This window comes from Mytilus californianus, unplaced genomic scaffold, assembly GCF_021869535.1.
Source record: "Mytilus californianus isolate M0D057914Y unplaced genomic scaffold, xbMytCali1.0.p SCAF_12, whole genome shotgun sequence".
Taxonomy (NCBI): Eukaryota; Metazoa; Mollusca; class Bivalvia; order Mytilida; family Mytilidae; genus Mytilus; species Mytilus californianus.
The window spans coordinates 23,602,743-23,674,831 of NW_026262604.1; the positions used below are offsets into that span (position 1 = coordinate 23,602,743).

Genomic DNA, 72,089 nt, shown 5'->3' on the forward strand with positions numbered 1-72,089 from the left:
AATTAAATTATTTGATAATATCACATTCTATTAATACAGCTTTCTACACCTCCAATGCCCTTAAAGAAAGCTGAGTCTTTACACAAGTCATTTGTTCTGTAAATTGCCAAACTTAAAGGTTTGACAGTGGTCCCCCTAGATTTGGCATGATCTCTCATGTTGACAGAAAACACCTTTGCCACTTTACACTCCTTTCCAGATCTTTGGGCTGCAGCAAGAGCAGATACCATCATTGAAATTTTTGTCAAAACTGCCATCTTCCTTTTGTTGCTGATAGCTCAGCTAAATGTTTCAGTGATGACTCAATAAGTTTTCTCCACTTCATCTTGGAGGACACTTATTTCTGCCTCAGAAAAAAATGGGCCTTCTTTTTCAGCAGTAAAACACCAAACGATCCCGGGTTTGTACCACAGTGAGAATACCTGCTTAAGTCATCTTCCGTTAGACGCATAGAATCCGGAATGTCATTGAATAGATGCAAAGGTAATATGCGGCGTTGTGTAAGTTGCCGAGGTTGAGGCGAGTCTGAAATAGAAAATGTTAGAGTGAGCAGTAAATCTCGGAGAGGTTGAGATATTCTTAAGAGTTGTAGGTGTAGCTGGTGTAGTAGGTAGTGTGACTGGTTACGATGTGAGGTCTGCTGTTTTCTGTTTAGAAACTAGCTTTTGATTATATTGCCTTGCGTTGTCTTGATGCGTTCCCTCTCCGCGAGTTAAGTGTTTCTGAGTTAGAGCTGTTTTTCAATTGCTTGTAGATAAAAAAAAAGAAGATGTGGTATGATTGCCAATGAGACAACTCTCCACAAGAGACCAAAATGACACAGAAATTAACAACTATAGGTCACCGTACGGCCTTCAACAATGAGCAAAGCCCATACCGCAAAGTCATCTATAAATGGCCCCGAAGTGACAATGTAAAACAATTCAAACGAGAAAACTAACGGCCTAAAAGACTGCTTAAGTAAAAATGCCGGCGGGTCCTTGTGTGTTTGTGTTTGCGTTGCTGTGTTTACAAACATTGGTGGAGGAGTTACTGACGTAGTTGTTGGTGACGTAGGTGTCGGAGCAGATATATGAGATGGTAGTTCAGGACAAACTGACGGCGACCTGTACTAGATCATGTCGTTTACACCCTCTCCAGTGCTCAAAATAACGTCTAGATGTTTGACCTTTTCAGCTCTGGAATATTCTTTTTCTTTTGCGTAATTGGAAGGTGAATTTGGTGGCGACTCGGATGATGAATCTGTTTAGGTTGTGCCTTGGTGGATCATAATTCCCAATCTGTAAGTTTTTCAAAGAATTGAATTAATTTGATTAAAAATTTTTATATTCTTAAAAAAATCAGGAACCAAGAGAAGATGTCGATGCCATGTAATTGATATACAGAATGGTTACCTTTTAATACTTTGAGAGTATTTAAAAAAGCTGCCATGCGTTTTTACTAAAGTATGTATTTAGTGTAGCTTGTGTTTCAGGATACAACAATACACCAGTTTAACTCATCAAATTTTCAGGTTTTGTCACGATCTCTTCTTAAAGTTGTTAATTCATGTGTCATTTGGTATCATGTGGAGAGTTGTCCCATCGGCAATCATACCACATCTTCTTTTTGTGTATGTAGTGTAGATGTTATGTTGTGTGAGGCAGTATTGCAGCGCCAAACACGCGACTCTACACTAAAGTTGATGTGAACCTTGCCATTCAGTCACATGACTTCAAATAATTAGGGCCCCCAAGGGTGACTGGGGAATAGAAGTATGGTCACCATTGGTCTTCCTCCGACCGGCAGTAAAACCCGTGCTAAAGTGGGGCGTCCGTTTGGCTGTGCGGGATGTACAAATTTGCAGCCACGTCCGGTCAGAATGGGGACGTTAAATCCGATACCTCGTGTAAAGAGAGTGCCACGCTCTTTGCACGTTAAGAACCCTTGCAACAACTCTTTGAGGGGTCCGTAGGTGACCTGTTGCAAGGCTAAATTTCTGTCCCTATCCAATATACCCTCATTTCCCGTGGCAGTCTAAATTTCTCCGACCTCAATCCCTTAATCTATTACAGAACCTACCTATTGCATCTATTGTGAACTTGTTCTCGTCCTGAATATGCATGAAATATTTGCCACTGGACGTTAAGCAACCAACAATCAATCAATTAATCAAATAATTAGGTTGATTTAAAATACAAATATAAGTAAGCAATGAATGTGGTTGTTAAATTTTACATATTTTTTTTTGTGTTTCTTTGTAAAATATTTGTTTGTTTTTGTTCTGATTGAGATTGATACACGGTGAAGATTGCTGTACCCCTATTTTGACAATTCTACCTATCATGTCTGTTTTGTTCACGCATCGTTATGAATATAATGGAATTTGATGCGACTGTCATACAAGTGAGAGGTTTAGCGCTATAAAACCAGGTTCAATCCACCATTTTCTACATTTGAAAATGCCTGTACCACGTCAGGAATATGACAGTCGTTGTCCATTCGTTTGACGTGTTTTATCATTGGGTTGGGGACTTTCCGTTTTAAATTATAAGATTATCTCAAATTTAGTCTTATTAATGAGGCCCTGAGAAGTAGAAGTATTGAATACTAATGGATGCTCATACAGTTTCAAATCCTCGAGTGAAATAGCCTCGTGGTCGTGTGACAATGCCTTTGCCCTCTTTTGTCATTTTCCTCAGTCCAGTGATAGAAGAATTTGATTTGGTTTATATCTATTCTGCACTCAAATTATACGACTTCTATGGTTTAATTTATGTTATATAAAGGTTATTTTCGACCATCAAATCAAATTGAAGTTCGTCTGGTTCATGGTCTTCATCAATTATTATTATTTTTCTCAAACAATTTAGAAGTCATATTTATCCCAGAACAAATCATCTAATTTGTTTGAAACCAGTTATCTTTATTGTCACTCAAAAACCATTATATGCATACCTTAATTCTATTGACGCATGTAATTTATTGTCACTTTACAGATTAATCAGGAAAAAATAAAATTGGAAATGGGGAATGTGTCAACGAGACAACTACCACAGCCGAAAGCCACCAATGGGTCTTCAATGCAGCAAGAAACTCCGCCACCCGGAGGCGTGCTTCAGCTGGACCCTAAACAAAAATATATACTAACTAGTTCAGTGATAATGGACGTCATACTAAACTTCCACGAAATATACACAAGAAACTAAAACAAAAATGCGGCGGGGTTAAACATGTTTTTGAGATCTCAACCCCTCTATACCTGTATCCAATGTAGAAAAAACGAACACACAACAATACGCACAGTAAAACTCAGTTAAAAAAAAAGTCCAAGTCCGATGTCAGAATAGGTTACAAAAGAAACTAAACAAAATGAAAATGATACATAAATTAACAAAGGACTACTAGCAGTTAATGACTCGCCAGCTCCAGACCTCAAATTAACTGATTGAAATATTGTACCTTCATCATATGAATATCAAGTACAAACCCTCCCGTTAGGGGTTTAATATTATACCATCGTAAAATATATGAGAAGAACATAAGCCGTACCATGCCAATAACTGGTTTTAGAATAAATGTGCAAAGTCCCTATAAGTGAATCAATATTAAAGCCAACATATGTAATCTTGAATGACCTGACAACAGAATCATAACTATATCCCTTCTTAATAAGTCTGTTTAATGGTTTTGTTAGCTTTTGGGGTGAATGCGGACATTTTTGTGCTTTGTAAAGAATATTACCATAACAAATTGGATGTGAAATGATGCCCATTTAGTTTCGCTTTCAGATTCGTCGACTGTTCTATTAACATGCCCTTGGTGTTTGTAGTTGCAACGGTGTTCCTAGTACCCTGGTACTCATATGTAAATCATATTATGTCCGATAATAATATTAGCAAACCCAAAAATGAAACTAGAAACAAAAACGGAGACTGTAAAAAGTCCAGTAAAAAATACTATAAAAATGAATTTCAGCAAAGATATAAAGAAATATATTACAATAAAATATCATCTATCGACCAAAATAGCAAACTTCTTTTGTTTAAGAATATAAAAACTGAATATAAACAAGAATTTTATTTGACATACCCTTATCTTGATACAAGAAAACTTAAATGCAAATTTAGAATGAAAGAACCTTAGTGAGCGCGCTCACATACCCCACGTCCCCACATTGTCATTGGAGAAATAAAATAAGTATAAGAAAAAAAAATTGTATCATAAAAAAAAATTGAATCATAATTTCCTGTCAATATGCACATCTACATAGTATGTCCTTATTATCTACACAGTTTCATGAAATTCAGTTGTGTGGTTTGAGAGGAGTTGCGATGACAAAAGGTAGCAGTAGTATATTGGGCAAATAAGTTCAAAGGGGCGTAACTCCTGGAAAAAAAATTGAAACCTAATTTCCTGTCGATAGTAGTATGTCCTTAATATCTGAAAAGGTTTCATGAAATTTTGTTGTGTGGTTTGAGAGGAGTTGCGATGACAAACTGTTGCAGTAGTACATTAAAGTAAATAAGTTCAAAGGGGCGTAATTCCTAGAAAAATTATTGAATCGTAATTTCCTGTCGATGTGCACAACTACATAGTATGTCCTTATTATCTAAAAAGGTTTCGTGAAATTCTGTTGTGTGGTTTGAGAGGAGTTGGGATGACAAGAAACAGGACTGACGGGACGGACGGGTCAAAAACATTATACCTTCTTAAGGCTCCTGTACTAAACAGTCTATGGAACTGAGGACAGGGAGGCACTTGAGGTCATTTGTTGTGTTAATGTTTTGATGTATTTTTATTTTTTATGTAAATTTTAATGTCATCATTATATTGTTGTTATTATATATAATTGTAATGCCTTTGGCCCTCTTATGGGTGTAATTTTTGCTTTAATAAAGTTATTAAATATATTATAATCAAACTTACCTTCCTTGAAGGAAGTATGATAAATATTATGATTCCCGCTAAAAAGCAGTTTAGCCTAACAGACTATAATGATATTATATAAAAAAAAAAGCTTGATTGTTGGTAGGAATTAGAAATTACAATCGAACAATTGACGACTTTCTAAATATCTGATTATGTGTAACGAATCTTATTTAATCTTATTTTAGTAACTTCCTAATGTCAGTCAAAACATTATGTGTATAGCAGTGTATATTAAGAGCACAATTTCTGAGTTCTTTTTACAATTTGAAGTTTAAATGTGAATTCAAATGCTATTGCACATTGGTATAACTAAACAGCTAATAATTTTTAAAACACATTTATCTTGACATATGTTCTTTCTATGTAGTATACATTTGCAATTAAAAGGTCCTAAGATATTGCGTCATTACTAAATAATTGTAAGTCTATAATGACAATTGACTTGCATCATCACTATTTTTGTGGTTTTGAAGTATATTCTATTGTATTTGGTTGGAAATTTTCTAGGGATTTTCAGTTCACGCTTGATATTATATTAGCCGACGAAACATATCTTATGCAATTTTACTAGATAATCATGGAGGGAAAACAAATAGACAAATTGAACGTTGCCCTTGAAATTAGACAAAGAGAAATACGTGGATCCATTAAATTTCCAAGGGTTGAACGTTTTAGCTTAAACCGAGTTGTGAAAGTGCGTTGCTATGGATTACCTGGAAAGAGGAGTTTAGAACATTGCAGGTCACGAATCGATTTGTTAAAGAGTTGGAGAGAACCGTGTTGACTTTAATGTAAATACATATGCAAGGTCTTACAATCTACCAAGTGAGATGTTTGCGCAGATGCATTGTATCTTTCAATCTTCAAATGAGTTGTTTCCGGAGTTTCGGGACGACCACAGCTTTCCACACGATAACTTTTTTTTCGACTAGACTATCACATACTGCTGTATCATGTTACTATATATGTTGAATAGCTTGTTATTGAATTTTCGGTTTGTTTGTCATGAAGATTAGTACTCTTATGATACTTTTTCCATACTGTATTGTTTTTTCCGAATTACCACTGGACGGATGAGGATTGCCAAATTTCCTTTAAAGAACATTAAATGACGGGGTGACTATTTGTTTATTTCACGCATTTCGATCGATTGTTTTTTGTTTAATGTCTATTGTCAAATTGTCATGCATGAATGACGAGAACTTAACAATTAAATAGGTTTGTCCTGTAATGGACGTTTGGACGGTATTATCTTTTGAAAGGGGTTTGTTGTTGTCTGGATAAATTCTATCGAATTCCCGCAATCTACCCAAAACGGTTTGGATTTCAATATCGTAGTTTAGACACCAATACTTCTAAAAGGATATGTCCTCAGAGTAATATAAATGTTGTATATTATAGCTTATTTCGAGGACTGCTTCACATGTCACAGCAACAGGTCACCTACGGACCCCTCAAAGAGTTGTTGTTAGGGTTCTTAACGTGCAAAGAGTGTGGCACTCTCTTTACACGAGGCATCGGATTTAACGTCCCCATTCTGACCGGACGTGGCTGCAAATTTGTACATCCCGCACAGCCAAACGGACGCCCTACTTTAGCAAAGGTTTTACTGCCAGTCGGAGGAAGACCAATGGTGACCATACTTCTATTCCCCAATCACCCTTTGGGGGGTACTCGACAGGAAGCAGAGCTGTAAAAACAAAAAGCTGATATTGAGACACATATCAAGGTTTTGAACACACAACGAGAGTTCGCCGACTGCCAAAAGGGGTGCGAAGTACTGGACGACTGCATGAAAAGAAGCGAGGCAGACCACGAAGATAAACACTTGTCTGAGACTACAGAGAAAAGATTGACACATTTTGTCTTCGATCAAAGTAAAATCATGAATCCAGAACCCTTTGGTGATATCCTAGTCTCCAAAATTGACTATGTCGACAAAACTGATTCAAATTGCTACACAATCACGTCTAAAAGTAGTGCCAACTGTTGACACGACGTCTTGTCCATTGAATGCAAATGCTGGAGGCTGTCCCACATTACAATAGAGCCATCAATATTTCTAGTGAGGAATTGGCAAAAATGTATTGTCAAAAAAGATCTTTTGATAATTCGGATACATAGATTTGATGATATTATAAGGCAGAAAATTTGGATCGTGTAAAAAATCACTCTCTTACACTGTAAGTGAGTTAAGCCTCTCAGCATCTGAAGAAGTTGATTTATTGGTGAAGTATCTTCGAACAGTCGACAAAGTCTGCTATAAGTATCCACTCAGCGAACTATTTGGACCATGTCAAAGCACGTGACAGAATATGGGAGCGACTCCAAGATCGGTACAAAAGACCGGGATTGTTGAATCTTCGATAAAGCGAAAACTTTTGTCTTTTCCCAAGATTACATACACAGATCATATTCAAAGATCCAATGCAGTTATATGATTTGTTGGACATAGTAAAAATAAGTGCAGCCTGTACAACTTATGAACAGTACGTCAATTATTTGCATATTTTGACTCATCTGCTGGAATAAATCCAAAAGTTACAAACTACCATATCACTTGCAAGAAAAATGTCTACAGAAGCCAACAAATACAAAGAGTACAATTCTTCTTCATATCCAAAATAAGATATGAAACTTATAAAAATAACAAAACCACATCATGTAATGAAACAACTACTAGTACATTAGGGAGCTACCATTTGATTTATATGGGGGGCTAGGATGAAAAATTTTGTCCTGCATTTTTTTTTACTTGTAATCTCTGTCCTGCCTTTTTATTTTTCCCTCTATTCGGTCCTGTTTTTTTTATTAGTTTATCCTGACTTCTTTTACATAAATTGTCATCCTGCCTATTTTTATGGCAAATTTGCTCATCCTGCCCTTTTTTTTTTAACTCAAAACTCCTGTCCTGCCTTTTTTCAAATTTCATCCTAGCCCCACCCCCGCCCCCCCCCCCCCCCTAAAAATCAAATGGTAGCTCCCTTATTATTTATTTGTTCTCGTTCTGAACATTAATGACGTATTTGCCACTAGACGTTTGGCAACCAACAATCAACCAATAGATAACTTTTATTAAAAATTATCAAACTTAATATTTTATTGCTTGGTAAATGTTTTCTTGGCAGCTTTACGATTATTAGACGTAGATAAGTCCAATGTAATTTATCAAAGGCACTTACAATAGTACCTTTATTAAGTTTCTTCTCGTTATGAACAAATGATAATTGCCTGATACAGAGAATTTCTTGAACGCCCATCAGAAGTATAGGATTGATAACATAATCTATAAGCAGTATCTTATCGAAGTAGAAAATCGTTTCAAATGAGTTCTCGAAATGTAGAAAATCTGCAAGTTGTTCAAAACGTGTACATGTATTTAGGTTTTGGATGAATGGGTCAGTAGGTTGGGATTAAAAACCAATAACATATAGGTTTGTTTCATTAAACTCTATTTGATTTTAATCTGCTTTCATCCTAAGAAGTTGTAACAGGTCATTCGCCAACTATCCCCTTTCTCTGTTGTAATATCGAGTCGTTTTATACTCTGAAACTCTATCGAAATACTAATGATGTTCTATCCCAGGAATAGATATACCAGTACTTTGTGTGACTATACCGAAGTAATAAATTATGTTCTATCCCAGGAAATGATGCATGTTGTGACTCTCATCGAAATACTAAGGATGTTCTACCCAAAGAAAAAATTGCCCACAGAGTATTTGGCAAAACGTGTAGGAATTTTGGGTCCTTATTGACTTGCTACAGACAGAGGTGATGATCCAATACTATTATACATATTTACCTCTGCTGAGTGTTGTAACAGTTCTAGACTATATTAACATATCCCATCGCACTTGTTTGCCATAGAGGTGATGCACCAGTATTTTCATACTTATTAACTTCTGTTAAATCTTGCAACAGTTCTTTAACAACACCAACATGTCCCACCTTAAATGTGACTGGACAAAATAGATATGGTCAATACAGGTCGTCTTCTGACCGGCAGTAAAACCTTGCTAAAGTGGGGCGTCCATTTTGATGTGCGGAATGTACATGCCTCGTATAGCGAGTGCTACGCTCTCGGCATGCAAGGAACCCTTGTAAAAATCCTCAAAGTGTTCCGTATATGGCCTGTTTCAAGGCAAAATTCCTCTTCTAATCCATTTTCCCTCATTTTCTAGTAGCAGTCCATATTCCCCCGACCTTCAATAAGAATGGCCTCTATTACAGGACCTAACTATTGTAATAGGTGTGGATTTGTTCTAGTCCTGAAAATGAAATATTTGCCACTGGACGTAAGGTAACCAACACTCATACAGAACGATTATTTGTTTAATGTCAAGATGTCGCCATATCACACAGTCTTGTCGTAGGTAGTTTTAAACAAGGCACGTGGTGGTTACAAGCAGAAGTTTTGTATGAAATAAATAAATGTAGGTCAGGATAAAGCCCAGTTATTATACATATTTAATTTATTTTGTCTTCATTGAATCATCAATTTAGAAAATAATAAAATATGATCTTCAAGATTTCAGCTTAGAACCGACAGGTGAGAATATAGCGGTGATTTTACCTGTATATCCGTCATATTAAGAATATTCTTCAATGAATTCAACCTTGAAACTGCAAAACATCTTGTGGTGTCATCACAGAGTTAGTTTCATAAGTCATATACTGCTTTATATAGTAAATTTTGTAAAAATCATTTCGCTTCATAAACTTTTAAAACTATTTACATTGACAATTAGGTATACATGTGTATTTAAATAATTATATCAAGCATTTTTTTCACTTCGTTAGGACTGTTGTTATAATGAGTGAGAAATCAATTAAACGGCATGACAAAGCATGTTAGATTTGCTGATTAATTCATGCTAACCAACGTCAGTACCTACAATCTTTACTTCAAAACCATCGTGTATTTTATATTTGTAAAGTTGATACGAGCCAAGGGTGACTGCGTAATAGAAGTATGGTCAACATTGGTCCTCCTCCGACCGGCAGTAAAACCCTTGCTAAAGTGGGGCGTCCGTTTGGCTGTGCGGGATGTACAAATTTGCAGCCACGTCCGGCCAGAATGGGGACGTTAAATCCGATGTCTCGTGTAAAGGGAGTGCCACACTCTTTGAACGGTAAGAACCCTTAAAACAACTCTTTGGGGGGTCCTTAGGTGAATGTATTGTTAATTTGTTCTCGTCCTGAATATGCATGAAATACTTGCCACTGGACGTTAAGCAACCAACATTCAATCTTCATTCAATAGATATTGAATTCTATCCTGCAAAAATATGATGTTCAAGATTTCAGCTTAATAAAACAGGTGTGAACATACCTGTGGTTTTACATGATCATCACATTTTAGTTGCGTTCTCTAAACATAGAACATGGTGAAACTACGGAACAACACGTGGTGATATCACAAGGCTTTATCACAAGTCATATAATGGTTACTATAATATATACTGTAAATTATTGATCTGCAACGGTTAAAACTCTTTACAATTCATCGGGATGCGTCATACTTCTATAATTAGCATACAGAAAAAATATTTTTGACGTTCTAATTACTTCAATTAGTAACAATCTTGCATGTCTTCGAATATTTGTTTCTGAAGTAATCGAGACGCCTCCTTCATTCACACACTTTAACTACTTAATCGCCAGAAAGTATGCATTGAAAATAATAAATTATTACCAGATCATGTATATATAAATACCATCAGATTTATTGAGAAAAAAAATTGTCGGATTTTCTCTTGTTCTGGCCATGTATTGAGTTATTCGCAATCATTCTACAAAATAGAAATAATGAAAAGTATTCAACAATTATAGAATCTAATAAAGATTTAAAAACGATAAGTATTTGTGTCAGGTCTGTAGAAGAAAAAAAAAACCCAGCATAGACGTACTCCAGTTGTGAGACTTAGTTTGTAAAACTCACCCTACAAGTAACATGTCTGAAATAGTGTCATGTACATGCTTTCCTATTCCAAAACCATATTCATCTCTCTCCATGATTCTTCTGGCTAAATATTTAACATTATATAGTCAGTTGCCTTTATTTATCGCAGTAGACAACCTTCCCAAGTGAGTGTTGGGAATGTAGAAAATCATTCAGTGAGTGGGCTGCTGATTACATAAAATCTCTAGGCTGTATGTTTTCAAAGTAGACAACCTTCCCAAGTGAATGTTGGAAATGTAGAAAATCTTTCAGTTAGTGGGCTGATGATAACATAATATCGCTTAGCTGTATGTTATCAAAGTAGACGATCTTTTCAAGTGAGTATTGCAAATGTAGAAAATCTTTCAGTTAGTGGGCTGATGAGTACATAATCTCTAAGCTGTATGTTATCAAAGTAGACAATCTTTTCAAGTTAGTGTTGGAAATGTAGGAAATCTTTCAGTTAGTGGGCTTATGATTACATAATCTCTAAGTTGTATGTTATCAAAGTAGACAATCTTCCAAAGTGAGTGTTGGAAATGTAGACAATCTTTCAGTTAGTGTGCTGGTGATTACATAATCTCTAAGCTGTATGTTATCAAAGTAGACAATTTTTTCAAATGAGTGTTGGAAATATGGAATAGGATCCCAGTTACGGCAACCAGTCCGGTACCCACGAATGTAGTTCTTAAAAAAAATATATAACTTTTATTTAAAATGGTGTAGTTTTATTATTACACAAGTTCTGTAACTGAATGTAGATTTATTTGAATGGGTAGGCTTTCTAGCTTGAATTTCTGTAAAAATTTTGATTGATTTAAATGTAATCTGGCGTCGGTACATAGAGTAAATTGCCTAAAATCTAGCCTTTATTCTTCCCCGGAAGTAGACCGACCTACCCTGTTGTCAATCAAAACAAAATTGTGCAACGGAATGCCAGTCATGAGGCACTGAGATTGCAATTAGAAACTTCGAAACAAATGCCTAACGTGAAACAGAAGTCCCAAGGTGGCTATCAAAATTATTTATTGGATAGCACCCCATTTATTTACTATGATTTTCAATGCGTTTCAATGGGGGAAATAACTGGGTTCCCGTTCCTGTCAGAGGGCATATTTTGGAGTTACATAGATGAAATTTGGCCAGCAACTTCAAAATTCAATATCCGACCGGCAGTAAAACCCGTGCTAAAGTGGGGCGTCCGTTTGGCTGTGCGGGATGTACAAATTTGCAGCCACGTCCGGTCAGAATGGGGACGTTAAATCCGATGCCTCGTGTAAAGAGAGTGCCACGCTCTTTGCACGTTAAGAACCCTTGCAACAACTCTTTGAGGGGTCCGTAGGTGACCTGTTGCAAGGCTAAATTTCTGTTCCTATCCAATATACCCTCATTTCCCGTGGCAGTCTAAATTTCTCCGACCTTAATCCCGGAAGCCCCTATTAAAGAACCTACCTATTGTATTTATTGTTAATTTGTTCTCGTCCTGAATATGCATGAAATATTTGCCACTGGACGTTAAGCAACCAACAATCAATCAATCAAACAATCAAAATTCAATAAGGAAAACAATGGTGTAATTATTTTTAAAATTTGAATTAAACTTTTTAAATTAAATTAAAATTTAAATTTATGAAATTTTTAAAAAGTTTGTTTTTCAATTTAAAGTTTCAAAAGGGGTTACAGTAAGGTCATTTTGATGGTATTATGCATTCATACACTTGTAAGTTAAAATGGAGGGATTTTTCGAAAAATATCAGCAAAGAATATTAGAAAAGAGCCACCTGGCAAGAAATAACAAATGTCTTATATGGGATCAGGGGACAACAAAAGATGGAAAATATGGGCTTATTTCTTTCCAGTATCCTATTTCTGGGACCTGGAAAAAGAAAAAAGCCCATAGATTCAGTTTTATGGTTTTTAATTAGTTTTTGATAAGTTTTAGATATTAAATAAAACACTTTATGCCATTTTATGTCATAAAAGTTTGTGTGGGAATGCGGCTCACATTACTGAAGAGCCGCATCACATAAATAACGACAGAATATTTTGTAAACTCAGAAAATTTTGCCAGGGGCTCTCCAATTTTAAAGATTTGGGCCTGGATTTTTTTTGAAGATATATAAGGGGTAGGGCTATAGCTTATATAAACAATTTTAACTGAATGTACAACAATTTTAGACTCCTTTTTAAAGATTTTGGTGGTCCTTAAAAGGACCATTAATTTTGTCTATATCTTTTTCAGCAGTAGATGAATGCAGCTATATCTTCCTTGATTTTGGAACTTTTGAAGAACAGCTTCTGGTATGTATATTCTTCTTAGCAGGTATTACTCTACCATATGAATGATCGTCCATTATGCTTTTACAAATAAAGCATCAAGTTTTGGATCAGGTTGCCCTTTTTTATATCTATCTGTACGTTTGCTTCGATCCATTTCTTCCACATGAACCTTAGTCTTCTGTCCGGTGCGTTGTAAATTTTTCTTTTTCCTTTCTGGAGTATTTTGGTTTACTTTGTTCCGTTCACACTCCCTTTTACATCTGGTCGAAGTGTTTTAATGAACCTTTTGAGATTTTAAAACCAATACATTCTGCTTTTTGTCACAAGGAATAAGCTGTACCATTATTCAAAGTGTGAATTATTGATGATGCCCTCCCTCCCTTCAAATTTCTAGAAAAGTTCATATTCTTTGGTAAGGAAACACTTAGTGCTCTGTTAACAGATTCACCTTTTTGAGTGTTATGATTAAATTTCATTTTCATTATTACTTCTTCGCTAAGTTTCATTTTTAAAAGTTCCTGCATTATTAACTTGTCTTTGTTATCCATATTCAGGTTGGTTAACTTGTTTGGACCCAAGTACATGGATCTCCTATGAGTCACCAACAGTTTGAGTGTCCACCACCACACACGTATGAACTAGTGGGACATTTAGAGCAGTCAGAAGTACAACAACGCACAGTAGCATTAAGCATTCAGGCGGATCCAGGATTTCCCTCGACATTTGTTAAACTGTAGGAGGTGCCGTCTTGATTGGTTTTAGCTACAAGTGAGAACTTCTCTGCATCTAGCCTTTTCCATTGTATATTAAATGAACTAAGCTGACTGTTTGAAGACTAAGTCTCATGATTTATACCCTTGTTATGGGGTATGCTTCTTTGCATATGTAATTCTTATAAGATTTTTTTTTTTAATTAAAAAAATAATTATAATTAATATTTTTTCAGCAGAATTTCTTTTTTAACTAGATTTCTATATCAAAAATGAATTTATCTACCATGTGCAATTTACAGAATGTAAATATCTTTTAAAATAAAAAAGTTTTGCTGATTTTAAGCATATTTTCTTCATGAATTTATGATTTTATCCGATCAATTTTCTGGTATTTGAGATGTCATAGATAAGGATCAATAACTCTGTAACTGTTGGATCAAATCTATCGAAACTTTGCACAATAACTACTGAGATGTATATCTTTATTTTAAAAGTGCAGTTTAAAGTCTGGAAAAAAAATTAAAGTCTGACAGGAATAGGATCCCAGTTACGGCAACCAGTCCGGTACCCACGAATGTAGTTCTTAAAAAAAATATATAACTTTTATTTAAAATGGTGTAGTTTTATTATTACACAAGTTCTGTAACTGAATGTAGATTTATTTGAATGGGTAGGCTTTCTAGCTTGAATTTCTGTAAAAATTTTGATTGATTTAAATGTAATTTGGCGTCGGTACATAGAGTAAATTGCCTAAATTCTAGCCTTTATTCTTCCCCGGAAGTAGACCGACCTACCCTGTTGTCAATCAAAACAAAATTGTGCAACGGAATGCCGGTCATGAGGCACTGAGATTGCAATTAGAAACTTCGAAACAAATGCCTAACGTGAAACAGAAGTCCCAAGGTGGCTATCAAAATTATTTATTGGATAGCACCCCATTTATTTACTATGATTTTCAATGCGTTTCAATGGGGGGAAATAACTGGGTCCCCGTTCCATATAGAACATATTTCAGTTGTTCAACTAGGTCATTGCATTAAATTCTTCGACTTATTTTCGAGACTGGAATTTCTGCTCTTCAATTGCCGACTGAGCAATCTTCATTTCAAGCTGGATACAAACATTTGGATGGTCAAATGATAGGTTTGTGAAGTTTCTCTTCACTTGTATCTCCAGTGCGTCTTGGGAATAGAAATATAATCACTTGCCAAAGTGAGGCGTTCATTTAACTTTTGCAGAAATTGAGTCATGAACATGTGATCCTAATCCAAATCCGTATTAGTCGTTTTCTATTATGTTTTGTCAAATTCATAACTTTTCATAGTCTTGCTATTTCTTCAGAGTAAAAGTTTGTTTCAGATGATATAATTCTTTTAAACGATTGCTCAGTGAATTATCCTCTATTGGACGTTTATTAAGTATATCTTTCCCTCCTTATTTCAGCATTTGCATTGCATATGCTACACGGGCAAGGTTCCAAATTCTAACTCTTCAATCATGAATTCCATTGATGCCTCTGTAAATTCCATGTTAAATAGTTGTTTTGTGTTATTTATATGAATGGATGTCGTATTGAAACTTTGTTCTCCTTCAGAATATATATTACATAATTCTTTTTCTTTTCCAACGCCAAGAACACTAGTCCGCTAGATATCATTTTCTTGGGGAAACTACTAACATTACGGGTACCGTAGATCTTTCCACTTGCCTCCACCATTTCTGTTATGCGAGAATGAGGGATAGGGCAGACTAAAGCAGTTGTCTCCCCTCTCCCGCTGAAAAGTTAACGTTGTCGCTATCTGTTTACATACATGTATCTCTGTTCCTATCAAGTATATACGTTTGGTCATAATCAGTTTACATGGTTAAAGTAGACCTTTTGTATAGTTTGAGAGAAAAAGAGAGAGAAACATATTTATAGAAATTTATTCCCGTCCTGAAAATTTATAAAATATTTGCAAATTAACGTGAGGAAACGATCAATCTATTACAGGACATACCTATTGTATCTATGTAACACTTAAAACTAAATTAACATTTCCAATCCCCAATTGCTTGCCATAGATGTTTCATACTATTATCTTTACAGAGATTGACTTCTGCTGGATGTTGTAACAGTTCTTTTAACTACATTAGCATGTTTAATGTGTCCTTCCTGACAAACGATACACAGATGTACTAGTACTATGACACTTATTTACTAAATCTGAATGTTATAAAAAGTCCTATAACATCATCATGTTCTACACCTCAAGGTGACTGGGGAATAGAAATACTGTCACTACAAGTCGTCTGTCGACCAGCAATAAACCACTGGCCAACATTTTGCTACGTTAAATCCGACTCCTCGTGTAGAGAGCGCGATGCAATACAATTACATGTATTGTTAATAACCGATTAGACAAAAAAGTACAAACCCGGATTAACAGCCCTCGGATTGTATCTACACGGAAACAGGGGTCCCTGTTCTATATTTATTTGGCCAAATGCTTTCACAAGGAAAGGTGTTGGTTATAAGCTGTAACCAAAAATATACATGTTCACCTGCCAAGTTTCCTTTGGCAAAAGTTACTCTAAGCAAACAAATGTACTTTGAAGACACTTTTGTTTGTTTCTACGACCTTGAAAAACAAACCATACATTACTTCTACATTATATTCCATATTTCATTTAATGATGGAAATTGTTCAGTGCGAAAAAAAATTTCAGCTTTGGGAACATGTTTGTGCTCTGTTTAATATGTATTGTGTAACATTCTGTTCTAACACTTTTCCCACATTTAAATCGGTTTTTTTTCTGTAATCATTGTATACTATTCAAGATTTCAGCTTAAAAAACTATAGGCTTAGACTATTATAATCCTATTGTCCGATTATTAGAAGTGGAGCGGATATTGGACATAGATTGGTGTAAGGTGATATACATATGTATATAACCTAGGCTAGTACTGTGCTTATTCCTGACCGGTTATTTATAATTGTTACGTATGGCTTAGTGAACAGACATGTTAAGTTCCAGATCCATTTTAATTATAACTACTACATGACGTGTACATATATGAAACAGAGGCTGTAACCGAGTATAAATAGAAAACAGATTTAGCATACATGACATCTCCCATTATCAGAAAATATTAGTAGCTGATTTAACTAAAGAGGAATATGCAAATGAGAAATTGACGAAATTAATCAATTTAAATAAATCATTAATATATATATAGAAAGATTTTCAAAATAAAATTTGTTAATTATTTGGTTTGCTGATATTGAAATTTAACTGACATATATATTTCATAAACAATCAATGTGACTACAAATTACTGTCTATCTGAATTTAGCACATACTTACAACTTCTCGTCCAATCAAATTGCTTATATTTGCCTTCTAATTTTCATAGTACATACTTTTCCTGTGTACTAAGTAACTACGCATGAATGACCACAAGGGTAACATTTCATTGTATCGTAATCAAGATATTTAAAACAAAAATTGCCACTGGCTATTTTGAAATAAAATGCTGTGTTCCAAATTAAATTAAATAGTTTGTAATTAGTTTTCACATTGATTTTTAAATATCCTGCTATTAAAATCTTTGGATCTAAAAAATGTTTTTGACAATTGCAAATTTTATCATTTAAATAAAGGGTAATACATATGGTTCTTTATACCTTGATTAGAGTACACCGATATCTTAAAATTATGATAATGTATCATCCATGCAATTACTTTGTACACAGAAAAGTGTGTACTATGAAACCTTGTGAAGGAAAATTAAAGCAACTTGGTGATAATTTTTTAAACTTTCTTAAGGAAAGTGATCTATTTCGTCATGAATTGATTGATTTATTGATTATTGGTTGCTTAATGTCCAGTGGCAAATATTTCATGCATGTTCAGGACGATGTCATGAATTGAAAAACGGTGATTATGTCTGAAGATAATGTGCCACCTATATATATATATATATATATATATATATATATATATAAGTCTAGAGATTTGCACAACGATACTAATATAAGATTGTATTATACGAAGATGTTGTTAATAAATCGTGTTGACAAATATTTCGGCTTAACAAATAGCCTTCTTCGGTGTCAATTGACACTATTAGTATCGTTGTGCAAATCTCTAGACTTATATAATTTTTTTCCTTATCTGCACAGTATCGTCTATTCTAGACGATCCGGTACATAGTAAATTTGCTGGTTGGTCCTTTTTATAGACTTCTATATATATATATATATATATATATATATATATATAAACATATTCTGATAATTCTTTTAGTTTTTACTTTGAACTAATAAAAAAAAAAACACAAAACCTATAATCTCTGATCTATTTGTAGTTGCTTTTTAATGCCTATCTGCTAGACTATATCTTTGGGGACAAACTATCTATATGTTTCAAATTTAATATAGCTTTAGTTTTACAGTGAAATTAAAAAATGTTTTGAAAACATGTAAAGCTTCCACTGCAATTTAATTATTGCCTGCTTTTGGTCAATTTATTTTGTCATCTTACCTTGTAAGAAGAACATGTATAGTAAAACACCGCTTTATATCAGTATACATACTTACACCAGCAGCTACCATCTTTTCATTCTGGAGTGAAGGGCCTTTTGAAATCACATATTTTACAATGATACTAGTGAGTAGATTTACAAAATTCGTTAATGAGCTCCGTTTTACAAACACCTGTGATACAAGTAGTCAGCCAAAATAAACTATCAATAGACCAATTAAAAGATTACTCGAGTTGTAAATATGTGCTAAATTGGATAGTCTATGGAAAGGTATATACTATGAAATTAAGAGCTCGGGGCAAGCCCCTCGCTCTAAATTTCATAGTATATACCTTTCCATAGACTAACCTAGACGAATAGCACTTAATTAATATGAATTCAACTGTTCCATCTAATTATCTATAATGTCCTATCCTAATCTTAATATCCTAACCAAAGTCAACTAATCATGCAATCCTATATACATCCCGTCTCCATAATGTTTTGATATTCGTTATTCTAATTTGAATATTTATGGATTTTATTGACAATTTTGTTTCACTATTTTGAATCATTCAATTTTCTCTTTTATATGTATTTTGATACTTTTATTCACATTCATATATTGATATATTTCATCACTACTAAGTTTCTTGATCTTGTATTATTTTTGATTTCACACTAATTGAATAATAAACACTTTTATAGAACATTGACATCGCTTATCGCACATTATCATTAAATTTCGTTGGTATTTGCACATTCCTTCCTGACCTTGTTTTTGTAACGACGGATTGAGTTACACATGCTGATGTTTCGTCTGCACTGAGTGTGTTGATAACCTCCTTATGAACTTGATGATTATGATTCATGTTCTGTGTATGTGGATCTTTGTTACATTTCGTAGGTCGTAAATGTTTTCTATTTCGCCGGTGAAGTCTCCAATCAGCTGTTTCTATTTGTGCATATCTCTGCTGACTTATTGCCACAGCTCTCGACGCGTACGCAATCGGTTTTCCTTCTTGAAGAATCACTGCACCAAATCCCTTTTGACTTGCATCAACTGAAAGAGTTAATGGTAACTTTGGATCAAAGTACTTTAGTACTGGCGAATTCGTAGCCATATGTTTCAGCTTTTGGAAGCTTGTTTGTTGCTGTTCATTCAAATGCCATGCAGTTTTCTTCTCAAGATGTTGCCTAAGTGGTGCGCTAACTTCTGACATGTTTGGTATGAATTTGGTAAGATAGTTTATAAATCCTAGAAACGTTAGCAGCTCGCTTTTGTTTTCAGGCGGATTCATAGCTTGTACAACTCTAGCTTTTTCTTGATCAGGTTTCACTCCTTCAGATGTAAGTAAGTGTCCAACATACGATATTTGATTTCTTCTAAATTCGCATTTCTCAGTACACAGTTTTAGATTGTTTTCTCTTAATCTATCTAAAACCTTTTTAAGTCGTTCGTTGTGTTCTTGTAAATCTTTGCCCCATATCATATCATCATCTATGATAGATACTGCGCCCTCTATGTCATCAAACATTTCAGACATTGCCTTTTGAAACACTTCTGATGCTGAGACGATTCCGAACGGTAGCCTTTTGAATCGGTACCTCCCAAATGGAGTGGTGAATGTACAGAGCTTCGAGCCCTCTTCTGTGAGCTTGAGCTGCCAAAATCCATTTTTTGCATCAATTTTACTCAAAACGTTTGCTTCGGGCATATTAGCTATAACTTCTTCGATAGTCTTTAATGGATAATGCGCTCGACGGATCCCTTTGTTGAGGTCAATTGGGTCTAAACAAATTCGGACCTTGTTATCTGGCTTAATAAACGTAATCATTGAATTAACCCAAGGAGTAGGTTCAGTTTGTTTTACAATTATTTCATTTTGTTCCATTCTCTGGAGTTCCTCTTTAACCTTGTCCTCTATTGCTATTAGTATTTTTCTAGGTACGTGCACCACAGGTTGTACTGTACTGTCAATTTGAATTGAGTGTTCTCCTGGTATACACCCTATGCCTTTAAAAATGTCTGCATAATTCTTTCGGATATCTTCCGGAATTTGATTTGTTTGATTGCTTTCAATGATTTGATTGTCTTCTGTTTGTATTGTGTAGAGTCTTTTAATTAATTCAAAGTCTACACATGCTTTTGCCCCAAGTACTGATGTTGAATCTATATCAACAATATAGAATTTGACATCACAAGTTTGACCTTTGTAAGTGCAGGGAATGTTAACTGCATATCGTGGTTTGATACCAGAGTACGATTTTAATGAGATGTCTGGTTTTGTTTTGATTACATCGAGATTTAGTTGCGAGAATGTTTTTGTAGAGATGACGTTGTATTTAGCTCCAGTGTCTAGCTGAAATCTGATTGGTTGATTGTTTATTTTCAAGGTCTCGTACCTCGTGTTATCTGTAGTGTGTACAGGAATGTCTATAGTTCCTTCATAAAATTCACCATCTGATGAGCTATCAGATTCACTAATCGTGTGTATATTTTTCTTGTAGCGGAATCAGGTGATTTGTTTTGTTTTGTTTTACACATTGCAGCAAAGTGCCACGCTCTTTGCACGTTAAGAACCCTTGCAACAACTCTTTTAGGGGTCCGTAGGTGACCTGTTGCAAGGCTAAATTTCTGTCCCTATCCAATATACCCTCATTTCCCGTGGCAGTCTAAATTTCTCCGACCTTAATCCCTTAATCTATTACAGAACATACCTATTGTATTTATTGTGAACTTGTTCTCGTCCTGAATATGCATGAAATATTTGCCACTGGACGTTAAGCAACCAACAATCAATCAATCAATCAATATGAGAACATTCATCCAACCCACGTGTGTAACGAAAAAGTCATACAAATTCAACCGGTAACTGATTGAGCCGTGATCCCCTGATATCAATTCAGTCTCATGAATATTTTGATTTAATAGCAAAGTGAAACACCCCTTAATTTATTCAGATGATTGGGGTATTTAAACTTTAAATTATAAAAGTTTATCCCTACAGCAACACCCCTTTCAAGGATGGGCTCTCACCCTTATCAAAGAAACATAAAATGTCTATGCAGTATGAATACGTTTTTTAACCCCCCCCCCCCTTTTCCCTCGATATGAATAAATAAATAAATAATGGTGATGGAGGGAATGTAGTGCAGTCAGTGATCCCCTCTAATAAAAAGTTTTGGATCCGCCTCTGGAATGGTCATTTTAAAAAGAAGTTATCATATTTCTATCAGTATTTTGAAGACTGGTACCCTTATCCTAACTTGTAACTAGTTTTGAATTCGTAAAACCAACAAAACAAAAAACAAACAAAAAGTGTCGAAAGATGTATTGAATAGATCGTCCCATCCGTAGTTGTTCACCCTTTAAAGACGAAACATTGGATTGACTGTCAATTTATTTTTTATACCCTTTGGGTAGTGCTCCACAATTAATGGAGGAATATACAAGAAACTGAACTATTGTCACGTGGTTGTCATATGTATACATTATGTCATGTTTGAGAAAATAAATAAATTTTATTTTTCAAATCAAACCCATAGAGAAAAATCAAAGATATTTTACTTAAAGTAATAGTCTATTTGAATAAAATAAAAGCAATCCAATAAAAAGTAAACAACGAAAAAATTACGTAATAGATGTTGACATTTGGCGGGGAAAGTTTATAAGTTAATACGCATACAAGACAAGATGAGTTTCTTAATGATTTGGATGCTATGTCAATGCATTTGCATTACAAATGCATATGCTATGAATACAAGGACGTGTCAGACAGTTGAAGACCCTTCAACGTACAGTGTGGTAGAGCTCAACTGTTTATATGAGGGGAAAGGGAGATACTTGTTCGAGGGACCGTCATCAATTAGAAGGGTGACCATCGATAGATTAACTGAGGAGTCAATTATCATCATCTTGGGAGACCTGCATGAATTTTTTGTGCTAACTGGGAAACCTGAACTATGTAGTGTGATTTCATCACCCAAATCCACCATAGTAAAGATTGGGAGTGCATACTGTGTAAGTACACCCCCCTTTTTTTTAAAGGTTGAAGGTATAGGCAACACCTACACACATACAATTCAACATTACTAAAAAAACCAACCACTTATTAAAACAGAATAAAACAAACAAAACAAACATAAAAAAAACCATTAAGCACCTTTGTAGTAAGGTTATCTCTTTAATAAGGTGTACTTTGGAGATGAGTAGCAAATTCTAATTTTTAAGTCTTGTATATCTTGGTTTGGGTGGAACCCAGTGCTTCTAACACTCGAGGTGAACATGTTAGCAAGATTTTATATACTTAATTATGGTAATTATGACGACAACTCTAATTTTATAAGTATGTGTTTTATATAAAATCTAGTGAATTATGCATATCTCATTTACATAAGTTTCACATGCTGTGCTCTACTGTTCTGTGTTTATTTTTTTATATTTATAGCCGGAGATGTTCAGTAAAATTTTGTCAACAAGTTCAAATGATGGCTATAGTAGTTCTAGGATTACAAATATGATGACTGCTTCTGATGTGGATAAATCTACAGCGGAAACCCCTACATCAGAGATGTCTACATCCGAGATGTCTACATCCTACTCAACTAATGGGGAGACTAAGAAGGTGTTTGTTCAGACGACTGTCCTCCCCCAATCCTCGGTTGGTTTTTCCTATTTGTTCTCATTTATCCTATAATTAAACAAAAATAACTTTAAATTTTAAAAATATTGTTACAACTTAAAGGTAAAACATAACATTAAATAACATTAAATAATTTTATTTAACTCCCATTCGAAATGTGTATTGTTAAGAAATATTGACTTTTCTTTTTTTTTTTCGTTTTTTTTTTTATTTTAGGAATTATCAATTCATAGATTAAAATTTCACCTTTCTGTCATAATATCCTCCATTAATGTTGCTAGATTAATGGCCCACTCTTCTTCTATCCTCTTTAATGTTGCTAGATTAATGGCCCACTCTTCTTCTATCCTCTTTAATGTTGCTAGATTAATGGCCCACTCTTCTTCTATCCTCTTTAATGTTTTATGGATAGGCTCCACAAAACTGCTGTGCTTATAGATAAGCACATCCTTTTGCATAGTGCTGCTAGCATGGAGTAAGGTATGGAATGTCCCCATTGTTTCTATAATGATTTCTGCACGATATATTAGCGGTACACAATATATAAAAGTTTTAAGAATGTCTTTTTCAGCTGGGCAATCCTCACACTTTTGACAAGGAAACATAATATGGTTGATATTTCTTGCTTTAAAAAATAAATCCATTTTAAAATTGAAAATCTTGATGATAAGGCAAATGAAAGTTCTTGTTCTAGATATGTAAAAAAATATGGTATATCTTTTAGATCTACTTTAGTATATAGGTATAAAAGCTGAGTTTTAGGTTGAAGTCCCACTTTGATTGGTGGGGTATACTTTTAAATGGATTATCCATGCTGTGAGTGTTGTTTTTATTGGTTTTTACATATATGTCCTGTGGACATTCTTCCAACTTTTATACTATATCTTACTATTAAAATAATACATACATATGTATATATTGATTTAATTTTTATATAACTTTGTATGACGGGTATATTTTATACTTTGATATGTCTGAAAAGTAGTTTTGCTTTTTATGATGATACATTTTGATATAACCAAAACAGCATAGCAATGATTTGTTTTTTTATTAGGAAACTTGGTGTTATCACTTTATATGATGGGTATATTTATACTTTGAGATATGTCTGAAAAGTTGTTTGGTTTTTTATGATGATGTTCTCCTTTTTATATGCCATACATTTTGATATAACCAAAACAGCATAGCAATGATTTTTTTTTTTATTAGGAAACTTGGTGTTATCACTTTATATGATGGGTATATTTATACTTTGAGATATGTCTGAAAAGTTGTTTTGTTTTTTATGATGATGTTCTCCTTTTTATATGTCATATATTTTGATATGGTTAAAACAGTATTCAGAATATTGTGTATTAGAATTTTTGCTATTGATGTTGAATACTAAATTATACTTTAGTAATCATATGATTCACAAATACTCAGGGTAATTCTGTATTTCAATTTGTTTGTTATTTTGATGTCACATTCCATAAGAATTTAGGTGTCATCAGAAATAGTGAATTCTAGGTTGGATTTCACTACAGGATACCTCCTATAAGTCTAGTTATGTGAATTTATTACAAAGAAGCATAGGGTGAGGGTGTGAAAACTTTTTTAATCTGAAGGGGTTAAAATGGTAAATGTTTGATGAGGGATAAAAGTTAAGTCTTAACACTTTAATCTGAAGGGGTTAAAATGGTGAATGTTTGATGAGGGATAAAAGTTAAGTCTTATCACAGATTTTGGTGTAACAAATATGATGATCTGTGTTGAGAATATGTCAAAATAACTTGTAATTGGGGCAGGTGTTAAAATATCACATGAAGAAAATTGGTTAGCTTATAAAATCTGAAAAATGTGATGTTTTGTAAATATGTTATATATGAACTTATTTTTATGTTCTTTCTGATAGTTAATGGTGTAATTAGTGCTTAAAATAAATGTTTTATTTTACTCTGATGCATTTTTTTTTTTTTTTTTTTTTTTTTTTTTAATGTAATACATTTCATTGAACATTTCAAAGGGTGCTTTACACTTTAGAATATTAACATTCCATACACCATTCTTTCATTAGATAAAATATTGTTTTGTTATAATATCAAATCAATGTGAATAAGAGTATTAGTCATGATATTTATTTATTGGTGTTGCAAAATATTTTTAATTAAAAAAAAAGTGCCATTATGTTTGCAATATAGAATGTATGTTATTTGACTGCTTATGAAATGGATTGAGGTTATCTTTCTTTGATTGTGTATCTGTGAACTAATTATGCATGTAGGATATACCATAGAGTAAACAATCAATTCTTTTATGTATGAAAAAAAAATCAGAATTTTAATTTATTATTTATTTAACGAAAAGTTTGAGTAAGATATAGATAAAACATTTGTGTAAGTTTATTATGAAAGTAAAATTTATGGATTTTATATTTTATAGCAAAATCTTGTGAAATTTAAGAATTTTATCTTTTAGGCTAAAATCTTCATAGGAAAATGTTTTATTGTTAATTATCTTGATTATTTTTTCTTCTTTTTATAACCCAAATTTCTCAATAAATAAAAATAATAATGAAAATTGATAGATATTTAAAAGGTATCTATCTCAAGTACTCAGGGTAATATTAAATATTAAAGTGTTATGCTCGAAATGTTTAGTTTGTTTGTTATCATTTTGTGGCTTTTTAAACTCAGGGTAATATTTTATAAAGAGTTATATTTGATATGTTTAGTATAGACTGTTATAAATCATTGATAGTGTTGAAGAAGTAAATAAATTTGTGATATTTAATTATGGTGTTTGTTTGATTTATAAGTGGGATAAATATCTGCCCATGGATATTTTTCAGCTATCTGTCGAGACAAACCATGTGATCTAATGCAAAGACAGTTCGCCTGATGTATGACCACATCAACATTTTTTTGTTTTCAATAAATCTCCATATACAAACTTAACACCCATCTTCTACACTTCTTAAAAAAGAATGCTTTATTGTTCTTGTGTGAAACAATTTACTTGGTGTGATGTCACAAGGTTATAGAGTGCTATACGCAATGTTAACTCAATAAAGGTGCCTCCCTTATTTGTTCTGATCACTTTGAGCCACCCTAAACTGTCTTGATTCTTTTGAGCCGTCCTTATTTGTCTTGACCACTTTGAGCCACCCTAATTTGTCCTGACCACTTTGAGCCACCCTAATTTGTCCTCTCATCCCTATTCTATAACTACTTACAACCATTTTTAACATTTATTACCAAATATTTGAATGGACAACCTGAGTTATTTATAAACATAGTTTCAAATACTGTCAATTACATAAAAAAGTCTGTCAATATGCATGAACTTATAGTTAAGAATAAAAAAAAATGCGATTGGTTATTAGGAGTTAAGCTTACCACTTGTGGATAGTATCCTTTTAACTGTTCCAGACTTTCCCTGGCGTTCACTAAAATGTCCAACTCGTCTAGTCCTAAGGAAATCTTATCAGATTACTCTTGCCGGTTATCATATAGTTCTATATAAAAAAAACCTCTATGCCGCCGCAGAACTAAAGCCTTTTTCCTTCCAAAACTACATCGGAACTCGATGTTCCCACTCGCGTTTATTTTCTGATCGAATGCAAATACTGATTGAGTGTTTTCCATTTTCGGCCCTACTATTGAAGTTACTACTATTATACCTATACAAAAAAAAAGTGTAGTGAAAACTATGTAGCAAGTATCTGATTTTATACACAATTTAAATAAAACGAATTACAAGCCAAGCCCTAATCTATGTATTTCCACTATACAATGAAACGCCTTTTTAAAAACAGACATTCAAGTTGGACAAATATCAAATGAAATAAATAAGAAACGCCTTTTTAACTGTCAGATTATATTTCCATTAATAACGCAGTGAAGATGAGAAAACAGATATACAATTAAATCAGGGACGTATGTACGCCCCTGATCGAACAAACCGGTAAACTTTAAAATAAATCTTTTCCATTTCTATTTAACTGAATTTATTATTGTTTTTTTTTCTCACTCCTCTTCTATACTATATGGAAATAAAAGTTGATGAAATAAACAAGTTGAACACTGTGTTGTATTCACTAAAAATCTCAAATAGGTTATTCATTTCCTCGCACAAATTGTTCAGTCGAATTATTTTTTCCGGTTCAGAATGGGATTCAAGTTCTTCAAAACTTTTATCATTTAATCCACAATAGGACCAGTCTTATGATTTATAGGATGTACCCAGATTCTGTATAATTTCCATAACTCATCCTTTAGGTATTCATCATCAAGTAATCTGTTAACGGTGTTTATTTTGTTTATTATGTCAGAAATTTGAAGGTTGTATGTATCTATACAATTATAAAAATAGAATTTTCCTTTCTCTAACGAGTTAGTATATTCTTGGGAGGATAGTATACTTTGAAACAGTTGATGAGTAATCAACTGTACACTCATCAGAATTTCAAAACTACTCCACCATATCTCCAATTCATTAAAAACACTGCTATGAATCTTAGATCGTTTGAAAAACGTAAATGAAAGGGATTCCATTCTTTAACCTGAAAATATAGTATGTTCATATAGTCAGATAACTCAGTCGAGTTCGGGATCAGATTACAACTTTTATGTTACCCCAAAAGTTAATTAAACAGTTAAATGTATTGTATTATTTTAATTAGAGTAAAAAAGAAAATATACCCCTCTTTATATGATACATAAATAATATTTCATCAATTATAATTTTTTTTTTAAGAAAACCGGAAATAAATATTTGTTTACATAACTGTGAAAAATGGGTTTCAATGCTGCAAAGATGATTGTTTTCTTCCTTACACTTAACCCCCAAGGGTGACTGGGGAATAGAAGTATGGTCACCATTGGTCTTCCTCCGACCGGCAGTAAAACCCTTGTTAAAGTGGGGCGTCCGTTTGGCTGTGCGGGATGTACAAATTTGCAGCCACGTCCGGTCAGAATGGGGACGTTAAATCCGATGCCTCGTGTAAAGAGAGTGCCACGCTCTTTGCACGTTAAGAACCCTTGCAACAACTCTTTGAGGGGTCCGTAGGTGATCTGCTGCAAGGCTAAATTTCTGTCCCTATCCAATATACCCTCATTTCCCGTGGTAGTCTAAATTTCTCCGACCTTAATCCCGGACGCCCCTATTACAGAACCTACCTATTGTATTTATTGTGAACTTGTTCTCGTCCTGAATATGCATGAAATATTTGCCACTGGACGTTAAGCAACCAACAATCAATAAATCAATCCTTACACTTATATTTCTATGTGCTACATTAGCACAACAGACATATGTTTTCAATATGAGATTGTGTACACAGATTACGGACAGGGTTTTGAAATACATGAACTGAACTGCCAATATGTTGGACTCAGGAACTATAAAATTATCGCCCCTACCACTGTTAAAGTAGTACACATTGACAGACTGATGGATGCTACATTAGAATTACCACCAGACACATCTATAGAAAAGAGTTTATATTAAAGAAGGAGTAGTTTGCCCCTACATCATCGCTCCAGTTCATGTTGTAATATACTTGGGGGATGTACTTTGTGTAAGTTTTCCATTTGTTTTAATCTGTTAATTACCACCATTAAACATTGCCTTTATTTATGCTGACTGATTAATATCTAGTTCTAAAAGTTCCACAATTTGCATTTTTTTTTGCAATCGAATACTAGTGTTTGTTCTATATGTCATTGGTGGCTGGGTTGTGCAGATATGGTGAGCCATTGGTCTTCATCCAACCGGCAACACAATTTTTTTAAAGTGATTATTCGGTCGGCTTAGTGAAATTTCAAAGCCAAGCCAGGTCAAGATTGGGACGTCCGATCTGAAGATTGATTGATTGATTGCTTAACGTCCAGTGGCAAATATTTCATGCATATTCAGGACGAGAACAAATTCACAATAAATACAATAGGTAGGTTCTGTAATAGGGGCTTCCGGGATTAAGGTCGGAGAAATTTAGACTGCCACTCTCTTTACACGAGGCATCGGATTTAACGACCACATTCTGACCGGACGTGGCTGCAAATTTGTACATCCTGCACAGCCAAACGGACGCCCCACTTTAGCAAGGGTTTTACTGCCGGTCGGAGGAAGACAAATGGTGACCATACTTCTATCCCCCAGTCACCCTTGGGTGCCCAACTGAACAGAACTTTGTGTTTTTATTTTAAAGGTAACCTACTAACCGGACAATTTCAGAAACCCTAGCGGAAGGATAAAAGTCCAAAAAATCACGTATATCAAACAGTTACTTGTCATCTACATACACCTACAAGTTTCATCCATCCTCTCACTACACCAAATCGAGTAAAGTCCCTAATCAACACCAAAACCAAGTATAAAAAGTAGTGGAGGAAAAGATTGATTGATTGATTGTTGGTTGCTTAACGTCCAGTGGCAAATATTTCATGCATATTCAGGACGAGAACAAAGTAACAATAAACACAATAGGTAGGTTCTGTAATAGGGGCGTCCGGGATCAAGGTCGGAGAAATTTAGACTGCCACGGGAAATGAGGGTATATTGGATAGGGACAGAATTTTAGCCTTGTAACAGGTCACCTACGGACCCCTCAAAGAGTTGTTGCAAGGGTTCTTAACGTGCAAAGAGCATGGCACTCTTTTTACACGAGGCATCGAATTTAACGTCCCCATTCTGACCAGACGAGGCTGCAAATTTGTACATCCCGCACAGCCAAACGGACGCCCCACTTTAGCAAGGGTTTTACTGCCGGTCGGAAGAAGACCAACGGTGACCATACTTCTATTCCCCAGGTGGAGGAAAAGAAATAAAGGTCTTCGGTGGATGAAGCTTAGAAGTGGTCGAAAAACCAGGACAACCAAACCAAGCATGAACAACAACCTTAAAGGATTTCACCCGTTGTCACCAGCACCCGGATCCAAAGTTGGAGAAGGGACACTAGCGAAAGAACTGAAACAAATACCAGAAGAAGTAGACGAGGAGACACACCCATATACCATTGACAACCTGGAACAAACAGAAAACCAGGGAGCTGCGGCGCCAGTGCCACAGAAAAAGGAAACATCAGAAAAAGGTGGTGCAGGAGTGGAATTTGGCAGCAAGAATCAAATTAATTATAAATTTAACTTTGCACCTAATGTACCCACTAAAATTAAATTATCAGTTTCCAAATGTTACAAGTCGGCCAACAACGTCCAATGGTAATTATTCAAATTGTCCACCATTGTTAAATTCAAATCCGATTGCTAATCATCAACCATTGGTACAGGCTGCGAGAATGCTTAATGTAATTTCTTTAACTAAATTTAGGGAAAAACAACCAGCCAAGCAATGGTGGACATTGTTTATGCAATGGGTTTTATATCATTCAATGACGGAAGCAGTGACTCTCGCAGCATTTCCATTTCAGTTAGGACATTAGCACATTCAGATTTCTTTTATTTTAATTTTAGGTTGACTGGGGAATAGAAATATGGTTATCATTGGTCTTCCTCCGACCGGCGGTAAAATCCTCGCTTAAGTGGGGGGTCCGTTTGGCTGTGCGAGATGTACAAGTTCGCAGTCACGTCCGGTCAGAATGGGGACGTTAAATCCGATGCCTCGTGTAAAGAGAGTGCCACGCTCTTTGCACGTGAAGAACACTTGCAACAACTCTCTGAGGGGTCCGTAGGTGGCCTGTTGCAAGGCTAAATTTCTGTCATCCAATATACCCTCATTTTTACCGTGGCAGTCCAAATTTCCCCGACCTTCATCCCGGACGGCCTCTATTACCAGACCTACCTATTATATTTATTGTTAACTTGTTCTCGTCATGAACATGCATGAAATATTTACCACTGGACGTTAAACAACCAACAATCAATCAATCAATCTTCAATTACAAATCCACTCAATAAATTGATAAGAAAGAATATTCCATTTGAATGGACTTCAGAAACACAGATAGCATTTGAAAAATTGAAACAAGCATTAATAACAGCACCAATATTAGTTCATGCAAAAATGAACAAGCCTTTTCATGTAACTGCTGATGCATCAAATAGTGCAATAGGGTATTATTTGTCACAATAAGTTGAAACAGGTAGAGGACGTGTTATAGCATATGGAGGTAGATCTTTGTCTAAGGCAGAGAGAAACTGGTCTACTTTAGATCTAGAATGCTTAGTGGTTTTAGAAGCAATTCGAGAATACAGATCATATTTGCCACTGGACGTTTGGCAACCAACAATCAACCAATCGATAACTTTTATTAAAAATTATCAAATTTAATATTTTATTGCTTGGAAAATGTTTTCTTGGCAGCTTTACGACTATTAGACGTAGATAAATCCAAGATAATTTATCAAAGGCACATACAATAGTACCTTTATTAAGTTTTTTCTCGTTATGAACAAATGATAAATGCCTGATACAGAGAATTTCTTGAACTCCCATCAGAAGTATAGGATTGATAACATAATATATAAGCAGTATCTTATCGAAGTAGACAATCGTTTCAAATGAGTTCTCGAAATGTAGAAAATCTGCAAGTTGTTCAAAACGTGTACATGTATTTAGGTGTTGGTTGAATGGGTCAGTAGGTTGGGATTAGAAACCAATAACATATAGGTTTGTTTCATTAAACTCTATTTGATTTTAATCTGTTTTCATCCGAAGAAGTTGTAACAGGTCATTCGCCAACTATCCCCTTTCTCTGTTGTATTATCGAGTCGTTTTATACTCTGAGACTCTTTCGAAATACTAATGATGTTCTATCCTAGGAATAGATATACCGGTACTTTGCGACAATACCGAAATAAAAAATAAAGTTCTATCCAAGGTATAGATGCATGTTGTGACTCTCATCGAAATACTAAGGATGTTCTACCCAAGGAATAAATTGCCCACAGAGTATTTGGCAAAACGTGTAGGAATTTTGGGTCCTTATTGACTTGCTACAGACAGAGGTGATGTACCAATACTATTATACATATTTACCTCTACTGAGTGTTGTAACAGTTCTTGACTACATTAACATATCCCGTCGCAATTGCTTGCCATAGAGGTGATGCACCAGTATTTTCACACTTATTAACTTCTATTAAATGTTGCAACAGTTCTTTCTTTACCAACTCATGTCCCACCTGAAATGTGACTGGACAAAATAGATATGGTCAATACAGGTCGTCTTCTGACCGGCAGTAAAACCTTGCTAAAGTGGGGCGTCCATTTTGATGTGCGGAAGGTACATGCCTCGTATAGCGAATGCTACGTTCTCGGCATGCAAGGAACCCTTGCAAAAATTCTTATAAAGAGTTCCATATATGGCCTATTTCAAGGCGAAATTCCTCTCCTAATCCATTTTCCCTCATTTTCTAGTAGCAGTCCATATTTCCCCCGACCTTCAATCAGAATGGACTCTATTACAGGACCTAACTATTGTAATAGGTGTGGATTTGTTCTGCTCCTGAACATAAAATATTTGCCACTGGACTTAAGGTAACCAACACTCGTGCAGAACGATTATGTGTTTATTATCAAGATGTCGCCATATCACACAGTCTTATCGTAAGTAGTTTTAAACAAGACACGTAGTGGTTACAAGCAGAAGTTTTGTATGAAATAAATGTAGGTCAGGAAAAAGCACAGTTATTATACAGATTTTATTTACTTTGTCTTCATTCTCTAATCACTTTCCCCCAAGGGTGACTGGGGAATAGAAGTATGGTCACCATTGGTCTACCTCCGACTGGCAGTAAAACTCTTGCTAAAGTGGGGCGTTTGTTTGGCTGTGCGGGATGTACAAATTTGCAGCCACGTCCGGACAGAATGGGGACGTTAAATCCGATGCCTCGTGTAAAGAGAGTGCCACACTCTTTGTACGTTAAGAACCCTTGCAACAACTCTCTGAGGGATCCGTAGGTGACCTGTTGCAAGGCTAAATTTTCTGTACCTATCCAATAACCCTCATTTCCCGTGGCTGTCTAAATTTCTCCGACCTTGATCCCTGGCACCCCTATTACAGAACCCTACCTATTGTATTTATTGTTAATTTGTTCTCATCCTGAATATGCATGAAATATTTGTCACTGGACGTTAAGCAACCAACAATCAATCAATCAATCTTATCAAGTTAGAAAATAATTGAAATATGATGTTCAAGATTTCAGCTTAACCAACAGGTGAGAATATACCAGTGATTTTACCTGTATATCCGTCATATTAAGGATATTCTCAGGAAATTTAACCTTGCAACTGCGAAACAACTGGTGTTGTCATCACAGAGTTGAATCTCATAAGTCATAGAATGCTTTATATAGAAAATATTGTAAAAATCATTTCGCAACATAAGCGATTAAACTATTTACCTTGACAATTAGGTATACGTGTGTATTTAAATAATTCCATCAAGTATTTTTCCAAAGAAGTAAATAAATAATATTTATCTAGATTTCAGGTGGGAGTAGGCATTCCCTGATAGATATTAGAATCATTTCTTCCCTAGAAGTAAATAGTTATTTTATGTCACTCAATATATATAGTATGTTAACATGAATTCAAATATCGTATGTTGAAAGATTTGTGATATTTATATGAAACTTCAAAATAAAACACACTAAAGAAAAAAATATCAAAATGTCGCTATTCTTCAACAAGACACGTTTTGGTTACAAGCAGAATTTTTTTTTATGAAATAAAATTAGGTCAGGTATAAAGACCAGTTTTTATACATATTTAATTTATTTTGTTTTCATTCAATCATCAATTTAGAAAATAATGAAATATGATGTTCAAGATTTCAGCTTAAAACCAACAGGTGAGAATATATCTGATTTTACCTGTATATCCGTCACATTAAGGATATTCCTTAATGAATTCAACCTAGAAACTGCAAAACAACTTGTGGTGTCATCACAGAGTTAGTTTCATAAATCATATACTACTTTATATAGTAAATTTTGTAAAAATCATTTCGCTTCATAAACTTTTAACACTATTTACATTGACAATTAGGTATACATGTGTATTTAAATAATTATATCAAGCATTTTTCAATTCGTTAGGACTGTTGTTATAATGAGTGAGAAATCAATTAAACGGCATGACAAATCATGTTAGATTTGCCTGAGACTACTATAACACAGAGATTGGTCACTTCCCGTACTGACCAGTCAAATAGTAATTAATTGTAAGTCTTCGATCACGTGACTCGGCACGTGACCCGCAATGATTGACAAGAAGGATTCGACCGCCATTTTTGACAGCGAAAGAGAAAATAATAATTAACAAATGTGGATTTATAAAGAGTGTTATGTTCCGGTAAGCGTGAATATAAGATTTGACATGTTCATAAATGTTGGTTTATAAGCACTTTAAATAAAAGAAGTGCAGTTATAGACTTGAATTTACCGACCAAACCGGAAAGTAACCTCGAGTTATTACCAGTCCGTGGGACAGGGTCAATGAGCAACTCACCCATAACTTACATTCAGATGAACAATCTGTTTTCCGGATAATGTATGTGCAAGCCTTAGTAATTAACCGATGTAATGATGTAAAATTTGTAATTATATGAAATTCCAATTTTTCTGTATCAGTAAGTTCCCGCTGCAGAACTGAGAAACACACGAGACAAGTTGCACACACACAACATGAGGTCTGATAGGTGAATTTGTATTGTTAGTGAAAGAAATTTAGATTTATATTTGGTTCCCCTTGATAACATATATGCAGTCTATACATGCTAGTATAATAATATTGTGCAATGAAAATGTGTCACCATGTGAAATACCAGTACATCATGAGTTCCTAAATAGACGTTTTTTTTTTTAAATAATTGACCCAAACATGATGTAAAAAGTACATGCACCTTTGGTCTGCATCCTTTATCAGTTTAACTATTTTGATCCATATTGTCATGATTGGTCAATTACTGCTGAGTCTCAAGTTTCAGATTACTGTCTTTAAAATTAATGAATTGCCTATGCTATAAACTTGACAAAGATTATTTCTTTTTATTTATAATATATTCTTTATTGTAGGAATACCCCCAGAAAGAAATCACGCATTAGAAGAAGGGAGAAGTACTACAGGAGAAAATGACTTTTTTTAGTATTTTTTTAAATTTCATTGAATTTGTCATGCTTGTCTTACATGGAGAAATAAATATTTAAGTCTTTGAATATACATTTTTATTATTATATATATTAAAACTAAGACAGGAATGCAGAAATTCACTAACACGCTCAGTTTGGATAACAGTTCAATGAAAGAAAAAAAACAAGTAACCACACATCTTTATATATTAAAGGAATAGTCACTTGAAGCAAACTTTAAGGAGATTTTTATATATTTTTGTAAATGATCATCAGACAACTCCTTTAGTCCAAATGAAGTTCAATGAAGTGGATGTAAGTTATTGGAATGCACCGTAATTACCTTCAACAATGAGAAAACCTATACCGTGCAGTCAGCTTCAAAAGTCCCCGACATGGAAAATATATTACAATTCACTAGAGAAAACGAAGTGTCTACAATAACAAAGCAATTTACGAAAATTCAAATATGACGGACATGAACCAACAGCAACCACTGAATTACAGGCTCCTGACTTGAGACGGGTTCATAAAGAATGTGACAATGTTAAATATTTTTAGGCGCTTATCACCACCACTAGCATGGGACATTGGTGCAACGACATAACATAAAAACAAACTTTATTAAACATAATTTGAAAATAGTTCATTTCGGTTTAATCAGACTGACTGTACATGAAATATTTGCCATTGACAAGCAGTTGTGAATCGAAGTTGAATTTACAGAAAGGTGACATCAATATATGCTATCATATTTAACATTCTTGTTTAGATCTGCATGACATTGCTACGTATTTATACATTCCGCATTATTTTTGGCTTCTCAGAATTTTCAAATGGTAAACTGTCAGCAGTTACCCAACAAAAAAATGTTATAGGGAACCTATTTACAAAGCATCATGCCGACAACAATTAACATGGTTTGTCACCAAACATTGAACAAGCACATTTATATTTGCTGTGGCTAAAAAAACTAAAGCAAATCACAACTCTTTTCATCTGAGTTGCTCAATTATTAGGGTTACAAAAAGCATAGCGATATAGCTAAAACATACGACACTTTAACAATAGACAATATTCAAATTTTCAAAAACTTTACGGCTCTGTATTGAGGCACAAAATTTCTTGTCTTGGATTTTGAAAGAGGGCACATATTTCTGGTGTTGAAAAAATGTCATCGTAATTTACACTAATGTGGTTCTATTTATGTTAACATGGAGATAATTTGATTATTCAGTCACGTAATTTTGAAGCTTCTTCGTTCTGATTTACATGTACTTGCGGTTGATGCTTCTTTTGGAGTTTTTGTAGTTTTTGCAGTCTTTGCAGCAGGGACGTATAGTCATCCTCAGATTCAATATCTGATGCAGTATATTCACCACGTAAAAGATCAAGATTGAGATCACTATCATCCCAAGATAAAAAATCAATGTTACTGGACATTGTGAATTGAAAAATGAAAATGCCGGCGATATTTTGGGAACATATATATATAATTTGTAGGGCTTATGTTTGCTTTATGTATCCATTGCAGTTATAACCTCTTTGCTGATCTGTTACGTAAGGAAATTACTCATTTACCTTTAATGAAACTTGTTCTCTCTTCTGTGATCGTCGCTTATTACATTGTTTGCAAAAACTTGACCTAATTATCAGACGGAAATTTAAAAAAAGTGGGGGGGGGGGTGGGGGGGTTGAAACTTGTTTGAAAAAAAAAATTACGTTGGATAATCTGAATGAGGGTCTGGATGGGGGTTCTTTATTTCCTATAATTTCTATGCCATTTTTCTCTATTCTTTAAATCTTAATAACTTATTATTTTCTCTTCTCTATTCTTTATTTGTCGGTCCATTTTTCTCCATTCTATACTTTTTTGCCCCTATTTCTCCATTCTATAAAGCCCCATCCACACCCTCCTGAATCCTACCACAAGTGCACCGACGATATTTGACAAGGTTTACTACAATAAACATGTATATTGGGCACTCAGCAGTGAAATACCTTACAAGTATAGAATAAAAGTTTACTGCAATAAACGGAGCCTCGTGTACCTTGGGCACCCAGCTGTGAAACAAAATTCATCTGCCATGCTTTTGAGACTACCTGTCTTTACAGGTAAAATATTTGTATATTAGATACAATTAACGGACGTGTAGCAAAACAATGTAACTGTAAGATTGATAAGATTAATCACATTCACATTTTCAAGAGTGGTCGCATAATAACAAACTATAAACAAATTATTAATGATTAAAAACAAAAATTTAAATATGAATAGAGATAACTGCATTTGAAAGATAAAAACTATATTCTTTTTTTATTTTTATTAATTCAATTTTGTTTTTAAATTATTTTTAAAAGAAAAATAATAATATCCGATACTGTTATAGTATTCTCAGTGATAGGTGATATATGTCGTCTGCTACGGTCGAATACGAAACTACGTTAAAATAACGTAGCTAACTACCCGAGACTCAGATAGTCCGATAAATCTATAGTGACCAATCTCTGTGTTATAGTAGTCTCAGGATTTGCTGATTAATTCATGCTAACCAACGTCAGTACCTAGAATCTTTACTTCATGACCATCGTGTATTTTATATTTGTAAAAATTGGTACGGAATGTCTCCATTCAATAAATATTGAATTCTATCCTGCAAAAATATGATATTCAAGATTTCAGCTTAACAAAACAGGTGTGAACATACCTGTGGTTTTACATAATCATCACATTTTAGTTGCGTTCTCTAAACATAGAACATTGTGATGCTACGGAACAACACGTGGTGATATCACAAGTCTCGTCTTCTCACAAGTCATGTAATGGTTAATATAATAAATACTGTAAATCATTGATCTGCAACGGTTAAAACTCTTTACAATTCATCGGGATGCGTCATACTTCTATAATTAGCATACAGAAAAAAAAATATTTTTGACGTTCTAGTTACTTCAAATAGTAACAATCTTGCATGTCTTCGAATATTTTTTTCTGAAGTAATCAAGACGCCTCCTTTATTCACAAACTTTAAATGATAAATCGCCAGAAAGTATGCATTGAAAATAATAAATTATTACCAGATCATGTATATATACATATCATCAGATGTATTGAGAAAAATATTGTCTTATTTTCTCTTGATGTGGCCATGTATTGAGTTATTCGCAATCATTCTAAATATTTAACATTACATAGTCTTATAGTTTCCGCATTGTAAAAGTGTTTTTTTTTTAATTCTACAATTGTCAAATGTAGCATTTTGTGATATATTTCTTTTAAATGTATACTTAAGGAATTGTCCTCAATTGGTAGCAGGGGCGGATCCAGAACCTCGAAGTCTGGGGGGGCACCATGAAACCAAAATTAAAGATTTGTTTAGATATGTATATATGCGAGTGTGGGTGGTGGTGGTGTCATGTATTAGGGATGATGGTGGTCGTGGAAAGGGGGGGGGGGGGGGTCGGTCTTCATTTCTATATCTTTTCATTATTTTTGGATCCATTTCTTTCTACTCTTTTATTTGCTGCCAATTGTCCTCTATTCTTTATAGTTCATCACACCTTTAATCTGTTTTCTATATTTTTGGGCACATTTTTTTCTAGTCTTTACATTTTGACCATTATTCTCTAATCTGTAAACCCCATTTATACCCTCATTCACGGTAAACCATTCATACCCTCATTCATGGTAACCTATTCATACCCTCATACATGGTAATTAAAACAAGAAAAAAATGTGTATACACATATTACTGTACTATAATAGAAAAAGAATGGATATTGGGTATCCATCCACGACACAAAATCAGTACATGCACAGCAAAAAAACACACAATAAGCAAAGGAACAGCGCTTTTATTGCTGTTCTTTATCTCAAATATGAGTATAGGTTTTCTAAAAGTACAATATCATTTTATTAATGATATATATATAAGGCACAGACCATTCATGTTTTGTGGAGAGGGACTTAAGGTTTTTTTTTAAAGACAAATCATTGGTTTCCATAAAAAAAAATAAAGGGAAAAAACACGACATTCAGTTTAAAAAAAAGATGTATGCATTGAAAAAAAATCGTTTGTTGTTTAATAAAGTCCGAAAAAGACTGTTCTGAGAAAGACACATTCCCCAGAAACCGTATACAATGTGAGTGCTTGGTAATAAAGACGTATCTCATATAGATACTAACATTCCTGACACAAAACATCTATTTTTACATATTCTTTTCAGACCGATTTTAGTTGGTAATTTCTTTCCTGATCAGAAGATTTCTCTTGTTAATCGATCTTGATCCTGTAATATTGTATTAGAAATCAATAAATATATTCGTATTAATTCCAATCAGCATGTAGATGTACATGTAGTTTACATAAATGCTTTTGGATATAGACATTACACAAAGGTGTCAATATTTACACACCCATCGATAAGTTGTCATAAATCACGCATGTTGAATCTGGGGTTAATTAACGACCAGTTTAGGAAGTCAGATCAAGCTGTGTCTTGATTTTTGATCTAGATATCTAGATAAGCAGATACAGTAGCAATAAAACTATGTTAGAAAATTTTTTGGTGACCCCGACTGGGGGGGCACGTGCCCCCTGTGCCCCCCCGGTAAATCCGCCACTGGGTAGTTTGTTAAGAATATCCCTCTCCATTCTCTTTTCTGTGCCTGCGTTACATATGCTACAAGGAAAAGATCCCTGATTTTTAATCAAAAAGTATGAGAGTGGATAGTAATTGAACTCTCCAAACATGATTCCCTTATTGCCTCTTTAAATAAGTTATCGTCATTGAAAATAATAAGTTATAACCAGATCATTTACATCAGAATAATACAATTTTGAAAAGAAAAAAATCTTCGGATTTTCTCTATTTCTGGCCATGTATTGAGTTATTCACAATCTATCCTACAAAAAAGAAATAATGAAAAGTATTCAACAATTATAGAATGTAATAAGGTTACACTTTTAAAAAGATAATTATTTGTGTCTGGTCTGAAGGAAAAATCCCAGCATAGACGTACTCCAGTTGTGAGACTTAATTTGTAAAACTTACCCTACAAGTAACATGTCTGAAATAGTGTCATGTACATGCTTTCCTAATCCAAAACCATAATCATCTCTCTCCATTATTCTTCTGGCCAAATTTTGAACATTACATAGTCTAATAGTTTCCACATTGTAAAAGTTTTTTTCTTAATTCTAAAATTGTCAAATGTAGCATTTTGTGATACATTTCTTTTAAATGTATACTTAAGGAATTGTCCTCCATTGGTATTTTGTTCAAAAATTCCCTCTCCATTCTAATTTCCGGATTCGAGTTACAAATACTGCAAGGAAAAGTTTACTGATTTGTATTCAAAGAGTATGGATAATAATTCAACTCTCTAAACACGAATTCCCTCATTGCCTCTGTAAGGGGATGGCATTCCCTTAAAGGTATTTGTAAGCATTTCTTCCCTAGAAGTAATTGAATACAATTTATCTAATTTAAGGATGTACACCTCTGAGGAGCCAAAACTTTCTAGAATTAAACTTTTTTCTTAATTTGATTTTTGGGTTGATATGACTGTAAAAAAATAATAATTGAAGAAAAAATCATATGGTGGTGCACTTCTTTTTTTGCTACGGCCATTTGAAAGTACCCAATTTTGGTGATTTTCCCATTTTTGGGCTAATATCATGAAACACAGTTCCACAATTAAACTTTTTTTCATACTTTCAATAAAGATGAAGTGGACCAATCTGAACAAATTTAACTTAAAAAAATTATAGGTAGGTGTTAATATAAAAAAGTTTTATAAAATTTCGTTGCTATTTTGTGTCAAATTTACCATGCTGTCAATTTGGTAAATTTTGGATTTTTTTTTAATACAAAAATCATATTATTTCAACTTCGTTGTTGTAAATGATAGAAAAAACTTATCTAAGAAAAAAATAATATGGGATCCACATGTTTCTGGTAAAATCATTTCTTGTACCCCTCACCCATTTTATAAACATTTTGGCTAATGAGACTGACTTGATTGGTAATAAAATTTGAAAATTTAAAAATTTTATTACTCGAAAACTATTTATTGTAAATACACAATGTTTTCACAGAGTTAAGTTTGATTACAATATTTTTTAAATTCATTGATATTTTCCACTTGTATCACATGTTTTGAAAATAATTCCAGAACGAGATTAAAACGAGACTGAAATGTCAGAAGAATACATCCTTAAAGTATTTCTTCCCAAAAAGTAAATGAATCATATCTATGTACCCCCCAAGGGTGACTGGGGAATAGAAGTATGGTCACCATTGGTCTTCCTCCGACCGGCAGTAAAACCCTTGCTAAAGTGGGGCGTCCGTTTGGCTGTGCGGGATGTACAAATTTGCAGCCACGTCCGGTCAGAATGGGGACGTTAAATCCGATGCCTCGTGTAAAGAGAGTGCCACGCTCTTTGCACGTTAAGAACCCTTGCAACAACTCTTTGAGGGGTCCGTAGGTGACCTGTTGCAAGGCTAAATTTCTGTCCCTATCCAAAATACCCTCATTTCCCGTGGCAGTCTAAATTTCTCCGACCTTAGTCCCGGAAGCTCATATTACAGAACCTACCTATTGTATTTATCGTTAACTTGTTCTCGTCCTGAATATGCATGAAATATTTGCCACTGGACGTTAAGCAACCAACAATCAATCAATCGTGTAAAGAAGTGCCACACTCTTTGCACGTGAAGAACCCTTGCAACAACTCTTTGAGGGGTCCGTAGGTGACCTGTTGCAAGGCTAAATTTCTGTCCCTATTCAATATACCCTCATTTCCCGTGGCAGTCTAAATTTCTCCGACCATAATCTCAGAAACCCCTAATACAGAACCTACCTATTGTATTTATTGTTAATTTGTTCTCGTCCTGAATATGCATGAAATACTTGCCACTGGACGTTAAGCAACCAACAATCAATCAATCATATTTATGTAATTTAAAGCATTTATTCCCAAGAAGTAAATAAATAAATTGTATCTAGATTTAAGGTGGGGTAGGCATTCCTTGACCAAAAGGTGAGAATATACCTGTGATTTTACCTGTATATCCGTCATATTAAGGATATTCTCAATAAATCATTTCAATGTTGAAACTGCGTTTCTTAGTGTCATCACAGAGTTAATCTCATAAGTCATATAATGTTTTATATAGTATAGTACTATGTTTGTATTTTAACCCGCCAGGGTTTCATGTTTTGCAATAAAGTTTATATAATAGATATTGTAAAAATCATTTCGCATGACAAACGTTTAAAACTATTTAAATTGGCAATAAGGTATACATGTGTATTTAAATAAATACATCAAGCATTTTTCACTTCGAGAGGACTGTTGTCAACATTATATTGAGGGAAAAATCGATTAAACGGCACGACAAAGCATGTCAGATTTGCCGATTGATTCATGCTAACCAACGTCAGTACCTAAAATCCTTACTTCAAACCCATCGTGCATTTTAAATTTTTAAAGTTGATACTGGGAAGTCTTCTTTCAATAAATTTTGAATTATAACCTGCAAAAATATGATATTCAAGATTTCAGCTTAAAAACAGGTGTGAACATACCTGAGGTTTTACATAATCATCACATTTGAGTTGCGTTCTCTAAACATAGAACATCGAAACTACGGAACAAAATTTGGTGTTATCACAAATCTCGTCTTCTGACAAGTCATGGAATGGTTTATATAGTAAATACTGCATATCGTTGATCTGCAACGGTTTAAACTATTTACAATTATTCGAAATCATCATACTTCTATAGTTAGCATACAAAAATATTTTTGACGTTCTAGTTACTTCAAATAGTAAAAATCTTGCACGCCTTCGAATATAAAGTATGCGTTGATATCATTGAAAATATTAATTATTACCAGATTATACATTGGTGTGTATATACATATCATCTTAAATCGTCGGATTTTCTCTTGTTCTGGCCATGTATAGAGTTATTCTCAATCATTCTAATCAAAGAGTATGGATAGTAATGCAACTCTTCATTGCCTCTGTAAATAAGTAAATGATAAGATGATCATTTATATTATAAGATTTATTGAAAAAAAAACATTGTCGTATTTTCTCTTGTTCTGGCCATGTATTCAGTTGTTCACAATCATCCTACAAAATAACAATTAAGATAAGATAAGAAAACTTTATTTTGATTCGACATGGTTTAAACATACAAACATAAGCTTTTCACCGAATATATAAAACAAACGCATAACTTAAGGATGTTCGCTACTCTGTTTCAAAATAACAAGCTTTTGAAAAGACTGTTATAAAATGATAGTATATAAATAAAGGAACTAAAAAAGCAGAAAAAAATGAAGGGTCCGTGTGCTTGTTTTCGAGATATAAGCCACTGAAAATTTGGCGGGAAATAATTCTCTCTAGATTTTTCGTACATTTAACATTAGCACCTGTTTTCTTTCAAAAACTATGAAAAAATAACAAGGATTTTATAAGATTTTCAAAGATGGCATTTTAAACTATATGTAATCAAATTATGGGAAAAAGTAGGGGTTAGTGGGCAAAAAATTTTAATGGCACTACATGGATAAAACTAGAGGATTCCGAATATCTGGCAAAAAATTCAAAAACAAGAGGATCGAACATCCTTAAAACAGATATACATACCCATACAGACATAGAACGAGTATGATATACTTGCAAGGCAATCAAAGCATACTTATATAAGCAGTGACATATAAGCACACATAAAATGTATAAAATAGCAAAAGCAATCAAAATCATTAAGAACTATAAGTAACTAAAAAGTAAATGAAAATTAAAAGCTATGAGAACAAATTAAAAAAAACCACTTGCATGCACTACATCTACAATCTGATCCATTCAAGGACTGAATTAAGCTTATAAACTGGGAGAAGTTATTTAGTCCTGAAATGGTCAGGAAATCTATTCCAAAATGTAGGAGCTGCAAAACGAAAAGATGTTTTGCCAAAAGAAGAAGTTCTTACCCTAGAAATATCCTGAATGATTTTTATTTACCAGATTATTGATACGACGGATCTGTAGAGAAGACAGCTCAGCTCTCTGTAATAATTCCAAATATGACGAGATGTAATCGTCATAGACAAGTAGTGGTTTATAAAGGCAACAGTAGTATACCGCTGTTCGAAACTCATATATCGATAGAGATACAAACAAATCCGGGTTACAAACTAAAACTGAGGGAAACGCATCAAATATAAGAGAACAACGACACAACAAAAACACAAAATTAAAATGTAACACACACAGAAACGAACTATAATATAACAATGGCCATTTTCCTGACTTGGTACAGGACATTTTAAGAACAAAATGGTGGGTTGAACCTGGTTTTGTGGCATGCCAAACCTCCCGCTTTAATGGCAACGTCAACCACAACACCAAAACAACAACATTACATGACAGGACCACAATACAAATAAATGGGGGACATATAGGACAAAGAAACACACGAATAATAGCTAACAAAAGGTACTAGGCTTAAAATTCAATATATATAATGCATAATGATGATAAGAAAACACTAGTCCTAGAGCAGGGTAGAGTATGATGATAAGAAAACACTAGAGTCCTAGAGCAGGGTAGAGTATGATGATAAGAAAACACTAGAGTCCTAGAGCAGGGTAGAGTATGATGATAAGAAAACACTAGAGTCCTAGAGCAGGGTAGAATAGGGATAAGAAAACACTAGAGCCCTAGATCAAAGTAGAGCAAATATTTGCTAGTGACCCTGGAATGTTTGTGTCCACGTTGCAGACTTTTTTCCAGGGTAGAGCAACATTGGTTGGTGACCAGGCTATGATTGGTGTCCATTTTGTTTCCACGTTGCAGACTTTTTCAGGGTACAGCAATATTGGTTGGTGACCAGGGTATGTTTGAGATGACGTCCATTTTGTCAACGTTATAGAATTTTGGGTTCTTACCCACTTTTGCCTTGCTTGACTAAATTGTTATTTGAGTAAGTGACATCCATTTTGTTTTTACGTTACAGAACCTATATTTATTTTTGAAACTACGATATATGTTGTTAAAATTTAAAATGAAAATTCTGAGGTTACATTACCAGGTTTTGCTATCAACAAAAAAGGGGCAGATATATATCTTTATTATTTAAGTATGGTTTGAGAAGATTCATAGAATTAAAGCAGCTTTATGACATTGTTGAATTAAAGGTTGAAGACTGGAAGTACAATTTAATTATACAAATTGCGGAGACTTCTGGTGGTGGTGGTATATAAATGAATGTTAGTCTTTACTGATTAATCATGGATTTAGAAACAGACTCAGGTTGTTACTTTTAAGACCTCCTCCGTTTCAAACCAGCCCATCTGAATATGATGTATTTCACAAATAGAATGCAAACATATGGAAATTGGCCGGATCAGATTAACCAAAAGCCAGAAGATCTAGCTCATAATGTTTTTTTTTACACTGATATAGGAGATAGAGTGACATGTTTTTATTGTGACATTCTGAAAAAAGTGGCCTAAAGAAGACGATATCGAAACAGAACATGTTAAATGGGATCCAAAATGTTTGTTTGCAAAGTTAATAATAATCCACAGCGGAAGTCACATTATACAGCATACGAAAATGAATTGAACATGACCGATATTGAATATCCTGTAACTTTGACAAAAATGGAGACATTTGAGAAACAAAACAACATTTCTATAAATATTTTTGGTTTTGAAGCAGAAGAAGTTTTCCCGCTATATTTAACAAAAGTAGAAAATGGACTCATGGAAGTAGATTTGTTGTTTTTTTTCACAAAACGATAAAACTCACTACTGTTGGATTAAAAATTAAGATCGTTTCTTAGGATCAATTACTCAATTCAGCACGAAACGTTATTACTGTAGAAGATGTCTTCATGGATTCATTAGACAGGAATTGTTGGATGAACATAGGATATACTGCAACAAGTTTGATTTTCAAAAAGTGACGTACCCAAAAGAGGGGAAAGACGATGTCCTCGAATTTCAAGAGTTTCATAAACAAATGCGTGTTCCCTTGGTTATCTATGCAGACTTTGAATGTTTAGCAAAAAAGTTGGACACTTGCCTCCCATTTCCAGATCAGTCGTCTACAACACACACCACTAAATTTGTTCCTTGTGGTAACTCTTACTTTGTTATCAGTTCCAACGACAAATATTCAAAACCGGCTGTTGTGTACAGAGGAGAGAACACAGTGGAACACATTTTTTATAATATTTTTGCAGAGGAGGAATATATCAATGAAATAATAGGAAACCCTGAAGAATTAATTATGAATGTGGAAACAGAAAACCAGTTTCAAAGCGCTTCAAACTGCTATGTAGACTTGGAATACCCTCAACACCTTCACGATGAACATAACGATTATCCCCTAGCACCTGAACATAAACTCATTGAAGATGAACATCTTACAAAATACAGCACAAACTTATGGAAAAAGTTAAATTCTGTAAAAAATTCAGAAGGTGTTGAAAAGGTTAAACCTAGGATAAAAACACGAAAATTGGTTCCATCATTAAAGGATAAGACAAAATACATAGTACACTATCGAAATCTTCAACTGTACACTGAACTTGGGGTGAAAATCACCAAAATCCATCGGATTTTAGGATTCCAGCAGAAGGCTTGGCTTAAGACGTATATCGCGTTTAACAGCAACATGAGAAAACAAGCACAGAACGAGTTCGAAAAAGACTTTTATAAGCTCATGAACAATTCTGTCTTCGGTAAATGTATGGAAAATTTACGGTCTAGAATGAATTTGACGCTAATCAATTCAGAGGAAAAATTTTAAAAAAAATGGGTGGCAAAGCCTTCATTTATTCGCTGTCAGATTTTTAATGAAGATCTTGTGGGGGTGCACAACCAACAAATAAATCTTATTCTCAATAAACCAATTTATGCAGGACAGGTGATTTTGGACCTCTCTAAAAGATTAATGTATGAATTCCACTACAGAGTGATGAAACAAAAGTATGGTGACAAGATCAACTTGTTGTTCACAGATACAGGTATATTAGTCATTTACATATCACCCTAAATATTGTGACAAGTAAAACATCTATGTTGCATACTCTGATACGTGTATAAACTGATTACAATGATACTTTATTTCACAGCCAATTTAAGAATTGTTGTGTATTTGGTATTTCTCACATCAAAATGTATAGCCTTTTGTATGATGATATTAACCAAAATGAAGAAGGGAAGGAGATTCATTCCAAAAAAGAGAAAAAAGTTGCGAAAGGCATTTCGAAAACTGAAATAAAACAAACACTGCGACATGAAATGTAAAAACAATGTTTGTTCGATGAAACAGTTACAGTAATTTCCATGAAATGTATACGAAGTCAAAACCATGAACTCTTTGTGGACAACATTGTGAAAAAGGGACTCTGTGCTTTTGACGATAAACGTTACTGGAAGAATTCAGTTGAAAGTCTTGCCTATGGACATTACAAAATTGATGAATATTGGTGTTATTTCTTGAATTTTTATTAAAGATAAATATAAAAAAAAAAAAACGTGTCTGCTAGTCCTTTATATATATATATATATATGTGTATATGTTTACTATCCGTACGTTATCACTATAACTTGCACTATAATTGTTTACAACGGTTGAACAAATTGATCGAGTTCTTCACTGGAAAAGTTATAAATGTCATCATACTTTGCTCTCCTTGTGTAGGCCATGAAACCGGAATCATCTGAATTGTGTCTTTTGAAATTGGGCACTAGCACAGGAATGTTTCCTACAGCTGTATCAATTCTTGTAGAGGTTGTCTTAAACATGTTGCAGTTGGTGTGTAGGATGCATATCCTTCTGTTGGAGGTGTTATTGGTGTATATATTTGTTTACCTTTAGATAACTGAAAGAAAAAATCCACTTATTCGTTTGTAAAAAAAAAATACCTACAGAAAAATACGGTCGAAGAAGGTACAGTGGTTAGAGGAAGCTCAAATATGATTCGAAACGGAATGCTACTCAAAAATTGTGAGATCTTTAGACTTAAAACAGAAATGTATATTCATTACAAGACAAATATAGCATTAAAATATTCTTACTGTTGCCGCTACTGTTCTGACTGGTGTGTGCTCATCTGTTTGAGGTGTGTAAGACATCATAATTTTCATCCTGAAAGTGCAGTGGAGATATCTCGTAAATTGAATATGAAGGAGAAATCAACCCCTGCTGGTAGCAATTCTGAATTTCATCTTCTTCGAGACAGTTCAACTAGATCTCAAGCTGACTGCACCTCCTCAACCAGTCCACAGCACCTGGGGGAGCCTCAACAGGTAAGCTGGGTTCATTAATCTCTACCTCTTAATCTGCTCTTTGTAGTAGAATTGTTGTATTGTATATGTCAATTCTGTGTAGTCAAAACAAAAATAAAGAAATAAAAAATAACAAGATTTCCAAAGCATATGTACAGGTTTTAAATTTTAATAAGTATTTAGTTCCAAATGCAGTGCAATATTTATAATATGTTAACATGAATTCAAATATCGTATGTTGAAAGATTTATGATATTTATAAGAAACTGCAAAATGAAACAAACAAAAGAAAAAAAAGTACATTGTTGATTATTGGCTACATCCACGAACTTGTAATGCTAGCACACGTCTCGTCTTCCCATGAGTGTGTGTATTAAAAATTAAGTCAATATCAGGGTTAATGCTATACTGTATGTATCAAACATTTAAAAATATCAATAGTTTACAATTGATAATTAAATGTGACAGACAATTTCATAACCTCCATCATGAGAAGTGGATTAATGATTGCATAATCTCTAAGCTGTATGTTATCAAAGTAGACAATCTTCCCAAGTGAGTGATGGAAATGTAGAAAAACATAGTTAGTGGGTTGAAGATTACACAATTAGACAATCTTCCAAAGTGAATATTGGAAATGTAGAAAATCTTTCAGTCAGTGGGCTGAAGATTACATAATCTCTAAGCTGTATGTTATCAAGGTAGACCATCTTTCCAAGTGAATGTTGGAAATGTAGAAAATCTTTCAGTTGGTGGCTGAGGAATACATAATCTTTAAGTTGTATGATATCAAAGTAGACAATCTTCCCAAGTGAGTGTTGGAAATTTAGAAAATCTTTCAGTTGGTGGCTGATGAATACATAATCTTTAAGCTGTATGTTATCAAAGTAGACAATCTTCCCAAGTGAGTGTTGGAAATGTAGAAAATCTTTCAGTTGGTGGCTGATGAATACATAAACTTTAAGCTGTATGTTATCAAAGAAGACAATCTTCCCAAATGAGTGATGGAAATGTAGAAAATCATACAGTTAGTGGGTTGATGATTACACAATCTCTAAGCTGTATGTAATCGAATTAGACAATCTTCCCAAGAGAATGTTGGAAATGTAGAAAATATTTCAGTTAGTGGGCTGAAAATTACATAATCTCTTAGCTGTATGTAATCAATATAGACCATCTTTCCAAGTAAATGTTGGAAATGTAGAAAATCTTTCAGTTGGTGGCTGAGGAATACATAAGCTTTAAGCTGTATGTTATCAAAGTAGACAATCTTCCCAAGTGAGTGTTGGAAATGTAGAAAATCTTTCAGTTGGTGGCTGATGAATACATAAACTTTAAGCTGTATGTTATCAAAGAAGACAATCTTCCCAAATGAGTGATGGAAATGTAGAAAATCATACAGTTAGTGGGTTGATGATTACACAATCTCTAAGCTGTATGTAATCGAATTAGACAATCTTCCCAAGAGAATGTTGGAAATGTAGAAAATATTTCAGTTAGTGGGCTGAAAATTACATAATCTCTTAGCTGTATGTAATCAATATAGACCATCTTTCCAAGTAAATGTTGGAAATGTAGAAAATCTTTCAGTTGGTGGCTGAGGAATACATAAGCTTTAAGCTGTATGTTATCAAAGTAGACAATCTTACCAAGTGAGTGTTGGAAATGTAGAAAATCTTTCAGTTAGTGGGTTGATGATTACACAATCTCTAATCTGTATGTTATCGAATTAGACCATCTGTCAAAGTGAATGTTGGAAATGTAGAAAATATTTCAGTTAGTGGGCTGAAAATTACATAATCTCTTAGCTGTATGTTATCAATATAGACCATCTTTCCAAGTAAATGTTGGAAATGTAGAAAATCTTTCAGTTGGTGGCTGATGAATACATAAACTTTAAGCTGTATGTTATCAAAGTAGACAATCTTCCAAAGCGAGTGTTGGAAATGTAGAAAATCTTTCAGTTGGTGGCTGATGAATACATAAACTTTAAGCTGTATGTTATCAAAGTAGACAATCTTCCAAAGTGAGTGTTGGAAATGTAGAAAATCTTTCAGTTGGTGGCTGATGAATACATAAACTTTAAGCTGTACGTTATAAAAGTAGACAATCTTGCCAAGTGAGTGTTGGAAATGTAGAAAATCTTTCAGTTGGTGGCTGATTAATACATAATCTTTAAGTTGTATGTTATCAAAGTAGACAATCTTCCCAAGTGAGTGTTGGAAATGTAGAAAATCTTTCAGTTGGTGGCTGAGGAATGCATAAAATCTTTAAGCTGTATGTTATCAAAGTAGACAATCTTCCCAAGTGAGTGTTGGAAATGTAGAAAATCTTTCAGTTGGTGGCTGAGGAATGCATAAAATCTTTAAGCTGTATGTTATCAAAGTAGACAATCTTCCCAAGTGAGTGTTGGAAATGTAGAAAATCTTTCAGTTGGTGGCTGATGAATACATAATCTTTAAGCTGTATGTTATCAAAGTAGACAATCTTCCCAAGTGAGTGTTGGAAATGTAGAAAATCTTTCAGTTGGTGGCTGATGAATACATAAACTTTAAGCTGTATGTTATAAAAGTAGACAATCTTCCCAAGTGAGTGTTGGAAATGTAGAAAATCTTTCAGTTGGTTGCTGAGGAATACATAATCTTTAAGTTGTATGTTATCAAAGTAGACAATCTTCCCAAGTGATTGTTGGAAATTTAGAAAATCTTTCAGTTGGTGGCTGATGAATACATAAACTTTAAGCTGTATGTTATCAAAGAAGACAATCTTCCCAAATGAGTGATGGAAATGTAGAAAATCATACAGTTAGTGGGTTGATGATTACACAATCTCTAAGCTGTATGTAATCGAATTAGACAATCTTCCCAAGAGAATGTTGGAAATGTAGAAAATATTTCAGTTAGTGGGCTGAAAATTACATAATCTCTTAGCTGTATGTAATCAATATAGACGATCTTTCCAAGTAAATGTTGGAAATGTAGAAAATCTTTCAGTTGGTGGCTGAGGAATACATAAGCTTTAAGCTGTATGTTATCAAAGTAGACAATCTTACCAAGTGAGTGTTGGAAATGTAGAAAATCTTTCAGTTAGTGGGTTGATGATTACACAATCTCTAAGCTGTATGTAATCGAATTAGACCATCTGTCCAAGTGAATGTTGAAAATGTAGAAAATATTTCAGTTAGTGGGCTGAAAATTACATAATCTCTTAGCTGTATGTTATCAATATAGACCATCTTTCCAAGTAAATGTTGGAAATGTAGAAAATCTTTCAGTTGGTGGCTGATGAATACATAAACTTTAAGCTGTATGTTATAAAAGTAGACAATCTTCCCAAATGAGTGTTGGAAATGTAGAAAATCTTTCAGTTGGTGGCTGAGGAATACATAATCTTTAAGTTGTATGTTATCAAAGTAGACAATCTTCCCAAGTGAGTGTTGGAAATGTAGAAAATCTTTCAGTTGGTGGCTGATGAATACATAAACTTTAAGCTGTATGTTATCAAAGAAGACAATCTTCCCAAATGAGTGATGGAAATGTAGAAAATCATACAGTTAGTGGGTTGATGATTACACAATCTCTAAGCTGTATGTAATCGAATTAGACAATCTTCCCAAGAGAATGTTGGAAATGTAGAAAATATTTCAGTTAGTGGGCTGAAAATTACATAATCTCTTAGCTGTATGTAATCAATATAGACAATCTTTCCAAGTAAATGTTGGAAATGTAGAAAATCTTTCAGTTGGTGGCTGATGAATACATAAACTTTAAGCTGTATGTTATAAAAGTAGACAATCTTCCAAAGTGAGTGTTGGAAATGTAGAAAATCTTTCAGTTGGTGGCTGATGAATACATAAACTTTAAGCTGTATGTTATCAAAGTAGACAATCTTCCAAAGTGAGTGTTGGAAATGTAGAAAATCATTCAGTTGGTGGCTGATGAATACATAAACTTTAAGCTGTATGTTATAAAAGTAGACAATCTTCCCAAGTGAGTGTTTGAAATGTAAAAAATCTTTCAGTTGGTGGCTGAGGAATACATAATCTTTAAGTTGTATGTTATCAAAGTAGACAATCTTCCCAAGTGAGTGTTGGAAATGTAGAAAATCTTTCAGTTGGTGGCTGATGAATACATAAACTTTAAGCTGTATGTTATCAAAGAAGACAATCTTCCCAAATGAGTGATGGAAATGTAGAAAATCATACAGTTAGTGGGTTGATTATTACACAATCTCTAAGCTGTATGTAGTCGAATTAGACAATCTTCCCAAGAGAATGTTGGAAATGTAGAAAATATTTGTTAGTGGGCTGAAAATTACATAATCTCTTAGCTGTATGTAATCAATATAGACCATCTTTCCAAGTAAATGTTGGAAATGTAGAAAATCTTTCAGTTGGTGGCTGAGGAATACATAAGCTTTAAGCTGTATGTTATCAAAGTAGACAATCTTACCAAGTGAGTGTTGGAAATGTAGAAAATCTTTCAGTTAGTGGGTTGATGATTACACAATCTCTAAGCTGTATGTTATCGAATTAGACCATCTGTCCAAGTGAATGTTGGAAATGTAGAAAATATTTCAGTTAGTGGCTGATGAATACATAATCTTTAAGCTGTATGTTATCAAAGTAGACAATCTTCCAAAGTGAGTGTTGGAAATGTAGAAAATCTTTCAGTTGGTGGCTGATGAATACATAAACTTTAAGCTGTATGTTATCAAAGTAGACAATCTTCCCAAGTGAATGTTGGAAATGTAGAAAATCTTTCAGTTGGTGGCTGAGGAATACATAAAATCTTTAAGCTGTATGTGGTCAAAGTAGACAATCTTCCCAAGTGAATGTTGGAAATGTAGAAAATCTTTCAGTTAGTGGGTTGATGATTACACAATCTCTAAGCTGTATGTTATCGAATTAGACCATCTGTCCAAGTGAATGTTGGAAATGTAGAAAATATTTCAGTTAGTGGCTGATGAATACATAATCTTTAAGCTGTATGTTATCAAAGTAGACAATCTTCCAAAGTGAGTGTTGGAAATGTAGAAAATCTTTCAGTTGGTGGCTGATGAATACATAAACTTTAAGCTGTATGTTATAAAAGTAGACAATCTTCCCAAGTGAGTGTTGGAAATGTAGAAAATCTTTCAGTTGGTGGCTGAGGAATACATAATCTTTAAGTTGTATGTTATCAAAGTAGACAATCTTCCAAAGTGAGTGTTGGAAATGTAGAAAATATTTCAGTTGGTGGCTGATGAATACATAAACTTTAAGCTGTATGTTATAAAAGTAGACAATCTTCCCAAGTGAGTGTTGGAAATGTAGAAAATCTTTCAGTTGGTGGCTGAGGAATACATAATCTTTAAGTTGTATGTTATCAAAGTAGACAATCTTCCAAAGTGAGTGTTGGAAATGTAGAAAATATTTCAGTTGGTGGCTGATGAATACATAAACTTTAAGCTGTATGTTATAAAAGTAGACAATCTTCCCAAGTGAGTGTTGGAAATGTAGAAAATCTTTCAGTTGGTGGCTGAGGAATACATAATCTTTAAGTTGTATGTTATCAAAGTAGACAATCTTCCCAAGTGAGTGTTGGAAATGTAGAAAATCTTTCAGTTGGTGGCTGAGGAATACATAAAATCTTTAAGCTGTATGTGGTCAAAGTAGACAATCTTCCCAAGTGAGTGTTGGAAATGTAGAAAATCTTTCAGTTAGTGGGTTGATGATTACACAATCTCTAAGCTGTATGTTATCGAATTAGACCATCTGTCCAAGTGAATGTTGGAAATGTAGAAATTTTTCAGTTGGTGGCTGAGGAATACATAATCTTTAAGCTGTATGTTATCAAAGTAGACAATCTTCCAAAGTGAGTGTTGGAAATGTAAGAAAATCTTTCAGTTGGTGGCTGAGGAATACATAATCTTTAAGCTGTATGTTATCAAAGTAGACAATCTTCCAAAGTGAGTGTTGGAAATGTAGAAAATCTTTCAGTTGGTGGCTGATGAATACATAAACTTTAAGCTTTATGTTATAAAAGTAGACAATCTTCCCAAGTGAGTGTTGGAAATGTAGAAAATCTTTCAGTTGGTGGCTGAGGAATACATAATCTTTAAGTTGTATGTTATCAAAGTAGACAATCTTCCAAAGTGAGTGTTCGAAATGTAGAAAATATTTCAGTTGGTGGCTGATGAATACATAAACTTTAAGCTGTATGTTATAAAAGTAGACAATCTTCCCAAGTGAGTGTTGGAAATGTAGAAAATCTTTCAGTTGGTGGCTGAGGAATACATAATCTTTAAGTTGTATGTTATCAAAGTAGACAATCTTCCCAAGTGAGTGTTGGAAATGTAGAAAATCTTTCAGTTGGTGGCTGAGGAATACATAAAATCTTTAAGCTGTATGTGGTCAAAGTAGACAATCTTCCCAAGTGAGTGTTGGAAATGTAGAAAATCTTTCAGTTAGTGGGTTGATGATTACACAATCTCTAAGCTGTATGTTATCGAATTAGACCATCTGTCCAAGTGAATGTTGGAAATGTAGAAAATATTTCAGTTAGTGGCTGATGAATACATAATCTTTAAGCTGTATGTTATCAAAGTAGACAATCTTCCAAAGTGAGTGTTGGAAATGTAGAAAATCTTTCAGTTGGTGGCTGATGAATACATAAACTTTAAGCTGTATGTTATAAAAGTAGACAATCTTCCCAAGTGAGTGTTGGAAATGTAGAAAATCTTTCAGTTGGTGGCTGAGGAATACATAATCTTTAAGTTGTATGTTATCAAAGTAGACAATCTTCCACAGTGAGTGTTGGAAATGTAGAAAATATTTCAGTTGGTGGCTGGTGAATACATAAACTTTAAGCTGTATGTTATAAAAGTAGACAATCTTCCCAAGTGAGTGTTGGAAATGTAGAAAATCTTTCAGTTGGTGGTTGAGGAATACATAATCTGTGAGCTGTATGTTATCAAAGTAGACAATCTTCCCAAGTGAGTGTTGGAAATGTAGAAAATCATTCAGCCAGTGGACTGATGATTACATCTCTTAAGATGTATGTTATCAAAGCAGACAATCTTTTCGAGTGTTGGAAATAAAGAAAATCTTTCAGTTGTTTAACCTGGTCATTGCATTAAGTTCTTCGACTTATTTTAGAGACTGGAACTGCTGCCCTTCAATTGCTGACTAGGCGATCATAATTTAAAGCTGGATACAAACATTTTCTTCACCCATCATGGATGGTCAAATGATAGATATATGACGGTTTAATTTGACTTGTATCTCAGGTGCTTTCGTAATGTTAACTCTGTATCTAAAGCTACACGTATGTTCTACATTGTACTGATGAGGTTCGTTTTTATCGTGTGTAAAAATATACAATCTACTCCAACAATATGTATGTCTACTACTCGAACACACCTTTATCTGTAAGTTCACCGACAAATCAACACTCGAATACTGATTACGGACCTTGACTTCTATATCTCTATATGTTAACTGTAAATTGAATACCTGCAATCGGACAATTATATTAAATCAAACTAAATTGATCTTATGGCTTGGAAATAATTTATTTCCGAAACATAAGTGTACTTGATATTTCCGACTTTAGATTGTAAACCGTCTGCTAACCTCATATAAAGGTTATTCAGACATCGGGGTATAAAAAACCCGTAAGCCGTTATTAATATAAATAAACAACTGCAGTTTTATTCAAACCAAAATGGTGATAATGTCCTATACAGACCTTGGCTTCATACGATCAAGCGGCCGAATTAATAAAATTTCTACTTTATATACTAATTACAGGTAAAGAAATAACTACTTTGACCAACCGCGTTCTTCGATACAAACTTGTATATAAAGGTGCACTCGTAATGCTTTAATCTAAACAACTATTGATTACTAACGAGAAGAAAAGAAAAGCTTTTAATCATTTATCTTATGTAAAACACCGTGAGTCCTTACTGATTAACAAATAAAAATCAAATACATTTTTAGGTTACCCTTGATACGAACAAGTAAGCAAAATAATAACCATGAAAATAAATTGGAAATAGAAATTAGCCATCCTACACATAATTTTGAAAATATAAAAAACGATTCCGCTATATCCCACCCCTAAATTTAAAAAGCAAATGTTTACATTTGAATATATAAAAGAAAATTACAGTCATATTTTAAAGTTTGTATTTGTTTTCACCACCATGCGGGTCTTTCCATCGACGTCATAGAATGTTGCCACGTGATCTCGTGAAAAAAGTTTGTCTGGAGTTTCTTGTTCATTCAAGGGAATTGGATGCTTCTTCACATACTCCTCTCGTTATCGCTGTGCCTTGTCTCTGGGCGAAAGTGCCACGTAGTACACATCTACCTCGACTATCTCTTCGATGACTTCTTCGACGGTGTCATCTACGAAATCGGCGAGTTACATCAGTTATATAGCAATCATCCACTACCGTTTCTTCCGTGATACTTGTGCTAGGAATGGAACCACTTCGGGAAAACCGCACTTTCAAGTTCCTTGTATTGTATATTGGGCACAGTGATCCTGGTAACTGACTTCATGAGGTTCAATATTGGAACCTGTGACCCAATGCATGACTCTGAGATGTCTTTTGAAGTCATTTCCTTCTCGTATCAGTGACCCCACATAATGGACACTTATGTGCTTGAATTTCAATCTCATGGTACCGTTTCCAGTGGCGGACAATTTGAATATACCAAATTATTAATTTCTTTTTCCAGTAATTCTTATCTTGTTGCATTGATTAGCACTATAAATCACCTCTACCAGTATTCTTACTATATCAGTACGTCCTTTCAGACAAAAAACTTCAGTGTGAATATTACTCAATTCCCCCCCGGTGGATCGCTATCCTTGCCGTGGTCGGGGGGCTTGCGTGTCTCAGTGACCCCAAGAGCTATGCCAGTTGGAGCTTCGTCTCCTGGTAGGGTTACCCATGCTGGACAGGTCGAAGGGTAGAGACCAGACTAAAGTGATCTGAACATCGTACGAGTTGCCCGATGTTTTGAATAAAATAGGCTCTCCAACCCGTTGGCCGTGGGTTGCTACCCGTGTCGGTGGTTGACGAGATCCTTGCGGATGAGGGCTGTAGCCAGACTCCTTACGGTCAGAAAATACCCGGACGGACAAGACTATAGTTCAATAAGCTGCTTTGGCTCCAATATCATCTAAACGGGAGGTCGGATGGACCCGGTTCGATCAATCGGCTGGTCATGTCGAGCCCTTCAGTTAATCCTCAACAATAAGCTTTCTTGTAACAATTTTCATGATATACACATGTGTTTTAAATAAAGCTATTTATATTTCGGATAACTGAAGAAGGCGATGGCTCATGGGTCAATCAAGTGGTACGCTTTCTATTTCGCTTGATGGATACGCTCTGCTTGAGTATACCATTCTTGGAACATCTGGTGCTTTCCGCAGTGGATCTTGGGTGCTAATTTTGGGGACCAGCTACGTTATACATGTTATACTTGGAGCTCGTTTTCAGCATTAGCACTTGACCCCGGCTCGCCACGGAAACACAGCATCGCCCTTGTAGGCACTCCGAGGTGGGTGGATGACAAGAATGGTGAATCTTTCCCATTTCCTATGGCACAACAAAACCAACCCTCTAAATCAGCTTTAATACATAAAAAAAGAAAATGTGATGATTCAGTGCCCTGTCAGGAAGATGACAGTTGGCCCAGATTTATTGTAATAAAAGGAACAGATGAAAAACCAATTTCCAAAATATCTCCCTTTGTGATTCACAAACAAATTCAAAGCGTTGCTGGTACTGTAAAAAAAGTTTCAAAAATGAGATCAGGCAATTTGTTGGTTGAATGTTCCAACAAAAGTCAATCAACAAATTTGCTTACACTGACAACAATTACAAACTTTCCTGTTTCTGCCTCTCCTCACGACAGTTTGAACAGCTGTAAGGGGATCATTCGAGACAGAAGTCAATACCTTGGTGACCTTACCGTGGAAGAAATCTGTGAGGAACTTTCAAGCCAAGGTGTAACTGATGTTGTTAGATTTCAAATAAAAAAGAATGGAAATATAATCAAATTAAATACATATCTTTTGACATTTAGAACTCCAACTCCTCCTCCATCTATTACTTTAGGTTGCTTCGGAATCAGAGTTGACAGGTTTATCCCTAACCCAATTCGATGCTTCACTTGTCAAAAGTTTGGTCATGGAAGCAAACAATGTCGTGGTACGCAGAGATGCTTCAAGTGTTCTGACGAAGGACACGAGGGAACAACCTGTAGCTCTGAATCTTCTAAATGCGTAAACTGTGGTGAATCCCATTTTTCATCATCTAGGGACTGCCCTGTTTACCTTAAAGAAAAAAATATTATCAAAATTAAAACAGAAAGAAACATCAGTTACCCAGAAGCTAAACAGATAGCTTCTGTTTCGAATGATCTTGTTTCGAACAGACCATCGTACGCCAGCAAAGTTGTCCGTTCATTCAGTCACGAGCATACACAAACTCGCATGACCTGGCCAATTGATGCTGAGACATTTACAATGCTGCCTGTTGAAACAGAACCTAACGATAAAATATTAATTCCAAGAAAACCAACACCTTCTAAAACCAGTACTCAGTCAACTCAATCTTCCTTACAGAGCTCAATGTCATCATCTAAAAAAAATGAAAAAAAGAAATCAAATAAAAAAGATACAGTTAAATCAGACAGTTGGGGCGGTGAATCTGTCTGGGATCTTCCCAGTGACATTGATGATTCTTCCATCTCCAATAGTCCTCCTTCATCTGCATCTAATAAAACTAGTTTATCTTCTGCATCTAGTACAAATTCTTCTAAAGCCCCGTCTCCTCTTCGTTCTCCAGAACAGAAGGATGTCCCAAAGAAGCCAACAAATACATCCTCTCAGAAGTCTTCTGATTCGAGGTCGCGGGGTAGGGGTCGAGGCGGAGTAAAACCAGCTGCGCATGGTCCTGGAGATCGACGACTCTCCTCACACAACAGATTTTCAACACTTAACGACGAATCAGAAATGGAAATCGAAAGTGTTCCGCCACCCGAAAGATTACAATCTCAGGGTGAGCGAAATAAGAATGCTGGAAAACTCGATAGCATTCGCCCGTCTATTAACAAAACATGACTAATATCATCCAATGGAATTGCCGAGGTCTTAAAATAAATCTTCTCGAGTTAACGCTTCTAGTTCAGTCTTTTTTACCTACTGCATTTTGTCTTCAAGAAACTCATTTAAAAGAAAGTGACAATGTATCTTTAAAAGGATACAACATGTATAGCACATTTTCTAAGGTAGATGAACGTGCTGCAGGCGGATCATCCATTTTTGTGAAGGACAACGTCATTCATAGCACAGTCCAACTCACCACGGATCTGCAGGCAGTTGCAATTCGTTTATCATTAGATAAAACAATTACATTATGTTCTATATATATTCCACCCAATTCAATTATCGATAAAGCTAAACTCAAAAACCTCACTGATCAATTACCCTCACCATTTATACTTATGGGCGACTTCAATGCTGATATTCGTAAGAAGCATTTCAATGTCAATAATATGTATGATTTATTTAATAATGTTCCATTTACAAATATTGTTTCATTCTTAGAAGTTGGAATATATTCTAAAATATAAAAATGTTATTATATTTAAAACGATTTTAAATTTTATCACGTTATCTTAATGTTCATTTTTATTTGTAAATAATCAATTTGCTTTAATCTAGAATTTTAGTTTATTGAAGGGCCTTTTGTCTGATTTTAAGAATATGCTTTAAATTGTAAAAAAAATATTCGAATTAGCTCTCGCCGCGATATAGCCTTGTTGTGCTAATGCGGCGTAAAGCAACCAACAATCAATCAATATTACTCAATTAATGAGTTTTCTCATTCAATTAATAAATCTTCTTTGTTTGTCCTTTGTGCGCAAAAGAGGTCCTTTGTGGTGTTTTTAGGGAACCCATCAAGACTGTTTTGTAGTCCTTTTGAATACGTCACACAGGTGACAGGAAAATACTTTTGTCATTGCTACAACTTGGTTTTTGTCGAGCCTGCGACTTTTGTCGCAGAAAGCTCGACATAGGGATAGTGATCCGGCGGCGGCGTTAGCTAACTTCTTAAAAGCTTTATATTTTAGAAGCTAGAACACCTTGATGCTTCATACTTTGTATATAGATGCCTTATGTTACGAATTTTCCGTCTGTCATATGTCCATTGTCCTTGACCTCATTTTCATGGTTCAGTGACTACTTGAAAAAAAGTCAACATTTTTTGTAATGTTAATTTCTTTCTTATTATAGGATAACTATATTTAGTATGTGCGTACCTTGCAAGGTCCTCATGCCCGTCAGACAATTTTCATTTGACCTCGACCTCATTTCATGGATCAGTGAACAAGGTTAAGTTTTCGTGGTCAAGTCCATATATCATATACTATAAGCAGTAGGTCTACTATATTTGGTATATGGAATGATTGTAAGGTGTCCATGTCCAACTGGTAGGTGTCATCTGACCTTGACCTCATTTTCATGGTTCAGTGGTCAAAGTTAAGTTTTTGAGTTTTGGTCTTTTTTTCAAATACTATATGCAATAGGTCAACTATAAATGGTGTATGGAAATATTTTATGATGTACATGTCAGTCTCACAGGTTTTATTTGACCTTGACCTCATTTTCACGGTTCATTTCTCAGTGTTAAGTTTTTGTGTTTTGGTCTGTTTTTCTTCAACTATTAGCAATAGATCAACTATATTTGATGCATGGAAGGATTGTAAGGTGTACATGTATTTCTCATTTGGTTTATCCGACCTTGACCTCATTTTCATGGTTCATTGGTCAATGTTAAGTTTTCATGGTTAAGTTTGTTTCTTAGATACCATAAGCAATAGGTCAACTATATTTAATACCTAAATTGATTGTAAGGTGTACATGTCTGTCTGGCATGGTTCATCTGACCTTGACTTCATTTTTATGGTTCATTGGTCAATGTTAAGTTTTCTTGTTTAATACTGTTTCTTAGAAACAATAAGCAATAGGTCAACTATGTTTGGTTTATTGAATGATTGTAAGGTGTTCATGTATTTCTCATTTGGTTTATCCGACCTTGACCTCATTTTCTTGGATCATGTTACGTTTATGTGTTACTTGTAGTAAAGTTTTGTATTTAGGACTATCAACATAAAATCAATGGTTAGTAAAGAAGGCGAGACATTTCAGCGTGTGCACTCTTGTTAATTTATCAATAGTATCATTACTAACAATTGTGAACTCGGTATTTAATGAATTAATGAACACATCAATTAGTGAAACACTCGTTATAATCAATTAATTATCATTCTGCCTAATTAGATTTTTTCCTTTGTGAAAGTAAATAAAATGATTTTGTCGTTGTTTGTAAAAGAGTGGCGAAAGATACCACACGCACATAGTAGTGCTTTATTTACTTTAGGCCACGTGAAAGTTTTACTGACAGAACTTCTTTGATAATTGTTGCACCCTTTCTTCTAATCTTAAGCAAAAGAAACTAGTTATCTACAATTCGTATTTCCTTAAGGTCTTTACAGCAGATTCCATTGAGTGTGTAGCCAAAGGTAATATCTTTGGTTAGCTTGCTTGTTAGCTGAACCGTGAAGTCATTGTTAGGTTAGGTAAACTACCCTACTTTAAGAATAGACTAGTCCGACAGAAAACCAATCGATCTGTCTGTTGCTACTTTGAAAGGAGGGTAGTATACCTGACCCAATAATGACTTCACGGTTCAGCTAACAAGCAAGCTAACCAAAGAATTTACCTTTCACTACACACTCAATGGAATCTGCTGTAATATCCGTCATTATACTGGTAGCGTTCGTCAATTTATTATTGAAGCTTTTCTTAGATTACGGTGTTTTGTTTATAAATAGTAAGCAAAACTCCTGAAACGTGAAGGCACATTTTTTTGTACACAGAGTGTAAAGATTCTTTATAAAGACTTGAAAACGTCACGCAGGTGACAGAAAAATAATTTTGTCATTGCAAGTACTAAGTTTCAAAACTATATTTATTTTCACTACTAAAAATGGTAAAGTCTGCATTTAGTTTATAAACCCTTTACAGAATGGAAACATCAATTGGTGGAACACTCGCTTTAATATTTTTTTTGTGTTGTAGTTCTTTTGAATGCGTCACACAGGTGACACGAAAATACTTTTGTCATTGTTAGTACTTGGTTTCTTTCCAAACCCAAGTTACAGGATTGGTAGTCCTATCCAAATTAATTTCTCCTAACGTTGATACCCGCATATCAGATAGGGATTCCTCTAAGGCACAAAACTGCCCATTGGTGAGGTACGGTGCAGCTTTTGGATGTAATCCAATAGCCACCTTCCCCAAGTTTGGCAAAACGGTGATGTACGTATCCGGGTCACAGTAGACAAGGAATGTAGGACAGAAAGTCACAAGACAAAAAGTCACAGGGCAAAAAGTCACAATTCAGTTTTCAGATTATTTTTCTTTGAAAAGAAAAACACTTATTTTGAAAATATTTTTCTGAAGTTTAATATTTGTAGCAACTTTGTAATTAAAATTTACACAATTTAAATAGTGATGTTTTAACATCTAAGTGGATTGACCACAAGTCAGAATCGGGCAAATCGACTGTGTGTTGCCTTCCTGTTGCATTTTAACTTCAGGCTCTTTAACATCTGGCCCTTGAACTTCTGACCCTTTAACTGCTGGCACTTTGACGGATCTGTTTCCAGAGCCGTCAGCTGATACGACAATGTCTGTCTGATACGTTCTTAGAATGTGAAAATCAAGACAATGGATGGTACCAGCGGGATTCGAACCTTCAATCTTGGAATCTAAAGGTAGCGCGCTAACCAATTGAGCCAAAGAAGATATTTCCTAACTCAACTAGTTTGACTACCTTAATATCTCCAGGTCTACAAAACTCTTCCCCCTTTTCTTTTTTAGGGCTGCATACCATCCTTCCGAGCAACTCACAGGTCCACTACTGTACAACCCCGAGACATCTATTCGGAAATCCTCTGGCCAGTTTCACCTAGATATGTCACGGTCATCATATGACCTGGTCAACCACCATGACCATATCAACTGCAAGCTACCTATATACACCTGTTTGTACAAGTAGTAATTGCTCGCAGCGCCAGTAATGTGATTTCGGAGTATTATCACTTTAAACTGATACTTATAATACAATGCAATGTCTCTATAGCTACCAAATATCTTCTGATATATCTCTGGTTAAGTATTCTCGTGCGTTTATACTCCCGCCAATACGCCAACTCTCGTTACCTGGTAACTATCTGAGATCTTATCCTAAGCTGGGTGGTCTACAATGGCTCATACCGGAAACCGGGCATCGCGGGATATCTAACTACCAATCTGTCTACATAGTAATGCCACGTCCGTTATACCATATTACACAACAATACCATCGGCCGTTACCGTTGTACGTAGTTAATGATGAGGTACAGAAAAGGGGAGTTGGAACTGGAATGTTCATCTGGCTACGACATTCCACCCTTTAGGTAGTGATGATGTGGAAGAATACCGTGATGTGATTAATTGATTTAATCCTGAATTCCCATCGGAAATAAACAGTGATTTTCTTTTAAGCAAATATAGTTTGTTGAACTACATTTTGAGTAAATATATGTTGTTGTATTCTTCACGAATAGTTGTCCGAACTGTTACCAGAAGGGTGTTGTACTTTTCCTAAGCAGACGTAGTGTTGAGCTATATATCAAATGAAAGTAGGTTGTGTTATTCATGAATAGTTCATAAATCCTCAATGATGGTTAAGCACATTGTTGTTGAAGCTTTTTATCCACATGTATAGATAATATCCTTGCAGTAATATAAGTTATGATTCCAAATAACTATGGATAAGCAACAGAAAGACAATTTAATATGAAAATACCTTTCAAAAATCCTTCACACATAAAAATGCAATCCCAATCAATAACTATATGACAAATAATTTACAAATCCTTAACATATCAAATACGATCTAAAGTTCACACATGAAAATGCGATACAAATCTTACACCATATGATAAATACCATATACCACTGCCCCTCCTGATAACGAATGAATAACCACAAAACTCAGTAATAAAATATATTTCTACAATCAGCCAAACAACTATGCTTTGAACTATCATACTAGTCAACCACTCATTTCAACTTCTTTCCATTATTTTCAATCCAGACTATCAATCAGTTCCTGGCAAAAACAGATGGGTGTTCTTTGTCAATAAGAGCATCTATCAAACAATACAAAGGCTTGAGGCCTCAGAAAAAGAGTCTCATTAAATTAATATTACTGCAATAATACTTGTCCACTATTTACAAAATTTTCTGATGATGTGTAGACATCATATTCTTCACTATGGCCGTTTAAACTTGTACCGTCCACAAGATACAATGCATGGAACTAAACCCAATCATCTTAATACGTAAATCCCATTTCTGGGCCAAGTTCCATAACTCTAAACCATCAAATATGTACAAATGATTAAGTGTTAAATTAACTCTTTCTATCAGATCCAACCCGTGAAAATACTATATATTTTCTAATTAAACTATTTAAAACAACTGCAAAATTTTTACCAAATTGTGAAGTTAGATGTCAAATCATGGAATTCAAAATATCAAAATTTCTGTTATTCATAATCTGTAAAATTCCTTGGCATTTTGGTTAGTATTGTCTATCAAAAAAGGTAATGTACTGTTTCTGAGATTAGCAATATACTGAGCAATCTCGCACACATTCCATGGGTGATTTATTCTTCCACCAAGGGAATGGAGCCAGGAAAAGGAGCATCAGATTCCAGTACCAGTTGACGTGCCGGGATACGAGCAACAATGGTATCGATCCTAGTGTCGTATTGTAATACAACTTTCCCAGTAACACCAAAGACGACTCTTGGCAGCTTCATCCACTCAACTTTTCCCTCTAAATCACCCATAAAACAGTGTCTATGAAATTTTAAATGGCTATATCCATGTTGGTGAATAATAGCTATGTGGAAATACAAAAATGGCAATGCCAAATAATTACTCATTCTTTGTAAAATTTGATACAACCAATTCTTGTAGATCATCAAACGAATTATAATGTCCAGTGGGAGTTTGAATTTTTTGTAAAATTAAATCCAGATGAAAACGGCTATCTGTAAATTCAAAAGATGTAGTAAGTGTGGCAGGAACATCCACTTGAACATTCATTCCCGATGATGTCAAAAGACGGGAAGAATCTTTTAATATTTCCAGTCTTCTTTCAGTTTCTACAGCGTAGTAACAATCTGGCCATAATTTCAGTGTGTATAATACATATAATATGATTGACTGAATTTATCCTAAAATTATTAACATGCTGATTACAATGATGCTTAATATAAAATCTCATACAACGCATATCGTCTTCTGATAAAGTACCTTATGCTTCAATTTTTCGGCTCCGAACGTAATCAAATATATCCTCAAGAGTCTTCAGTTCCAACCACTGAACAAGCAGATAAAAGACTCCATTAATCAAATAGCACCATTGGTGTAGATTAGACTCACCAAACGAGGTATCCATGTTTTGATGGGAGTGTCCCATTGTGTGTTTGAAAATTAAGATAGATTTATGAGACAATAGTTCCTTACAATGTCAATAGGCAGTGGAGGCCGATCAGAACCATGGAACATGAGTAATGAGTATATGACGCCTTATGTGAGATTTCTCTTGAATCTGGCATTTAGGGCATCTACGGATCCCTTGTGGTAACAGTTCTGCTGGGAGTTTCTCGTAGGCAAGACCCCAAAAAATAACGGATTTTCAAAAAGGTTGAGGACAATTCTGACCCTAAATACATTCTTTGATATCGTTTTAATCAACTGATGAATAATATTAGTGAATTAACGGATATTTAAAAAATAAGACTAAGGAAAAATCCTGACCCTGAATTACTGATGTCAGATTGATTGCTTCAGTCTCGGGGATCAGGTGCAATCACTACTGCATGATCCTGCATGCACGATCTGTAATTACCCTGCAGAGCAAATATGTACCTGATAATAAGGCATTACATTTTAATTTAAGCATGGCATGGGCTGAAAAGTTGTTATAATTTAATATTTCCCATACATGTTTTAGCGGAATAGTTTTCTATACTACACATGTTTGTCATTGTATTTACATGTGTTTTTATTACTTTTATTTATTTTTATAAAGGCACTGATTAAATAAGGTGTTGAATGTTACTTAAACAGAACCAAATTATATTCAATTTACATTATTCTCATCTATGCACTACACAGTTAAATCTCACTTGGAATCCTTTCATCTCTTCTTTATAAATATAATATTGTAATTTACAAATTCTGTTTTTAATCATATTTAATGATGGTAGGATAATTTGAACAACATGGGCAAGTTTACCTAAACTCTTTACTCCAATATATATAGCCAATGAAAGATTCAACATGTTCAACCGAATGAATATTAATAGTGTCATTGAATGCGTTGTAGGTATATTCCATTTAACCATAACAGTACAGGTCTCTAATTAATAAATTTATTTGATTTTTAACATATTTCCTTTAACATTGTAACTTTGTACCTAGGGGTCTGTTTTACTTTTAACCCTAATCTTTAAATTAATTTGTTTCTATAATTGTTTGAATCAGAATGTTATCTATCTTCTCGTCAAGGAGTAGACTCAGTTTTGAGTGTGTATATACTCAAGCGTGAGTGATAGTGTTTTATCTAAAGCAATTGAGCATGGCGTGACGGCATGCCCTTTTTTCGGACGCCATGCCTTTTTCTTCCGAAAATAGGATGCCATGTGCCCTTGTAAAAAATACCATGCCCTTATTAAATTCTAGATAAAACACTTAAGTGAACATGTGAAATGTTGAATGAAGTATATATTGTATATTGTAAGAATGTTTTGGCTTCCGTTTGGCTGGAAGACGCTGTAGGTATGGTTTTGGCTGGAAGAAGAACAATTTGCAATTGGAGCTCATCTCAATTGTTGATTCATCAGTGATTATTACATCTTCAAAAGTATCGTTCTTTCAAGTGCAGCAAGACACCACTTTAGCCTTTTCAATTTATTCTGATGACTGATCGGTTGGCAATATTTTATCTCTGTTTTGTCCAACCAAGCTTTCTCCGAATTTTACTGACGCAACTAGATGAAAGTTGTAGTTCAAACAAAACCATTATTTTGTCCCTAAACGCTCTTGATGTCAGTTCACAATTTTTGGACCATCACAAATTCATCATCTGTCTATATGTGGCGTCCTTAGGGATCAAAACCCCGTTTAAGCAGCGTTTGTCTCCGAGTATTCTAAAACATAATTAAACTCGTCCTCAATATCACCGGAATGACATAAAGTATAAAAAATGTTCTCTCTGATTATTTTGCCAGCTACCAATTTCAATAGAAAAGATCAAGTTCTATGTCTTCAAAAAGAATCTATTTTTGTTATATAGAATACCAAAGTAGACCTTGCAGAAAAGATCAGTGTGTTATTTTTAGATGTCGTATTGGTCATACTAGAATAACACACAAGTATCATCTTAAAAGTGAAGATGAACCACAATGTATACCTTGCAACTGCAAGTATACTATTAAACATGTTTTAATTAATTGTACTGACTTTGCTGATATTCGTAGGAAGCATTTTAATGTCAACAACAACAAAATATAAAAATGTTTAATTTTTATTACGTTGTCTTAGTGTTTTAATGTTATTTGTAAATAAACAATTTGCTTTAGACTTGAATATTAGTTTTTTGAAGGACCTTTTGTCTGATTTTAAAACTATACTGTAAATTGTAAACCTATTTGAATAAGCTCTCGCCGCGATATAGCCTTTTTGTGCTCATGTGGCGTAAATCAATCAATCTATGTTGGATTACTCCCGCATTCCTCTCGAAATGTAGATGCTACTGCACGCCACAGTAAACGAAGTTGCCCGATATAGGTCTTTGATTTGGTCAAATCTTCTGGAAAGCTGTGTGCCTTACAATCAGCATGACTTTGTCAAATGACAATACGAATACTAATTATCCGGAGTGAAAATAAGGCGTAGATCCTTTAATTGAGTCACAAATTTTTGTGTTCTAGTATTTTTAAACTGAGAGGGTTTGAATTTCCATGAATCAAACAAATGTAGAGCAAACTTAAAACACAATAACATGAATAATTACACTGTTCATGTATAAATATACACTTGTATCAGATATTGGCAAAGTTTAAAACGATATGCAGATTGAATTAAAAAGAGAATACATGTACTTGAATTATTTTTGAGAATAATACTAAATACCAGACATGGGGTCAATTACTTTTGAAAGTAATTAATTACATTCAATTACAATTACAAAATCTTCAATTAAATTACACATTACATTTGACTTTTTTTGACAATGTAATTAATTACTTTCCAATTACTTGGCAAATGTAATTAATTACTTCAATTACTTTTGAAAGGAAAATTTAGAACATGCATTTATTCTATCATATGTACATAATTATCATACATTGCTTTATAGTAATAACACATGAGATCTACAGTGACTATTTTCAAATTCAGCCAGTATCAAAGAAGAGTAAAAGTTAAATATCTGGTGTGTTACGGGAATAAAGAAAAAACAAACATTAATCTGAAGTGCACATAATACTTTGTCTATCAGGAATGGTTAGGACTAGATGTCTGGTTTAATTTAATGCGCAAAATGATAAAAAGCCTTATTCAATATTTGGAAAATATTAAATTTTGTATAATTACCCATTGAAATTTTATGTTTTAATGTATTTCATTGAAAATGATACAAGAAGAGAGCCCTATATATAAAATTTTATTTTTTTTATTTTGATCACAACTTATTAAAATTATTTTTCCTAAAGAAATGATTTAGAAAGTCTGACTTTTTTAAAAATATAATGTAGTTTTAATCACAATTAATTAATTTAAAAAAAATCATGTACCTAGGGGTATATTTATCTCTCTCTAATTGGCTTAACACCTGTTTAACATGCAAACATAACTGTTGTAAAAACAGTCATTATATAGTTTATGATAAAACAAATAGCCAGAGGTTATATTTATTGATTGACTTATGACCTTTCAAATTGATTATGTTAAAGCAATGTCTAACAATATCCATCTGAATATACATGTAGGTAACAAGCTAATTAAGGTATAAGACAGTGACTTACTAATGGTTTCTTTTAAACACAAATTATGGCATGTTTCTACAATATTTTTTTTTCTTTTTAATTTTTTGTTCATTCATTACAAAATAAAGAATCTTCCATGGTTGTGTAATTACAGAAGGTATACTGTGTAGGCCTTGATTTGTCAGCTAACTGCATTTGCTTAGGTCATGGCATTTCATATTTTTTGAGAAAACACAAGATTCAATCTTTCTGATCCCAAATTTCAAATGTAATTGAATTGTAATTGAAAAGTAATTATCAATTTACAGACAATTTTGGCTTTGTAATTCATTACTTTCAATTACTTGTAATTGAAAAAATGCTCAATTACACATTACACATTACATTCAATTACTTGAGAAATTGTAATTAATTACAGCCAATTACAATTACATATTTCAATTACCCCATGTCTGCTAAATACAAATGAAAACAATATTGATCGTATCCCTCAAAGCAATCATGCTCTTTGATTAAGTTCTCTGGCCACATAGCGAATTTCAGCATTAGAGAAAATATACAATTCCGGAATATTAGGAATGTTTCGTATTTGCAGTTCCGCACGATCATATGCACTTTCAACGTCATATTTTAAACAAACATGTTTACAAATGTCTAGCACTTATAAATTATAAATAAATTTCAGTGAGAAATAAAATTGAATTCAAACTTGAATATCATCTTGTGGAGAGTTGTTTCATTGGCAATCATACCACATCTTTTTTATATGCACACGCTTTGTTCAAACTCAAAAGTTAGACCCAAAATTATCAGGTGTAAACAAAATATAATTAAAAAGCAGTTAAAAATCTATCTTTATAATACAGTTCTTCATTTGTTACAGAAATAATGTTGAAAATAATAGCAGTTTTATACATATTTATTAAATCCCGCCCCTATTTCGTCAACAATGGTGCAAATGAAAAACAAAGATTTTGTTAAAAGTTTTCTATTTTTCTTAATTTTCCAAAAAATTGGTCCAATGATTTTTTTTTAAATTTGACATAACATTGTCCAAACAATGAGCTTTGAAAAAAAAAATATAGGTCACCAGACTATTTTTTCATCTAAAAATATTTTTGTTACCCATGCCGACACAGTAATCAACAGCAATTCTTTGTATTCTTTCATAATTTGTGTAAACAAAGTGTTGCACATGTTTCAATCTCTTTTGTTAAACCTACACATATCAATAAAGTTTCAAATGCGAATCAAAAGAAAGACTTTTTTTGTTTCTATGAATAATGGTTACCATGGCAACCGGGCAAGAAGTAGTAAAATTCTAATTTTATGTGTACAAAGTGTTGCACATGTCATATCTTTTGTAAAACCTAAACACATTATTATAGTTTCACATGAGAATCAAATTAAAGCTTTTGTTTTGTTTCTATGAACAATGGTCACCATGGCAACCAGGCAAGAAGTAGGTAAATTCAGATCATGTACAAAAAAGTCTCCATATATTTTTTTTTTTTTTCAAATATTAATTCATAAGTACGAGTCGAGCAAGTAAACGGATTAAAAAATTTTAAAACTTTTTCCCCCTGTCATAAATTAACAATTTTTGTTTGATGAAGCATACATATTACTTGCCACAGTAACATTTATACCAAAACTGACCATAAAACATGAATATATATATAAAAAAATTGAATTTTCCTCCTTTGGGCCTCTCTAATTGTGAATAATTATGTAAATTTTCACACCTCATTGATAATTTTCAAAGACATGCCAACATATAGTTTTCAAATAGAATAATAATAACTAATAGGAAAAATATATATATCATCAAAACTCTGATTTGAAGCAACATAACAAGTTATAACATATATAATACAGTTTACTCCTCTGATACTGTCAAAAACTGAATGATAGCTCCAGCATATTTAGCGCTCACATGATTCTCTGTCAAAATAGCTTTTACTCCATTCTCATCTCTAGCATTTGCAATTTTTAGAGGACACAAATGGACCCCACTTCTTGCCAATTTTGAACTTATCAATGTATTTATAATTTTCATATCAATTAGAGGTTTAAACGATATCTTTGCATGGTTATAGTCCAGATTGTAAACATCTTCATTGATACATTTTTCCTGAAGCTTAACCTCAAAAAGTTTTTTTTCAACGAAAGAACATCTTCTTTTGCATTATGTGCACTATAAGTCGACTTTAAAATTTCTTTAATAAGATTCTGTTGCTTGTAATTTTCTACTTCATGTTTTGGAATAACACGTTTAGAAACTTTCAAGGTGTCAATAAATCCTTTTGCACAAGCAGAAAATGTTGAAAACAAATGGAATTCCTTCAATTTATTCTCTAACACCAAGATATCAAAATTAGCAATATTATGTCCAACTAATACAGGTCTGTCATAAGTTTTAAAAAATCAATGAAATCTAGCAATGACTGCTCAACAGAACATGTTTCAACTATTGTTCCATTTACATACATTTTCTTTGAAGAATGTGA

The 72,089-nt window shown here is 34.0% G+C and overlaps 1 long non-coding RNA gene across 1 annotated transcript; it reads left to right on the top strand.

The window, feature by feature from the left end:
• Window positions 1–33,986: 33,986 nt before the first annotated feature.
• Window positions 33,987–35,162, top strand: LOC127721592 (uncharacterized). Its single transcript, XR_007991326.1, has 2 exons — window positions 33,987–34,299; window positions 35,022–35,162. It is a non-coding gene; the product is annotated as an uncharacterized LOC127721592 (long non-coding RNA).
• Window positions 35,163–72,089: the final 36,927 nt, after the last annotated feature.